Below are 71347 nucleotides of genomic sequence, written 5' to 3' on the forward strand. Positions count from 1 at the left end.
CTCACCTCTCACTGCTCACCCAGGTTAATGTCACCTCGTCCACAAAGTCTCCTGATAAATCTGTCTCTTTCTTGTCCAGTCTTTTTTTTTTTTTTTTTTTTTTTTTGCGTACATGGGCCTCTCCCGTTGTGGAGCACAGGCTCAGCGGCCATGGCTCACGGGCCCAGCACTCCACGGCACGTGGGATCTTCCCAGACCAAGGCCCGAACCCGTGTCCCCTGCATCGGCAGGCGGACTCTCAACCACTGCGCCACCAGGGAAGCCCTTGTCCAGTCTTTTAATAATCGCACAGCACCACACAACCAAGGTCCATCTTGGTATCAGAAATCTTCAATGAATCTTTTTACTCTCTTCTTCCCAAAAGTTGAAGGGGAAGGTGCACCTTATCGGGAAACAGTTCTCCATGAGCCTCTCAATTTTTTTTTTTTTCATGTCTTATATCAGCTTCTGTTCTGGACTATTTTGAAAGGGTTTTTGTATAACAGCCTTGGAAGATAGCAGTAGTGTCTGTCTTGGAGGCAAGGGCAGATTCATTATCTAACTAATATAATAAAGAGAATGCCTTCCTCAGAGGGAAAGGTTGGTTGGTGTACTTATAATCCACATTAAAAGATAAGGATTTCTTAAGCATAATGTTATCCATCTGTGACACGAAACCCCACTTTATGTGCAGCATCCACTGGGACCTCTTTGCATGGCTCCCATGGGGCTTGTGGGAGCAGTGGGAACAGGTGTGAACTTGAAGCTCTTGCTGCCTGTTGTGCCACAAATAATAATATTCTGTCTCAGTCCCAGGCGTCTCACGTCTTGTGCCAGCATCTGTGAAACTGGCAAGTAACTTGGTTTGCAAATGGGGTAAAATCTTACACCCTTTACATTTCTTGGAAGTCTTGGCAATGAGGATGGGGTAGTGACTGAGCCATACAACGAACAACCTTAGTGCATTATCACAATTGCAGAGGGAAGCTAAAGCGATGAGGTAGTTGGGGGTCTATTTCAGTCTGTTTGGGCTGCGATAAAAAAAACAGTCCACAGACTGGGTGGCTCATAAACATCAATTTATATCTCCTGGAGGCTGGAATTCTGAGATGAAGGTGTCAGCATGGTCAGGTGAGGGCCCTCTTCTGGGTTGCAGACTTCTTCTTGTATCTTCACAAGGCATAAGGGGGCAAGGCTCTCTCAGGCCTCTTTTGAAAGGTCATTATAATCCCATTCATGAGGGCTCTGCCCTCAATGACCTAATCACCTGGCAAAGGCTCCATCTCCTCATACCATCACCTTGGGGGTTAGGTTTCAATATTTGAATTTTGAGTGCACACAAACAGACAACAGCAGGATCCTTTGGAAAAATTCAACATTCCACATCAGAATATATCAGGAATTGTTGTGTTACATGCTTGTGTTTCCCTATCCCACGAGGGCCAGAGGTGAGTATTCCAGGAAGGGTGAGATGCTGGTAGACAAGTGTTAGTGAGACAAACTACCTTTTTACTTGTCACCAGAGGTAACAGAGGGTGGGTAAGGATTTCAATCAAGTGCCACTACCCTCTGATGTACAAAGTTTTCATTATATAAATGATATTCTCTTTGTTGGCAAGTGAGAGGCCCCAGTCTCCACAGCCCTGTCTAACTTGTCATCACATCTCTGCCAGTTGGGGCAGCTGATATAACCTGACCAAATTCAAGTCCTGTTTTCCAGCGCAAGTTTAATGGGACTCAGTGGGACTCAGATTACAATGCTCAGTCCTTCCAGCAGTGAAGGAAAAACTGTTGTCTTTGACTCCCCGTTATCCAAAGGAGGCTCAGCCCTTACTAGACTCCTGGGACATGGGAGATAATGTCCTGATGATTTTGTCAGTTACAGCCTCTGGCAAAGGGATGCAGCCTCCACCTAAAAGCCCCCATTGCTTTATGAACTCAGGGCCACTCTGACACTACTAACAGGTGCACTGCTTTTAAAAAGCAGTAATTAGCTTGCTAGTAAATGCGCCTCAAAACTGAAGCCTGATCTGTAGAAGCCTTGTGACTCTCTGGCTTGATATTCCAAATCTGGGGATGAATCAGCTTGGACTCCACTACCAGCAAGGTAGGAAGGGCCCCCAAAGTCCTGCATCTCATGCAATGCACTTATTCAAGAATGAACCCAGACTGGCTCCAGCAACATCCTGGCTTTACAGGAATAAGTGGTACCTATCCCTTTGGGGGAAATTTTAACCTCTACACTGTACCCAAAGCCACTGGCACTACCAACCCTCAGTTCTCTGAGACTCTTCCCTAAATGCATGGTCTGACTATACTGATGGTTTAAGTAAGCTGAAACCTAAAGGTGTCCCCTGGGCCACTGTGGCTGGTTAGTCTTAGTGCGAGCTCTGCAAGAACAGAAAGCAGATGTGATTGTTCTCATCACTGGCCAGGGACCTGGACTGCTGCCACTGTGTCCAAGTGGCACACAGGTGTTTACTGTGCCACTTGGACATCCCTCTTTTAGGATGTGAACCGTAGAAACAAATTGCAGTGCTGAGGGAATTGTCTGGGTCACTCATTTAGATGCTCACGGTCAGGGCCTGCTCTTTGAAGAGTCTGACCAGAATCAAGCTGCTGACTGCATCTGTCCAATGCAGAGACTATCTCTGCAAGGCACACTTGGGACTTTTTTTTTGCGGGGGGGGGAGCTTTACTGAGGTATAACTGACAAATAAAATTCTAAGGTATTTAAAGTGCATCCTTAGCTAAGGAACCTGTAGTCTCAGTGGGCTAGCAGGGTTGGGTTGGGGGAAAGATCCTTGGAATAAGGAGGGCAAGGATTGAAATAGGCAACGTCTCCCCCCACCTCACCCCCTTTTATAGGGAGTAGTTTCCTAACTGGAGTGGGTAAGGGGTCTTTGGAAAAGATGCCTGGACCTGTCCTGGAGTCCTAGCTCAGCTGTGCCCTTGAAGTGACACGATAAGGGGGAAGGTGCATTCCAGGCCTCCCCATCCCCCAACTCTGTTAGCGTGGTTCTAAAATTGCGGGTGAGGAGCTGTGTTGAGTGAGGCAAGGAACAGAGATTCGTCAGCCCCAACGCTGCTCTCACGCTGTGGGAGGCGAGAGACTCCAGTGTATGGTCACAGCCCCAGCCAAGGGAAAGGAATTTTGAGAGAGCGAGCGAGCGAGATTGATTACGTGGCTCTGGGGCTTGAGGACCAAGCCTAAAGAGAGGAAGGGAAAGGGAGATATTTACGTAGAGATCGGACAATTTACTAGGAACTGCTCTCCAAATAGAACGTACGGTTTGGGCAAAGACTTGTTGGCATGAAAAAGCATGATATGCTCAGGTAGCTAATTTTCCAGAACCGCTGAAGAGTAAAAAGGGGAGGTGGGAGACGTGCGTTCGGTAAGCAGATCCACATACCAACCTGAGGGGCGTGAGTTTTGTCCAGAGAGTAAGGCAAGTCAACACCCTTCTCTGGGCCTCGGCATAATAAGGCAGAAATGAAAGACTCACTCCTCCTCCCGCACAAAGGCTCTGGGAGTCCGCCTGCCAACCGGAGGGGGCCACTGCCTCCCAAGCCGAAACCTGCAGACTGTACTGGTTCGCCCCCGACCATGACGTCAAGCACTCCTAGCGACGCACTAGCAGAAGCTTTCTCCGGGACTCGGAGAACGGGCTTCGCCACCTCCCAATCCTGCCCCTCATTGGCTAGAAACAACTGCTCGTCTAGGACGTTGTTAGCGGCGACGTAGGCGGGCACAATCTTTGTCGCTAAGATACTACGTACTTCCGTTTTCTCCTCCCCCTCTTCGAGGCTCTGGCAAACTTAATGTCCCTTCGGCCAATGGCAAATAGGCGGTAGGCGGGACTTCATTTGTTCGGACCAAAGAAACGCAGGCTTGGCCCGGTCATTGGGCAATAACTGTGGGGCAGCCCCTGTAAAGTGGTTCGGGCGTCCCCACGCCCTCTTTTCCTCCTCACAGCCCAGCCCCTGCCTAGCCCCGTTTTAGTAAGGCGCTGGCCGCAGTCTGACAGGAACAGGACGGAGGCAAGATGGCGGCGGCCGACGGCGACGACTCGCTCTACCCCATCGCGGTGCTCATAGACGAGCTCCGCAACGAGGATGTTCAGGTCCGGAGACAACGGGGGACTTGGGGAAGACGGGAAGGGGGACCTGGGAGCACGGGCGTCCCTCGCGGAGAGGGTTCAGTGTTCGCCGAGAGTGGCGGAAGGGGGCGGCGGCCAATCAGCGTTCCACTCTTATCTCTCTCGGTCCCCGGACTCAGTGAGACGGCGCCCGGGATTGGGTGTCGGCCCAGCGGCGCGCGGGGGCGAGGGCAAGCTTGGAGGGTCCCGGGCCTTGGGGGCCGCGGCCCAGCAGGGGCTTGGACGACTGGGTCGGGGAGAGGCGAGGGGAGGGCTCGGTGATTGGCGGCGGCCCTTGAATGGCCCCTTGGGGATGGGGTGGGCGCGTGACTTGCTCCGAGTTGGGGAGGGGCCGCCTGGTTGATGGGGACCCGGATAGGTTTTCTCCCTGTAGGGGCTCAGCGCTGTGGGGTATACCCTCCAAATGGGGACTGAGATGTGAAAGCTGACTTTCTAATTCCTGCTCTCCCACCCGCCTCCACTTGTGGTGTAGACCCCGAAGGGGAGAGGGAGGCGGAAGCCCATTCCCAAGGGAGCAACTAGCTAAATTCAGCAGCAAATTACGAGGTGGAAAGTCGCCCCCCTTCTGGGAGCCTCCCATTGCGTGGGGGGTGGGCAGTGTACTAAACGGGCTAACATTTCTGGGGAGGGGGGAGGGGGCTCAGGGCCCAGAGGCCAGCCGGCGAGGGATTGAGAAGAGGTAGGGTTCTAGGGTTTGCCCATCCCAGCCCCGCCTCTCACCCGCCGAGTGACCTTGTGCCGATTACCTCACGGATCTGGGCCTCTGTTTTCCGTAAACTGCTCTAATAATAGTCCCGGTCTCATTGGGTGGTTGTGAGGGACTGAACGAGTTAATAATACGAGTCACGTAGAATGGCGCCTGGTCTGTTGTAAGGGTCCAATAAAGGCTAGCTGTAGTTATGGGGAGTGGTGACTGAAGAGTTCGCATCTGGGCCTCAATTTCCCCGTTTATAAAATTGAGCGGGTTGCACTGGCCCAGCCCCCGGCCTCTGAGGTCCCGGCGCTGTGACGCCAGTTCAGTAGTCAGACAGGCAGAGGCTGAGCTCCTGGCTCTTCCACTTCTTGCTGATTGACGTGGGCAAGTTCATCTCTCCAAGCCTCGGTTTCTTCTTCTCTCAAATAGAGGTGATTGTCTAACTCCTAGGGCTGTTGTAGGAATTCGTTGGTTCAATAGACACCTGCCACATATCAGCTGTGGTGCTGAGGGTGTGATTGATGGTGATGCCAGTTGTTATACAAGAGACAGATGTGAATCGGAACCAAGTACATTGTTCACACGTATGAGACGTTGGTGGACAGGAAACAGCAGGATGTTGTGATACTGAGTCAGTAAAAATTATTGGGCCTCTGCTCTGTGTTGGGCACTGTTCTAGGCACAGGTATACAACAGGGAAAAAGTCAGACAAAATCTGGCCTTGTGGAGCTTACCTTGTAGTGAGGGGTAAAAGACAATAAACAAGACAATAAGGAAAATACATATTATGTTAGATGGGGGTGAGTACTATGGAAAAAATAAAGGAAGCGGGTGGAGGATGCGGATTCAGAGTGGTCATTGAAGGCCTTGCTGAGAAGGTGGTGTCTGAGCAAAGATCTGAAGGGGGCAGGGGAAGGAGCCTTGAGGCTTTCTGGGCAGAGTACCCAGCAAGCACAGAGTGGGGTGGGGAAGATTCATTTTAAGACGGTCAGTCAGGGAAAACCCCTCCGAGGATGCAGAGTTTAAGACCAGAAAAAGGAGTCACCTCCCAAAAGGAGATGGGGAAGAGCCTTCCAGGAAGAGAGAGGAGACAAATAATGGCACTAGCTCTCAATCCAGGGTGATTTTTGCCTACGAGGGGACATTGGCAACATCTGGAGACATTTTTGCTTGTCACAACTGGGGAAGTGCTACTGGCGTCTAGTGGATAGAGGTCAGGGTTCTGCTAAAAGTACAATGCATAGGACCGCCTCCACCCAAACTGTCCATCGTGATGAGATTGCGAGAAGCCCTCTATGGGAAAGTCCTGAGGTAAATGTAGTGGTTTAAAAGAACACAAATTTATTATCTTACAGTTCTGGAGGTCAGTAGTCTGACACAGGTCTCACTGGGCTAAAGTCACAGTGTTGTCAGGATTATAGTCCTTTCTGGAGGCTCTAGAGGAGAATCCGTGTCTTTACCATTTTCCAGGTTCTGGAGGCTGCCTGCATTTCTTGGCTTGTGGCCCCTTTGTCCATCTCTAAAGCCAGCAGCATTGCGTCTCTGTGACCGTTCTACTGTAGTCACATCTCCTTCTGACCAGCCGGGAGAGGGTCTCTGATTTTAAGGATCCATGTGATGAGATTGGGCCCACCTGAGTAATCCAGGATTCTCCCCCCCATCTCAGGGTCCTTAACCTTGATCACACCTGCCAAGTCCCTGTTGCCATGTAAAGTGACATACAGCTTCTAGGGCTCAAGATATGGACATCTTTGGGAGGCCATTATTCTGCATACCATAGTCGCTGGGTTGCAAGGTAGAGATTGAGAGGGAAAAGTGGTAGGAGCCTGAGGATGGTGGTGAAGTGCCCTTTTTTTTTAAAAAACATTTTCAAGTAATTTAATTTTTCTTTTTGTTTATTTGTTACTTTTATTGTACTGAAGGCTGAAGGGGAATTATTTATTCAGGAAATACGTAAGGAGTGCCAGGTGCGTGCTGGCTCCCTGAGATGGGAGCGTGCTCCGTGAGTTCAGAGAATAAGGCCAGCGTGGTAGCTGCAGCACAGTGACTGGCAAAGTGGTGGCAGGTGAGGACTAATCCCGGGCTAGATCAGGTGAGGCCTGTGGACCAGTAGGGCAAAGGCTCTGGTGAGGTGGGGGAGCCAGTTCAAGGCTTTGCGTAGAGAAATGACATGTTCTGACTTCTGACTGCCGAGTAGGGGCTGGGCAGGAGCAGATAGACTTACCAGGATGCCATTGCAGAGCAGCCAGGACCAGCGCTGGCAGGCAGGTAGGGGGAAGTGGTGAGATTGGGGGTATCTTGAAAAGCAGGGTTGTTGAGATTTGCTGATGGATTGGATGCACCGTGGGGAGTGATGTGGAAGGAGAAGTCAAGGATGACTGAGATTTGAATCCCAGCTCTACCGGTTTGCTCCCTTTGTGCCCTGCACCAGTGCCTTCCCCTTTTGGGGGTCCAGATTCCTCATCTGTAAGGAATAATGATGAGGAAGCACCATCTACCTGGTTGAGAAGTTGCAGTGGAATTGGCATGTTAAGTGACTGCCTCAGAGAAGGCGTTCAGTAAGTGATGACCTTGTTCAGTTATCGTGGTAGCTTGTGGTTTTATACTTGGGAAAGTGAGCTGCAAAGAGATCACCTCCCCAGCCAGTAAGAGGCGGTGGCTGGATTGCATTATCTCAGGGGTGTTTGGGGCACCATGTTTCTTAAAATGTGGTCCACTGGTTGAGAGGCCAGGTTTCTATGTTATTAATACTGTCTCTGCCTCAGTTTTCTCATCTATAAAAGGGAATAGGGAATTCCCTGTCGGTCCAGTGGTTGGGACTCGGCACTTTCACTGCTGTGGGCCCAGGGTTCAGTCCCTATTTGGGGAACCAGGATCCTTCAAGCTGCGTGGCTTGGCAAAAAAAAAAAGAAAAGGAAAAAAATGGGAATAATTTTTAATTTAGCAGTTCAGAGGGGTGTTGCGAGGATTAAATAGGTTAGTACGTGGAAAATGCTTAGAACAGTGCTTGATGTATTTTAAGTTTTCATTAAATGTCTGCTGGTGGTGGTGGTGAAATAACAAGGGCCTCAATTGTCCGAGGTGAGGTGCTACAGGCATTTTAAAAGCTATTCTTCTAATGGTTACTCTAGAGCAGCAGTTCTTACCAGGGGACAGATGTCTGAGGATATATTTGGTTGTCACGACTGGTGGGGGGAGTGCTGCAGGCAGCTAGTTGGGGAGAGACCAGGGATGCTGCCTGACATCCCGCGCTGCCCAGGCCCTTCCCCACCGCAGAGGATGGCCCAGGGGTCAGTGGTGCCAAGGTTGAGAAACCCTGCTGTATGCCAGCCTGCTAAGTGTTTTGTGTGCATTCGTTGAGTCTTCACAAAACACATCTGAGATAGGTGCTAGTTTTCTTTCCAGTAAATGTTTTTTGATTGTCAAATTTCAAACAACAGAGAAAATAGTACCAAATCCAGATTCAGCAGTTTTTTAAAAGTTTTACCACATTTTTTCACCTGTCCCTCATCCTTCTCCCCTCCCCCCCTTTTTTTTTTTGCTGAGTATTTTAAAAATAAATCCCAGGCCCCAGATATTTTCTCCTACGTGTTTCATTATGCACCTATAAAGCAACAGACATTTAATAACCACAGTGCCGTTATCACAGCTAACAAAGTTTTTACAGTGATTCTTTGGTATCATCTAGTAGTCGGTTCATAATCAGATTTCTCTGATTGTTCCAGAAATGTTCTTTTACAGTTAGCTTGTTTAAATTAAATCAGATTCTGAACGTGACTATGAATCTTCAGTCTGAAATTCTTCCCTTTTTTTAAAGGGCTTCAAATGCTTGGCTTATTTATGTATTTTTGGCTGTGTTGGGTCTTCATTTCTGTGCGAGGGCTTTCTCTGGTTGTGGCAAGCGGGGGCCACTCTTCATCGCGGTGCACGGGCCTCTCACTATCGCAGCCTCTCTTGTTGCGGACCACAGGCTCCAGATGCGCAGGCTCAGTAATTGTGGCTCACGGGCCCAGTTGCTCCGCGGCATGTGGGATCTTCCCAGACCAGGGCTCGAACGTGTGTCCCCTGCATTAGCAGGCAGATTCTCAACCACTGCGCCACCAGGGAAGCCCTCTTCCCATTTTTTACATAAGGCTACTCAGTCATTGTCACACCACCCAGTAAATACTGAAACTAGGACTTAGCCAAGGGCACTGGATTTCAGGGCAGCACTCTTCACCACCGAGTTGGGCCCCTGTGGGCACAGCGTGTAGGCCCAGAGGAGGCAGTGCCATGGGTGGACGCATTCCAGGGTTTCAGATCCTGGACTGGCCACTTTACAAGTTACTCAACTCTTCTGGGCCTTGATTTTCTTGTTAAATGAGGAAAAGGGTGGAAGACACACCTGGCAGGGCTGTTGTGAGGATTAAGTGAGATAAAATGTAAGGACAGCAGGTATTCACCATGGTCAAAGACATCGTGGCAGCATGCCCGTGTCCTCATCTTAGAAATATGACAGCACAGGCTCCGACTTCTTTTCAAGGAGTACATGGGGATTTGAAGCAGAACTTAGGAATAAGGCTGCCCTCTGAGAGTTTAAAAAGAAGTTGGTATAGGGTGATGGTGAAGAACATGGGTTCAAGTTTCAGGCTCTGCCATGCCTTCACTGGGGGACCTGCATTTTTAAAAACTTGAAAAATACTTATATTTTTGCTTTTTGATGTGCCCAGCCCAGTACTAGGTTCAGGAATCACCAGTTGGTAGTAGTCGTGTCCCTTCTTCATCCCAGAGGCAAGTCACCTTCCAAAAGGGGGAACAGGCACATCCATAAATAATTATAACACCAGGCAAACTGCTAGGGAAGTATTTGTTTGTGCTGCAGTTTCCAAGGACGTGGTGAGATTACTTTTTCTGTTTCAGTTTACCTTTTTCTTTACCCTGCTCAAGAAATACAAATATGTGAGAAATAACGATGAGAATAATGGTTAACACTTGGGTGCTTGCTACGTGCCGGGCTCTGTCTCTGTGTCTTCCTTATTTGATTGTCCCAGCAATCCTGTGAGGCAGGCATTGTTGTAATAACCATCTTACAGTGAGGAAGCTCAAGCTTTGAGGTGCCTGGGATTTATCTGGAGACCCTTAGCTGATTGGTGAAGCCAGAGTACTGGCTCCTTCGTTACTTTAAAAAAGAAAAAAGCTCCAGAAAGAGAGATTGTGGGGCCCATTTCACTCTTGGGTGATGCAGAACTTTTCACACCCATCCACCCACACATACCCACACACATTATGTTCATTTAAAAACATGATTCTTCATGGAATGAGGTGGAAGGATGTTTAGGACTTTTTTTTTTTTTTTTTTTTTGGCTCTGTTGGGTCTTCATTGCTGCGTGCAGCCTTTCTCTAGTTGTGGCCAGTGGGGGCTACTCTTTGTTGTGGTGCATGAGCTTCTTATTGCGGTGGCTTCTCGTTGCAGAGCACGGGCTCTAGACGCGTGGGCTCTAGAGCGCAGGCTCAGTAGTTGTGGCGCACAGGCTTAGTTGCTCTGCAGCATGTGGGATCTTCCCGGACCAGGGATCGAACCCGTGTCCTTTGCATTGGCAGGCGGATTCTTAACCACTGTGCCACCAGGGAAGTCCCGATGTTTAGGACTTGATAGAAGGTGAAGAGGCACTTGTGTGGCCCACTGAGCATTTTCCCCGGGCTTAGGGTCACTGTTAAAGCACCCATGTTGCAGACCCCTCCACACTGCTCATTATCAGCCACGAGCTCTACCAAACAGTAACAGTTCGGAGCATATTCCTCCAGATTCTTTTGGACTCTTACTCTTTGCCAGGCGCTCTCCTGGGATTTTGGGGCACAGAGTACAGAAGACAGAGTCCCTGCCCTTGTGAAGCCCACATTCTAGTGGGGAAGGATAAACAGTGAACAAAGAAGAACAGTTGACCCTTGAACAACACGGATTTGAACTGTGCAGGTCCACTTATGTGGGTTGTTTTCAGTAGTAAATACTACAGTGCTACATGATCTACACTTGGTTGAATCCACAGATGGGAAGCTTCAGATATGGAGGGACCAGTATAAGTTATACTCAGGTTTTCAGCTGCGGAGAGGGTGGGCACCCCTAACCCTCATGTTCAAGGATCAGCTGCATATGTCGGAAGTGATGAGTTAAGATGTATAGAGAGTGACGGGGGCATGCTGGTTTACCCAGGGTAGTCATTGGTGAGGATTAAGCAGGGGCGTGAATGCAGTGAGAGGGCCCTGGGCTGTCTGTGGGGAAGGGTGTTTCAGGCTGAGGAAGCAGCAAGTCAGCAAGTGTGAAGACCTGGGCTAACAATACGTTTGCATTTTAGTTACTGTCAAGGGAACCACTGTGACAGGAACCCAGGGAGCAAGAGGAGGGCGTGGGAAGTGAGGGTGGATCCGTGGACAGGGACCACGTCATGTTGGGCCTTGTAGTCCATAGGAGGGCCTTCGGACTGGCTTGTGGAGGGAATATGTACTACCTGTGGGCTCATACTGTACGTGGTCATGTCAGGGAAGCTCCATGGCTTGAACGTGACGTGGGTTTTAAAAAGTGAGTAGTGTTTCTATGTGGATGTAGTGGTGGGAAGGGAGATTTTATTTATTATGTCTCATGTACTAGCCTGAGGACTGCTGGGGATGCAGGCATCCCCAGCCCATGGTGATAAACGTGGCCATGGAACCATAGATGACCAGTGTGGTAGGTCTTGGTGGGGACATGCTTGGGGACAGTGCACAGTGAACTCCTATGGCTACAACTGGATGAAGGGACAGTGAAGGTTTCTTATTGATTTTAATAGCTGCTCTCTCAGGAACGTTCCAGAGAACTCAACCAACAGTCATTTAAATAAGGGTTCACTTTTGCCTCATATAACAAGTTCAGCAGCTCAAGGATATCACAGAATTGGGTTAGAGCGTGCAGTTCTTTTGACCTGCTTCGTGTGGTCACGAGATTGCTGCATCAGCTGCTGTCTTACGTCCTCGTGGAACCACACTGAAAGCAGGGGCCGACTGGGGCAAGGAGCCGGTTCTTGTCCTCCTCCCTTTTGTCAAAGAGGAAAATCTTTCCTGGAAGCTCCTTGGCCAATTTGTCCTTATGTCTTTGTTTCCAGAACTAGGTCATTGACTGGGTTAGTTGGGATTAAGGTTGGCTGTAAATTACAGGAAAATTCTATAAATATGTGAGACTTAAATGAGCTTGAAGTTTATTTCTGACTCACAGTCAAAAAGTCTGGTGGCAATCCAAGCTGGTGTGGCACTCTAGGTGTTAGGGTCCCAGGCTCTTACACATTGTTCTCTGTTTGGCCTCCATCCTGCCCTCCCCATTCTCAGGTTATCTCAAGACCCCAAGATGGCTGCTGAAGCCCCAGCCATCATAGCCCCATTCTAAACAGGAAGGAAGGATGAAGGATATGACCCCGTCTCCCCATAAGGACACTTCTAGAAGTCACACACACCATTCCCACTGGCCAGACATTAGTCTCATGGTCATATCCAAATGCACAGGTGATTCAGAAATATCTTTGCCGAGGGTTCATGTGCACAGGTGAAAACCAGAGGTTACGAGTGGCAGTATAGCCCAGTGCAGGAGCTCTTAACCTGGGGCCCATCTGGCATTCAGGTCCAAGAATTTGGATGAGAAAAATAACATCTTTATTTTCACCAGTCCCTAACTCAAATTTAACTTCTATTATGAATTACATTTATACGTACTAGTATATTATAGCGTATTATAAATAGTGTTAGCAAAACCTATGACTCTGTCACCAGTGGTAATCATGAATCTTCAGAGCTCATTTCAGCTGTTGCAGATACTTCTAGTGCTGTTTATGCTCACCTCTGTTTCAAAATTGTGATCATTTAAAAACCTGCTAAGGGGTTCATAGTGCACCCCCCAACTGAAAAACACCAGAAAACAGAAATACGAATTGATAGTATTGGCTCAGAGCCAAGTGGCTGGGGTTCAAATCTTGCCACCTGAGAGCTGTGTGAGGTTTTGTTTTCTCTGCCCCAAAATGGGTGATCCTGTGTTTACCTCAGAGTTGTGAGGATCAAATGAGTGAAAACATTGGCACCTAGAACACTGCCTGGCACATAGTGAGTACCAAGGAAATGTTTGTAATTATTACTCTGTCACCGTGAGAGAAGGGAAACGAGACGTCGGTGGACAGCTAGCCAGCTGCTGCATGTGTCCTTGATACGTGGACGAAAATCAGGGTGCCGTCAACCGAGCAAGGTTGCCATAGCTGCCATTACTCACCTTCCTCTGGTGCAAGGCTGTTCCAGTATCATGTCACTTTGTACTCACAAAGCACAAAGGATAGGTATTATTACAGTCCCCCATTTCACAGATGAGAAAATTGAGACTCAAAAAGGTACAAAGAGTGGCCCAAGTTCCCACAGCTAATGTGAAAAGCAGCTTAGCCTTGAACCCAGATAGTGTATCTAAAGCCCGCCCTGTTGCTGCCTTTCTTAAGCGTTCACGGTGCCATTTATGCCAAAGAAACCAGCAGCTATTCTTAAAACCAAAAGCAGAATCTCCAGAGACGGCAGTGGAAGGAAGGGGGCTGTCCACCATGGAAGAGTTGGCCTGATTCTCCTGGGCCGGTTCCCTGGGCATCGTTCCTAAATGACAGTGTGATGTTGAGATTAATAAGAGTCAGGGCATCTGGCTTCTGGACACGGCTCTGCACCTTTCCACCAAGTGACAGCTTCTCTGCACATCAGCGTGCTTACCTTTAAAAGGGAGGATTCTAGTAACAATACCCACCTCAGAGCACAGTTCTAAGGAGTGAATGTATTAATTATCCACGCCAAGCACATAGTAAGCAATCAGTAAATGCTAGCGGCTATTGTTACTGTCATTATGATTATCCCCTGCCAGCATCCTGTGCCCTGGACCACGTGTGCTTTTCCATGTAGCCCAGCTGAGAGAAGAACACAGAGATTCAACTTGGAGGTGACAGAGAAACAGGCAACTAAGTCAATACTTACTCTGATATACTCTTGAGGACAATTTCAAACGTACAGAACATCAAAGGACTAGTACAAGGGCCAGAAAACTACAGCGTGTGGGCCAGATTCTGCCCCGCAGCCTTGCAGGTGTAGTTTTATTGGAATGCAGTCATGCCCACTTGCTTACATATTGTCTGGGTCTTTGGCTGTTTTTGTGCTACAGAGACACAGTTGAGTGGTTGAGATAGAGACCGAGTGGCCTGCAAAGCTGAAAATACTTCCTGGCAATTTACAGAAAGTCTGCCCACCTCTAGACCGGTACAGCGAGCACCTGTGTGCTTACCGCTCAGATTCAGGGAGTGTTCGTGTTCACCATCTTGAGTCGTTTATCTGTTTCTGTAGGTCTGTCTTTATATACATTTAATTTTGGGCTAAAAATAAGATGCAGGCCTTGTAGTACTTAATCTGAAGATCCTTTTACTACCAGGATGGTGAGTGCTTGGACTACCTCAAGCCCAGGTGGTCCAAAAACCCAGTGACGTGGTATGAAAAGTGCGTTGTGTGTGTTTTTCTGAGGTGAGGCCACCATAGCATTTCTTGAGGTTCTCATCATTGTGATTCCCAAAGAGAGTCTTAAACCCCTTAAACCAGAGGGGATGCAGGACGCCAGTCACTTGCAGACCTGTTCGCAGCTGCGTGGGGCCTGGGAAAGAATAGGCTGGGGGAGCCCGTGCTGCTCTCCTTGACCTGGTCCCTCCTCATTCTTTCCTTCCTTCCGGGAGGAGGATTCCCGCTTGGCCTGGCGCGGCTTACTCACCCTTGAGGGCGTCGCCTTCCACTCACACACATGAGCTCACTGCCTTCCGGCCGCAGCCGAGCAGCCCTGTTGTCAGGATGGAGACACAGGAAGAGAGGTTTCCCAGTCAGATGGCAGCAGCTGGGGCTGGGTCTCAGTGCTCGCTCAGGCAGCTTTCTGCGCCTCCATGGTGGTGGAGAGGTGGCTAGTCATGCCCCCGGGGACGAGAGGATCGAATGTGGTCCTAACACCAACAGGCTGAGCCTGGGACCCGCTGTGTGTCAGCGGAGTGTGTGAGATTCCGAGGGTCACCACAGCAAAGCATCACATCTTTGGTAGCTTCAAACAGCCACGAGTGTTCTCTCTCAGTTCTGGAAGCCAGAAGTCTGAGATCAAGGTGTCAGTAGTGTTGGTTCCTTCGAGAGGCTGTGAGAAGACCTGTCACCCCGAGCTTCTGGTGGCTGCCCGCCATTATAGTATTGTTTGTTCTGTTGTCACTGTTAGCCAACAGTCCTGGTTGCGATCCCGCTCTACACCATCTGAGCTGTGTGGCCCTTGCAGGGGACTTTCATTCCCTGAGCCCGTTTCCTCTCCTCTGGGGCAGGGCTTGTAACCCTCTGCTTGTCGTGAGAGTTAAGTGAGACAGTGCGAGTGAGTGCTTGGGCTGGGGCCGGGCCCAGAGTAAGCTGGGAACGTGGCTACCGCTGTTAGAGTCCAAGGCTCAGTGTGTTAGCCTTGCTGAGCGCAGGAGCGGGCAGAAGCAGGAGGGTGGGGACGGTGGGGAGGCGGGTGCAGTGTCGGACAGGGTGGTCCTCGAAAGTGCCACGAGGGGTGTTGGCTCAGTGAGACCCGCCGGATGCTTTTGCTGAGGCTGCTGCTGCCATCGTAATTTAATGACCCAGGGTCACAGAGTGACTTGGTAGACTTGCCAAGTTATTACTCAGCACCCCACACATGCTTAGCAAGGCTTCCAGGGGCTGACTGGGTCCAGAGGTGTCAGACTCCCTTAAGTCTGGACTTGCTAACATTCTCCCTTCCTTTTCTCGTTCTGTCATTAGCTTCGCCTCAACAGCATCAAGAAGCTGTCCACCATCGCCTTGGCCCTCGGGGTTGAAAGGACCCGCAGTGAGCTTCTGCCCTTCCTTACAGGTACGGGTCCTCCTGGGGCCCAGGTCAATTGGGGGCTCCTGGGGGTGGTTCCTGCCAGGTAAGAGAAGCCCCTCTGGATTTAACAAGCTGTTTGTGAGTGCCGTGTGCCGGGTGCTGGGGCTGGGGCAGGGACTGGTGAAAAGCGCTCTGGAGGCAGATAGAGCCAGGTTTGAATCGAAGCTCCAGTGACTTTAGGCGAGTTACCTCACTGTTCCATAGAGTTCTTATGTGTAAAATGGGCATAGTCGACATGTGATGTAGCATGTTGTGAACATTAAATAATAACAATAACAGCCTACAGTTCCTGTATATATACCTAATGTGCCAAGTGGTGTTCTAAACCCTTTCTTGTGAGGATTGAGTTCGTTCACATAGAGCTGTGCTCAGTAAATGTACACCACCATTGTTGTCCAAGTTAATCTCACAGTAACTCCTTAAGGTAGGTAAGACTGCTGCCCCCATTTCATAGATGAGGAAACCGAGGCATGGAGAGATGAGGTAACTTATTTGGTCCTACAGTTAGGAGGTGCTCCAGAGGGGATATTTATCAAGTCACGCTGGCTCCAAACTCGACAGTGTTGGTTAATGACTCATAGCACAGACTTGGGTCCCAACTACCTGGGCTCAAATCCTAGCTCTACCACTTTCTAGCTGTGTGACCTTGGGCGAGATACTTCATATCTGCCCGCCTCCGATCCTTCATGTGTGAGAAGGGCATTAATAGTTCAACCTAATATGAAGATGAAATAAGATCCCACGTGAAGTGCTCAGCATGTGGTAAGTGCTGCTGAGGTGTTAGCGATTAGACCGTTCCTGTGCTCTCCTGTCTGTGAAGATGTACTTAAAGCGCTTGACACAATATCTGATACAGACTGGATCACCAGTTAATGGTAAATCCTCTGTTCCCATCATTCTTATTATGACTTCGTACTTCATACTAATTAAAATCGCCAGTAAAGGCTCAGAGTTAGCTGTGCTTTGTCCCTAGTGAAACTCTTTCATCTCTGATCCTCTCACTTGGGCCTAGTGATGGTGCTGGGAGGCGGGAGGGAGGCAGGGACTCTCACCCCCTCATCATTTCACACTGGGGGAGTTGAGGCTTGAGGGGATGTGCAGGGACTTGCCCACAGTCACAGCTGATGACTGAGGAGCTCAGGGGTATCTGCCTCTGAACACCACATGGGGAGGAGGCATCTGCACACGTGACATTGAGCAGATGACCTCAAACCAGTGGCTTCCACTGGTGAAATGTTGGAGAGACTTGAAGGCTTTAGAACGCTGAGACCCGGACGGCCTCGGGGGCAAGGGGTACAGGGAGTGTGGTACGGCAGTGTAAAGCAGTGGCTAAAAAGTTGTAGAGAAGAGAGTTGGAAGGACCTGGGTTTGAAACCCAGCTGTGCCACCAACCTGCTGGGCACACCTGGCTAAGCCATTCCACCGCTCCCAACCTCAGCTCCCCTCTCTGCAGAGGGGGTAAAGCAGGCCCTAACTCACAGGATGGCTGGCGGATCCAGTGCTCCACGCAGCACGTGCTGCGGGCAGTTTCTTGGTGGAGGTGGCGGGGAGGCTGCCTGGAGGGAAGCCGGCAGGAGTGAAGGGCGGACGGGGCCAGGATTGAACGTGGCGCTTTGCATGGTGAGGGCTGCAGGGAGAGACGCAGGGGCAACGTTAACGTGGGGGTTGACGGGTGTGGGCCAGAGAGGCTGGGAGGGCAGTTGTGTGGAGGTGGGAAGGGTGGAGATCTGAGGTGCTGGCAGCTCCCGTATGTTTAGCTTCCAGGGATGCAGCTTGGCCAAGGAGTCTGGACTGGAGGTAGAGTTGAGTATGAGTTGAGGATGTCCTTAAGGTCTCCAGGAAAGGAACAGAACAGGGAGGGTGATCTGAACTGTCCACAGTGGGAGCCGGCGAAACCGAGGCTGGGAGGGAGCCTGAGAGCAGGACACGCCAGAGCCACGCCGGCCAGCGTTTAGTAAAGCACTGACTCTCGTGCTGGGCCCCAAGCTGAGCTCTTCACAGAAAGCAGTTATTTCCCTTCAGTCTCAGAACAACGCTGTTGTTGTGATTTGGGGGATGAGAAAAGAGTCTCAGGCCAAGTGAGCTGCCACACACCCAGCCAACGAGAGAGCAGGATTTGAACCTACCACAGGATGGGCATATGCCTCACGTACACTCAGGGAGCTGAGATGCCAGCCTAGACGCTAGGGATGCTGGCGTCTTCTGCCATAGTCATTCCCATCGCCTCAGCAAAGGGAGGATGGCGCTTGAGAAGGGCCTTTGGATTTAGGGTTAGGACAGAGCAGTTCTCTTCCCTTCTTTCAGCAAAGTTGAGCAGATTGAGTGCCCACTGTGCTCATCTCTGGCAGAAGCTGGGGCACAGAGGAGCCAGTCCTGGACTCGGGTGGTCATAGCCCGCAGTGAGGTCTGATAAGGGTGGCCTGGTTGGGCGGTGAGCCTAGAGAAGGGACCTGACCTGTCAGGGTGGCATCCTGGAAATCTTCCAGGAAGCGGTAGCTAAACCAAGTGTCGAGGGCAGAGCAGACTTTCTCAGGCTGAAGAGAACGCAGTTCCTGGCAGAGGGAACAGTGCTGAGGGTAGAAGCAAAAAGCGCTCCCGCTTCCCAGGCTCTGCGCTCATACACGTGGTCGCGTTTGCTCCTCACTCTGGCCGTCGCTGCAGTGGAAGGATTGGCACCATTTTACAGGTGTGGAGACCGGGATGCAGCGAGGTGGTCTCGCTCCCCCAGTGTCCCGCACCTAGCCACGGGCACTCTGTCAGCTGCCCCCAGCCTCTGCCTTCATCTCTGCCCACCCAGGTGGAGGGTGGCTGCCAGTTTGAGGAAGCAGAGTGGAGCCTGCTTGTTCCCAGCTTGGGTTACTGAAGGGTGGGGTCATACTTGGGGTGGAACTGTAAGCCAGTCTGTCTTGTCCCACAGACACCATCTACGATGAGGATGAGGTCCTCTTGGCCCTGGCGGAACAGCTGGGCACCTTCACCACTCTGGTCGGAGGCCCTGAGTACGTGCACTGCCTGCTGGTGAGTCTGGAAGGTGGGGAAGGCCCCTGCCTGGCCCTGGCGGGGTCAGACCCATGGTCCTGGCAGCCAGGGCGGGGAGGGGAGAGTGCAGGAGAGGCTGGGGTCATCTTCTCGGAACAGCTGGGCCTTGGACATTCACTTTAATCTGGCAAGTCAGCAGTGACATTTAATACATCAGCACGAAAACGCGGGTGTCCTCCTTACCGTTGACTGGGCGTGCCTGACCAGCACCAGGCCCCACCGGCACTCGACGCGTGAGGCTTTCAGTTTGGAGTTAGGCTGGGTTCTTCCACTGCTTGCTGTGTGACTTGTAAATTACTTAACCTCGAGTCATTAAAACTTACCTTGAGAATCGACTCAAGAAGCCCTTAGCACAGTACTTGGCATGTAGTAAGTACTCACAGATCGTAGCTCCGTTGTCATTAATGCCATATGTTGTGAGGTCGTGTCCACCCTTTGGGGTAGAGACAGCCACCTGGAGCAACAAGAGGTTCAGTGTCGAAGGTCGCACGGCTAGTGAGTGGCAGAGCTGGGATTCCAGGTGTGTCCGGTTGACTCTCCCCCAGGCCCCACCCACTTCCTGCCTGTGAGACCCTGTGCTGGGTGACGTCTGGGGACAGAGATGGTCAGATACTGATAGCAACTGCTGTTTGGGAGAAGAGAAGGGAGGAAGTGCTCCAGTCCTGTGACCTGGGTTGAAAGACCCTTGGACGTTGCTCACTGTTCTTCAGAGCCGTGGAACAGCTCTGCCTCCTTTTTTTTCCTCCCAATAATTCTTTCATGGTTCCTGAAGACATGTTAGCATACTGTGGCATCTGCACTTGATGGTGTTTTACAGTTACTGTCAGCAGGCCTTGTTCCTTTTAGTGGTCTGTGAAATAATGTGCTGCTTATTGGGGTCTTGGATTTGAGCACATATTTGTTTTCTTCCAAACATACATTAAGCATTAACTCTAAGAAACTGTGATAATTATCATTAGATTCTGGTATCCTGTCTCTCACCCGAGTGCACATGTATAATTGTATATGAACACACAGAAAATTGTATGTGAATGAGGTCATTTCATACATTTTATACAGAGCAGGACTGCTTAACACCAGGAACGTGATGAGGTCCCTAGACCTACCTGAAAGGGGTCCCTTGAACTCCATGGAACTATCTGCAGCCCCTGGTGTTTATCAGTCTTTCTGAGGAGAGAATTAATAGCTTTCAGCAGCTTCTCAGAGGACTCAGGAGCAGAGAACACTGTTGAGTACCCCACAGCTTCAACCAGAGCCACAGGCCTGCAGACAAACGGCCGGAACCCGGCTTCCTTCCCCTGCCGAGTCAGGGTCTTCCACTGATCATTCCCAATGAGGGAAACCCCTGTCATCCCATGCTTCTCTTTGGGGAGCAGTCATGTGTGACCTTTGGGACTGGTATCCGTGAGGATCCTCTGGGCCAGGCAACACTGGGAACCCGCAGGCAAGTCAGGTCAGAATAGCTTCAGCTCACTCAGCACCTGCAGCTTGTGTTCTGAGTGCCTTATGTACAGTAACCCATTGTGTCCTGCAGCGACCCTGTGAGACTCGTGCTGGTGTCATTTCACAGATGAGGAAACCGAGGCACAAGCTGGGAAGAGGCAGAGCCAGGATTTGAACCCAGGCCCCCAACTCGTTGCCACTACCACTCTTCTGTACTGTCTTCAGAGGGCTCCTGGTTGCCCCACAGGCTGATCCGAGCTGGAATAAAGGGAAACCAGGGACCCTTAGAACCCAGAAGAGGCGGCTAATCTGGGTTAGATGGGATGGGGGAGCTGTCGAGGAGGAGCTCCTGGAGGAGGTGGATTTTGACAAGTTACGGGAAATGGCTCTTTTGCAACCTGTTCATTCCATGAACATGAGCAAGGACTGTGGGCTCCGGGAACCCAGAGGTGTGTCAGACCCGATCCCGGCCCTCGTTCTCTGCGGTGTGAGTGAGATGGAATTTCACAGAGATCCGTGTAGGTATAGTGTGAGGATTATTTCTGTATCAGCAGCTCTTAACCCTTTTGGAATCATGGGTCCCTTAGATGAAAATGAAAACTCCAGACCCTCTCCTCAAACGAGTAGAGATGATTTTAGGAGGTTCACGCCTTTCCCCCTCCCCAGGTTTGAGAACCCCACCCTCCATTGCACAGAGGCCTCATGGCAATGGGTCTTTGTTATGCAAAAGCATCATTTGGGGTTTCCTCAATGTGCACCTTCCTGGGCCCTGCCCCCAGAGTCTGATTCTTTAGGTCTGTGCTGGGAGAGGCCTCCTGGGTGATCCTGCCGTGGGTGGTCTGGGAACCACACTGTGAGAACCTCTCCCTGCAGTAACCCACTGGGGCAGAGATCCTTGGGTGATGTAACTACTGCTTAGCCTTAGTCCCCAGGCCTCTGTTATCGTGACAGGTTACCATAAGTTTCACTTACAGTCACTTGCTAAGTATTAATCAATTATTACTCAATATTTACTGAGGGACTCTAAATGGAAGATTGAGTGCCTCCTGTGTGCCAGCCTGGGTAGTGGGAGAACAAGGAAATAAGAGGAACCCGGTCCCTGCAGTACTGTGACACCATGTCTGCCACCACACCTCTGTGAGCCAGTCCTGCACCCAGAACCCTACGAGAGCGTGTCCCTGTGACACAGGCCGCACACTGAGGGTCCCCAGGCAGGCATGGCATTACGTTTTCCTTGTGAATCATTGCCCCCTCCCTCCCTCCCTCCCTCCCGTGGCTGTGTTGGGTCCCCGCCACTGCACGGAGGCCCTCTTCAGCTGCGGAGAGTGCGAGCCACTCTGCGCGGTGGTGCACAGGCCTCATTGTGGTGGCCTCTCCTGTTGCGGAACATGGGCTCTAGGCACGCGGGCTTCAGTAGTTGTGGCACGTGGGCTCAGTAGTTGTGGCTCACCGGCTCTAGAGCACAGGCTCAGTAGTTGTGGCGCATGGGCTTAGTTACTCTGCGGCATGTGGGATCTTCCCGGCCCAGGGCTTGAACCCGTGTCCCCTGCATTGGCAGGCGGATTCTCAACCACTGCGCCACCAGGGAAGCCCCCATTGCCACCTTTTTTGTGTGTGTGTTATGCGGGCCTCTCACTGTTGCGGCCTCTCCCGATGCAGAGCACAGGCTCCGGATGCGCAGGCCCAGCGGCCATGGCTCACAGGCCCAGCCGCTCCGCGGCATGTGGGATCTTCCCGGACCGGGTCACGAACCCGCGTCCCCTGCATCGGCAGGCGGACTCTCAACCACTGCGCCACCAGCGAAGCCCCTATTGCCACCTTTTTAAAATGAGTTTTTAAAAATTCTGTTTTTGATTTTTTTTATCATGGTAAATTATAAATAATATTTACCATTTTAACCATTTTTAAGTGTACTCTTCCGTGATGTTAAGTACATTCAAGTTGTGGTGCAGCCATCACTACCATTCATCTCCAGAACTTTCTCATCTTCCCCAAAGAAACTCTGTACTCATTAACCAGTGACCCCCAAGCTCCTTACCCCAGCCCCCAGCAACCATCATTCCACTTTCTGTCTCTGTGAATCTGACTACAGACATACCTCAGAGATATTGTAGGTTTGGTCCCAGACTACCATAGTAAAGTGAATATTGCAATAAAACGAGTCACATGAATTTTTTTGTTTCCTAGTATATATAAAAGTTATGGTTACGCTTTACTGTAGTCTATCAAATGTGCAATAGCATTCTGTCAAAAAAAGGTACATAGACCTTAGTTAATACTTTCTTGCTAAAAAATACTAACCATCATCTGAGCCTTCAGCGAGTTGTAGTCTTTTTGCAATAGTAACATCAAAGGTCACTGATCGCAGGTCACCATAACAAATACACTAATAATGAAAAAGTTTGAAATATTGAGAGAATTACCAGAATGTGACACAGACTTGAAGTAAGCAAATGCTGTTGGAAAAATGACATTGATAGAGTTGGTAGACGCCACAAACCTTCATTTTTTTGAAACAGTGCAGTATTTGCAAAGTGCAGTAAAGTGAAGCGCGATAAAACAAGGTGTGCCTGTGCTCTGGACACCTCACGTAAAGGAGTCATTCAATATGGAGTCTTTTGCGACTGGCTAATTTCATTTAGCATAATGTCTTCAAGGTTTATCCATGTTGGAGCATGTGTTAAATGAGGTTTTTTTCACAGATAAGAACCTGCCCCTTTTGGCTGCTTTTGGGAAACCAGCTTTGCTTTTACCAGCCATGTTTCCCCGTGGTGACAGCTGACAGACCTGGAAAGCAGCTGTACTCCCTAGACTGTATGCTCTCCAGTTTGCCCCAGTCTCTGCCTCGGTTGTCCGCACCTGTCACCTTTGCCCATTGCTTCAATTCTGTTTCCTGCATGGGCCCTGGAAGCATTTCCATTTATCATTTCTTCTACTTTCTTTACCTGTCAGGGCAGGTTGGACTTCAGACCACAGACCTCCACATCTTTTTTGAACAGATTAGGGTAAATTGAGTCTCCCTTCATTAGGTCAGTAATTCCCGAGTTCCTGCCCTGTGCCAAGAGGTCTGCTGGGCTCGGGGGACACGGTGGGGAGCCAGTCAAATGTCCGTAAAGGAACGTGATCACTCCAGGCCTCACAGTAACAAACCAGTGAGAGTCGCGAGCCTCAAAGTCCCCCAGTATTGTGAGATCCTGATGCAATTGCCTGTCAGCCCTTTGGAGGTTCTGGAGCCAGCTGGCCCGGTTTAGATCCTGGCTTGTGGCTATTATGCTCGGGCAAGTTACTTAGCCTGTCTGTGCCTCAGTTTCCTCTTCATAGGACCTGCTTTGTAGGATTCAGTGAGTTAGAACCAGTGCCCCCCTAGAGTTGTGGCCCTGCTCAGAACATGTAGTAAATAGATGTTCCAGTCAACATCAGTGATGATTCCTGCACTTTGAGAAGCTGATGACAGTTGCGGCCCTGTCCTCAGAAAGCGACGTGTATAATTGTGAGGTGTGTGGACCCCACTGAAGCGCCTTCAGGGTCCTGTGAAAGAGGTTCTTCAGGGAAGGCAGGCTGGCTTGGGGGGGTCAGGGAAGACCTGTTGGAGGAGCTGAGCAGTGTGGGGTGGGGGGAGGGAGCAGGGCGGTGACCTTGTGTTCTGCCCCCCAGCCACCCCTGGAGTCGCTGGCCACGGTGGAGGAAACCGTGGTGCGGGACAAGGCGGTGGAGTCCCTGCGGGCCATCTCGCACGAGCACTCGCCCTCCGACCTTGAGGCCCACTTCGTGCCGCTCGTGAAGCGGCTGGCGGGCGGCGACTGGTTCACCTCCCGCACGTCGGCCTGCGGCCTCTTCTCCGTCTGCTACCCCCGCGTGTCCAGTGCCGTCAAGGCGGAACTTCGACAGTGAGTCCCCTGGCAAGACCCAGCCTCTTCCCTCTCCTTGGTCCCCTTCTCTCAAGCCTCGGCCCCCTCTAGGCCCATCCAGGGCCCAAAGGCCCCAGAGCTCTTCCAGCCCCCACTCCCCTCTGCCCACCCCTCAGAGACGTGGTGTCTGGACACAGCTGGGTGTGAACCCAGGCACTGCCTCTTGGTCATTTAGGAAGTGGAGATAATGATGGTTCTTTCTCCCATTGGTTATTGTGGGGATTTAAAAGAATTACTACATACAAAATGCTTAGAACAGAATCTGGTACACAGAAGCACTCGACAAGTGATGTGTGATGCTATCTTAGGCCTGTTTGCGGTTGGCAGATAGGAGGCCTCCTCCTCCACTACCCTTCTCCCCTTTGGCTTGATACCCCAGGGAATTGCTTGCATGTAAGACTTGGCTTCCAGAAGAACCAGTGAAAATATTTTTAATTGGATTAAAATTTTCTATTAATGTGTGTTTCCCCTCCCTCTGGACTTCTGTCCATCCACCATCTTTATGAACCACTGAGCAGCAAGCCCGGGCCCTGAGCCATCACTCCTGCCAGAATACTGGTTTACAGCTGCCTGCAGGCACGTAGAGGGCCGCATGTGCCCCCGTGCATCTCCAACTGGAGCAGTCACTGCTGGAAGGGAAAATCCTTGAGTAGCCTCAGCCCAGCAGCTTAGCCAAGCAATTTTATGTGGTCATAATAATATAATCAGTACCTGCCATTCACTATGGACTTACTGCAGAAAGGCTGCTGATTGTTTCATGCACATTGTCTCATTTAACCCTCATAACGACCCTGTAGGGTAGGTACTGTTATCAGCTCCATTGTGTAGGGCTGGGAAGATTCAGAGGCCATCACTCGCCTAGGGTCACCCAGGCAAAGCCAGGAACTGCGTGACTACAGCGTCTGTGCTCGCCCTCCATGGTGTTGCCTGCTGCCTTGGGATCCCAGGGGTCCCTCCTGAGCCCCATCCCAACCCCCAGGTACTTCCGGAACCTGTGCTCAGATGACACCCCCATGGTGCGGCGGGCCGCAGCCTCCAAGCTGGGGGAGTTCGCCAAGGTGCTGGAGCTGGACAACGTCAAGAGCGAGATCATCCCCATGTTCTCCAACCTGGCCTCTGACGAGCAGGTGGGGTCTGCTCCACGCCCCTCTCCTCTGTCTCCCTCCAGTGGACCCTGAGTCTGAAAGGGCGTCCCAGGGCTGATGGGGCCTCTGCTGCACTCTCCTTGTTCCCATCCTCTCCTCAGGACTCGGTGCGGCTGCTAGCGGTGGAGGCGTGTGTGAACATCGCCCAGCTCCTACCCCAGGAGGATCTGGAGGCCCTGGTGATGCCCACCCTGCGCCAGGCTGCTGAGGACAAGTCCTGGCGCGTCCGATACATGGTGGCCGACAAGTTCACAGAGGTACGTGAGGGGGCTGTTGGCAGCGTCTCACAGATGTGGAGACTGAGGCCTCAGGCAAAGGGGAGGGGCCGCATATAGGAGCTGGGGTTTAGTGAAGCCCAGGGGAATCGTCGGGTGTTTAAGCGGTAAGATCTCGGTAATCATCCATTTGGACCTCACTTCACTTGCCAATCCTGATTGAAGGGTTCTGAGGCCAACTTAAGGTTCTGGGGGAGAGAACCACGGGAGCAGAGAAAGGGTAGCATGTATGTGGTCCTGACCTAATCGAACTTTATCTCCTTTTACAAAAGGGAAGACGGTCTGTTTGCTGGGGCTGCTGTGGCAGAGTGCCACAGACTGGGTGGTACTTTATTTCCCCACCGTTCTGGAGGCTAGAAGTCCAAAATCAAAGTGTCAGCAGGGGTGGTTTTTCTGAGACTTCTTTCCTTGGTTGTAGATGGCTGTCTTCTCCCCGTGTCTTTAATTGTGTGTCTGTGTTCTCATCTCCTCTTCTTATGACGACTTTAGTCATTTTGGATTGGCTTACCCTAATGACCTTATTTTACCTTATGACCTCTTTAAAGACCCTGTCTTCAAGTACAGTCACATTCTGAGGTTCCAGGGAGGTGTGGGGTGGGAGATACAGTTCAGCCCCATAACACAGCCCAGAGGTTAGACTGGTCAGAGTGACACCATCAGGCGGGCAGAACAGGGACAAGATGCCACGTGTCCCAGGACAGTGCTCTTTCCACAGAAATCTCAGTTTGCTTATCGCAAAAGTAGGTTTATTGAGCACCAGCTCTTTGCTGGGCATTGGGGTACGGTGAGTTCAGTACATCCCTGGCCGTCAGGGAACAGACAGCCTGAAGAGGGAGGCCAGCTGAGACAGAGGGAAATGTAATGTTAAAGTGTGACAGGTGCGGGGCTGGCTGGTGTTCCTGGGCCTGGAAGCACTGAGGCAGGTTCTGGAAGATGAGTGGGTGAGGGCTGGGGTAGGGACTGTGTCTGGCGTGGGCAGCGGACACTGGGCGGTGAGGGCAAGTACGAGCAAGGACATTTGGGACTGGCTTTGGGGCGAGGGGACACTGGAGAGATGGGCACCAGGCCCCTGGGGTCCTCACCTCTCCGCTTGGTCAGGAACTGCCCTGTCTCCCCCCAGGCCTCCAGAAGCGGCATGCCAGCAGGACCTCTGCACCCCTTCTGGCCTGGTGTCATGAGATGCGGAGGGCCTAGCATGCCTGCTTCCCTCTTGACCCTTAGTATTTCATCTTAATTACAAAAGTCACACGGGCTCTGGTAACCAGTCTTAGAAAACACAGAAATATTTAAATCAAAAAGTGAGAGCCAGCACACATCATTAGACTGTTTTTGGATCACGTAGCAGAAAACCCAACCCTGAACAGGAAGGAGATCTGTAGTTATTTCTAATGCAGACAACAGTACTGTGCAGTAAGTACCCTCGTGGTACGGCTCAGAGACGTACGGGGACTCATCCAGGGTCACACAGGTGCTAAGTAAGAGTAAGAATTTGAGCCAGGCAGATGGACTCCAGAGCCATGCTCGTGACCACTGCACTACCCAGCCCAACTCGGCACCATACAACAAGGAAACCAAGGCTCAGAGAGGCTCCGAGACTTGGCCAAGGTCACCCCCATGGCCCTGGCATTACGTCTCAGCAGTGATTCCAAGGACTGTTTTTACCCCATTCCTGGTGCCTTTATCTTTGATTTTGTTCTCATTCATTTAGAATACCTGCCAAGCCCTTTGACCCCCCCTGACCTTCCCTTTCTGCAGCTCCAGAAAGCAGTGGGGCCTGAGATCACCAAGACGGACCTGGTCCCTGCCTTCCAGAACCTGATGAAAGACTGTGAGGCCGAGGTGAGGGCCGCAGCCTCCCACAAGGTCAAAGGTTGGTGCTGGCGACCAGGACACAGTAAGCGGGTGGGTGTCCGGGAAGCTGAAGGCAAAACTAGGACATCGGGTCTTACCGCCCGCCGCCTCCATTTCCCTGCCCACAGAATTCTGTGAAAATCTCTCAGCTGACTGTCGGGAGAATGTGATCATGACCCAGATCTTGCCCTGCATCAAGGTAACAGGGAATTTGGTGGGAGGAATAGAGCAGATCTGAGCCTTCTGGAAAGAAGGGATGGAGATTGGGCATTAGGGGCAGCCAGATGCAAACCGAGTTCCCAGCCTTCCAGGGCCAGGCGGTCTTGCGTTTGGAGCAGTTAGGAGCCCTGAGTGCAGGCAAAGTCCGAGGCTCGGGGCTGAACGTGGAGGCGGGGAGTGCTTCCCCCTCGAAGCTCACTGGATCTCCTCATCCGGAGAGCTTTGGGATTGGGGTGAAAGCTGCTGGGAACAGGGGTCGTTGAACTCCAGGCAGGCCGGACATGTATGGATCTGCAATTCCCCGTGCACACTAAGCCTGCCCTGGATTGAGATGGCGAGAGTAGGCTGTGTCTCAGGGCTTCTTAGGAGTTGGAGTCTTCTTGGCCACTGACCCTGTGGCTCCCCCATTCCTTCTCCCTCCCAGGAGCTGGTGTCAGACGCCAACCAACATGTCAAGTCAGCCCTGGCCTCAGTCATCATGGGCCTCTCTCCCATCCTGGGCAAAGACAACACCATCGAGCACCTCCTGCCCCTCTTCCTGGCTCAGCTGAAGGATGAGGTAAGGGCACCTGGAAGGCTCTGTGCTCTGGCTGGGACAGGTGGGGCGGCTGCTTTCCCAGTTCGCCAGGATCTTCAGCAAACACCCAGGTTGCCAAGGAGTTGAATGTTTGTGGGCATGATGGACTGCACGTTAGCTTATTTGTTTATTAGGCATTTGTTTTGCATGCCCTTATTCTGTACTAGTCGTTTTTTCCTGGGCACTAGGGATTCCAAGAAAAAAACAACGAGACACTTTTGTTCCTCAAGGACCTTCAGAGACTGGCGGTGGAGAGGGACAGATAGGCAGTCCCATGATGCCCTGATCATACAGGTGCTGTGATACATTCATGATGATCAGAGTTCAGGCTAAGACGCTGTAATAGAGACCCCAGAATACAGCGGCTTAAATAAGGTAGAGAATTATTTCTCTCACAGCAGTCCAGAGGTGGGGTGGACCTACACTGGGGGATTGGCCCTGCTGACCTTGGCGCTCTGTGGGTCTGAGGTGGCTGAAGGGAGAGGGCGCCGACCAGCAGCGGGCCCCGCCGTCTCAACGGTAGGAGCCCGAAGGCGCCCTGTCTGCCCACACCCCGTTGGCCGGAGCCAGTCGCCAGCAGCGGGCCCCGCCCTCTCAACGGTAGGAGCCCGAAGGCGCCCTGTCTGCCCACACCCCGTTGGCCGGAGCCAGTCGCCAGTCGCGGGCGACCTCAGCTAGCTGTTTATTTGGCTTGGAGCACAGACGATGAGAGCGCCACGCGCCGGCTGCAGCGGCCACGGGGTGACAGCCAGGGAAGCAGTGTGGACTTGAACCCGGGGTGGAGGAGGCGGAGCAGATCTGGGTGTTGGGAAGGAGCCCTGAGACGTGTCGAAGGGAGATGCAAGTGCTGCAGCCGAAGAGGTGCAGGGCGACCAGACCGGAGGCTGCTGCTGGAGTCTGGGAGGGGGGCGCGGCTGGTTTCAAGAGGTAGGGGCGGCCGTGCTGGGGCCTGGGGCTCGCAGGCCCCCTGCTGTTTGCCTTGGTGGGGACTGGGCAGATGGTGATACCACAGGCTGGTGTGAGACCTGTTAGTGTAACTTCTGTGTTTGCAGAGGCCTCGCCCTGACACACATGCACATGCACACGAACGTGCGTACACCACACACACACACACGAGGCACACGTATGCGGTGCACTAGGAAGTTGGAGGGAACATTGTAGCAGTTCATTTCTTCACATAGGAGTCCCCTGCTGTGCACACCCCTCCGCCATTTATGACAGTTGAGGCTTTTATAATCATTGGATATAATAAACTTTTAAGAAAAGATAAGTAAACTTAAAATTAAATCATTTATGTTATTTATGTAAACAGTGTTTCATGAACATTTGCAGCAGCTCTATCTAGTGGAAGATTCAAAGGAATATAACAGAAAAAGAGTGAAACTAACAAGTTGATGAGCCCTGGGACATTCCTTCCCTCTCCCTGTCTCCCTGAGTATCCTTGGCTTTAGGAAGAAACACATTAATCCAGTGAAGGGGAGGGGGAAGTTGTGTTGGCTCTGAGAGTCTTCTTCAGTTCTCAGACTAGGTAGTAGGAAATTGGCTGTCTTTCATTCCTAAAGGGGACTCTATTATTTTTGAAAAGCAGGACTTAGGTGCTTTTCTCAAAGGATTTGTTGGAGAGGGCTTTTGGGCAATCTCACTTTGGAGCCAGCAGCTGAGGCTGTCTTGTCTTTTCAGCGGCTGCCATTGCTCTTCTTCATTGCTTGCTGAGTCTTAGTCCCCATGGCCACCCTTAGCTCCAGTGATTTGCCTGAACAGCCTTCGGAACTCAGAAGAGCTGTTATACTCATGGTCACTGTTGATTACAGTGAAAGGATACAGATTAGTATCAGCAAAGGAAGAAGGTGCATGAGACCAGGCGCCAGTTTCCAGTTATCCTCTCCCAATGGAGTTATACATAGTGCATTTAATTCTCCCAGTACCAACGTGTGACAGCACATGAGGAGACTGCCAGCTAGGGAAGCTCGCTGAGCCTTGGCTTCCAGGGTTTTTATTGGGGATTGGTCACATAGGCATGGAATGGAGCCGTTTGCGTGGCTGACCTTAGGTTACTGTGTCTCCAGCCTCTGTAGAGGTCAAGTTGATGCCACATGACCCAAGGTCCTCACCATAAATCACATTATTAGCATACTCTATCTGGCATGGCCCAAGGCCCCCAGGTAAACAAAGACCCTTTTATCAGTTTGGATATTCCAGGTGCTTAGAGATCATCTCCCAGGAGCTGGTCAAGGGCCAGTCCTTTGGAATGTGCCAAGTTTGAACAGCCTAGACCTGTCCAGTTAACCCCTTACTGCACACTTGCTCATTTGGTTCACGGATTCATTTCAATGCTTGCTTCCTTACCCCACAGCTCCCAGAGGGAGATGTAGAAAAAATTAACTGTGGTGTCTGCCCCAGGAATATATGATGTTGGACAAGGAGTTAATTGTGTTTATGTGCCTTTTCTTAAAAGTTGCTTCAAAGGTTTTTAGAAGCAGATGGGGGCACAGATTTCCCTGCTCTCCTAAGGTAGAGTGTTCTTATGAACCTGTCATAAGTTGAAATGGTGTAGAGCAAAGAAGCAATTTTTTTCTCTTGTAAAAGCAAAAACCCTCTTTGGGTTTCTTTTGGTTAGCAAAAGCAGGCACCAGTGTAGGTCTGTCATAAACTCAAAGTGGTGTAAAGCGAACTTTCGAAAAGTGGGGGATACCTGCATATGTGCACATGTTGTAAGTCAGAGCTCATAGCATTGGTAGTCACCTAGTGGTTCAAAAATATTTCTTTATTCCTTCGTTTTTTTCTTTCAGCTGATGTATTGAGCACCTACTATGGTCCAGAAACTCTGCTGGGTACTGGAGACATAAGGATATATGAGACGTGCTCCTTACAGAGCTCAAAGACTAGCAGAAAGAGTAAAAGTAACAGAAATGATAAAAGTAATAAACTCCCACATGCCAAGCCCTTTGTGGATCAGGCAGTTCAGTAGCCTCAACCACCCTTTGGGATTAGATGGACGTTTCTGTGTCACACATTGATATCCAGAAATGTTAAGTCCCTTGCCAAAGGGCTCCCAGCTAGCAACTGGCAGAGCTGGGATTATTATCTTGTCTGTTTTTCCCAGGGTACCATGTTTTTGCACTGTGATTCCTGCAGATTCTTCAAAAGGGCTAAACATTTTTTGTGCTTCTATGATGAGATTTGAAAAGCTGTCCCATTTAATAATCCATGTTGCTTGCTTTGTGTGTGCTTTTAACGTGTCCCCAGGGCCGGGAGCTGGGCTTGGGCAGTGGTAGTCTGCCCTGCAGAGATGTTTATTATATGAGGTTGGTGTGGTTGAGCTCTTTTCGCCCTGCCCTGGGTTCTGTGTGCATTGGCCTTCTCTCAGAACCCTTCTATCCTCTCCTCAGTGCCCGGAGGTGCGGCTGAACATCATCTCCAACCTGGACTGCGTAAACGAGGTGATTGGCATCCGGCAGCTGTCCCAGTCCCTGCTTCCCGCCATTGTGGAGCTGGCTGAGGATGCCAAGTGGCGAGTGCGACTGGCCATCATTGAGTACATGCCTCTGCTGGCTGGACAGCTGGTGAGTGCGGAGGCCTGGTGCCAGGCACGCTGCCCTGGGAGAGGTGCACGGTGGAGTCTAGTCACAGTGCAGTGAGTCCCGGGCTGTGCCGGTGGACCTGGGGGCCGTGAGGGCTCAGTGGAAGGTGTGAGGACTGTCCAGGGAGTCGGAGGAAGGTACACAGGAAATAGGGCCTTTATAAGATGGATAGAATTAAATGAGAGAGTGGAGAGAGAAAAAGCCCCTCAGGTGAAGCTGAGCAGTGTCCCAGCTTCTTGGGGTGGGTGTGGTTTCCCTGAGGTTTGCTGGAAACTACCCAGTCTCCCGTGATCCCTTACTTCCTTGTCTTCTGCAGGGGGTGGAGTTCTTCGATGAGAAGCTCAACTCCTTGTGCATGGCCTGGCTTGTAGATCATGGTGAGTACTTCTGGTGTCTCTGGGAGGAGATTGGGGCTCCAGGAGGGATGCAGGGGCGGATTGTCTGGGGCAGGTGGGGAGAGTGGGGGAGGCTAGAGTCACTCTCCCATGCTGTCAGATGCTCACGCGGACCAGCTCCTTGCTTTTTGGAGTCCCAGAGAAGCACAGGGGTCACCCAGGGGCTGCCTGCTACAGTCGAGAGTCCTAGGGCTACCAAGCAGACAGCCTGGGTTTGAATCCCACCTCCTGGCTGTCGAAGCTTAAGCAAGTCACTTGCCATCTTTCAGCCCACGCTCATTCTGTGAAACATGGGACTTCTCATCCCAGCCTTTCAAGGCCATTGTGAGAACTGCTCATTGTTTTCACTAAGAGTGGCAAAAATAAAAGTTAACATTTTTCTGTAACAGGCAGGCTCCATTCCATGTACTAAGTACTAAATCATTTGCTTGGGCAAATCACTTCTCAGAGCCTCGGTGTGCCCGTCTGTATCTTGGAGCTCTTGAGGAGGTACTGCGTGGAAAGAAAACCCTACATTTAGCACACAGCAAGCCCTTTCTTTCTCTTGGAGTTTATTCGTTCGTATGTGGCCTGGTACCTAGGGCTGCTCGGTAGGCAGTAGTGAGTGTGACTGTGACTCCCCACCCGAGTCAGTCCTTCACCTCTGAATCACCGCCCCCTGTCCCTCATCCTTCTGCAGTCTATGCCATCCGCGAGGCGGCCACCAGCAACCTGAAGAAACTGGTGGAGAAGTTTGGGAAGGAGTGGGCCCATGCTACTATAATCCCCAAGGTCTTGGCCATGTCTGGGGACCCCAACTACCTGCACCGCATGACTACACTCTTCTGCATCAATGTGAGCACGCCCACCTGCCTCCGGCCTGTCCCTGAGGGGTGGGGGAGTACCTAGGAGAGGAGGAATGGCAGAGGGTCCGCAGGGGAGAAACCTGGCTTGGGGGTGGGCAAGTGATGGGATCTGGGGTTGCAGGGGTGAGTCCTTGGGGAACTGCAGGCCAGAGGTTGGGGCTCCCCAGTCAGAGTCACAGGGCCTCTGGGGGTGGGGACCTGGCGTTGTGGGAGGCCCAGGACTAGGGAGACTTGGCCTCTCGGAACAGTGATTGCCAGACCTTTCTGGTAGGAGAGGAAGCACCCTCTCCTTCCTCACAAAATGTGTATATATCTATTTATGACATACTAGTTAAATGTGCAGTTTATAGAATCAGACCTCTTTAATTCTAGCTCTGCCACATATTAGCTATATTTCATCACTTAAATGAGCCATACACATAACTAGGAATTAAAGGATAGGATGTCACAACTCACATAACGCAGTGTTCTGATAACTTCTTCCCGTGCCTCACTTTGGAGACCACTGTACTAAGGAAGGGATCCCAGGGGCCAGGAATCAAGCCCCATCCCAAGAGGATGAAGGGAAGTCTGAGGGTGGGGAGACAGGATGGGACAATGTGGGCTGGGAGTTTGCAGGGCAGGGAGACAGTGGTGTTAGGAGGGTGTTAGGGGAAATGGGAGCTTCCAGAGTATAAACTACCCTCAGGGTGGGCGAATCTGGGCTCAGAGCTCCCCCTGTTGCTCAGCTTCACCCTCTGGCCTGACAATCACCAGAGTGGCCTTGGTCAGAAAGGGAGAGAAATGGGAGTTAGCCGTGAACTTCGGGTAGTCACCCTCTGCTACTCACTGACCTCCAGGTGCTGTCTGAGGTCTGTGGGCAGGACATCACCACCAAGCACATGCTGCCCACAGTGCTGCGTATGGCTGGGGACCCCGTCGCCAATGTCCGCTTCAACGTGGCCAAGTCCCTACAGAAGATAGGGCCCATCCTGGACAACAGGTGAGGCCTGGACCCTCCTTCACACACCAGTAGCACTGGTTTTGGGCATCTTAATCTTTGACTTTTGAAGGTAGAGCTTAGGGTTTGAGGTCCAGGACTGCTGTTTGCTTGCTCTGTGACCTCGAGGTCTTAGTTTCTTCAAATGTAGAATGAGAATTCACATGACCTGCCTCACATAGTGGGAGGGGGTGAGAAGGTGGCAGTTCTATATAATAGCAACAAATCATTAGAAAATAAAATTAACAAATGTGTGTGTGTGTGTGTGTGTAATTTACAATTGCTCCAAAACCATCAAATACCAAGTGATAAATTTAATGAAAGATGTATAATACCTCTAGTGAAAACTATGGAATGTTGCTTTGGGAAATTAAAGGAGACGTACATAATATTCATGGATGGGATGGTTCCCCAGACTCATAAGTTTAGTATAATCTCAGTTAATCTCAGCAGGTCCTTTCTTGAAAAATTGACAAGTAGATTCTGGAATTAACATGAAAATGCAAAGATCTGGAATAAGCAAATTGATCCTAAAGAAAAACAGAGTTGGAAGACTTATCCTACCAGATACCAAGACTTAACTATGATGCCACAGTAATTAAAAAGTGAGGTGTTGGCACAATAATATTCAAATAGCTCAGTGGCACAATTGAGGGCACAGAAGCAGACCCTCGTGTATACCAGTTCAGTGGGGGAAATGGATCGCTATGTCAGAATGACTGAACTGAAAAAGCTCAGTGGCGCAAGTGTTGGTGAAGGTAGACAGCTGGAACTCTCATATCTTTTTTTTTTTTTATATTTTTTTTTTGCGGTACGCGGGCCTCTCACCATTGTGGCCTCTCCCGTTGCGGAGCACAGGCTCCGGACGCGCAGGCTCAGTGACCACGGCTCACGGGCCCAGCCGCTCCGTGGCATGTGGGATCTTCCCGGACCGGGGCACGAACCCATGTCCCCTGATCGGCAGGCGGACTCTCAACCGCTGCGCCACCAGGGAAGCCCTGGAACTCTCATATCTTGCCGGTGGGGCTGTAAATAATAAATGGGCCTAATCATTGAAAATTGGTAGAGTTGAGTGAAGCTAATTAGACATACACTCCATGAGCTGGTGTGTTCTCTCCCGGCTGTATCCTCTCCCGGGTGTATATCCGAGAGAAAGGAGTGCTTGTTTCTAACAAAAGAACGTTCATGGTAGCTTTATTCATTTTAGCCATGAAGTGGAAACAGCGCAAGTGCCCATCGACAGTGTAGTGGATAAGTTTTGGTTTATTCATATGGTAGGAGACTGTATTTAGCAATAAAAAGACTCCTTCCTGCTGTGTGCAGCAACCTAGGTGACTCTCAGAGACTCACCTACGTGAGAAGCCAGGCCCAAGAAGACCTATCCTGGGATTCCATTCATATCAACTTCAAAAATGGATCAAGGGGCATGTAGGTGATGGAAATGAGAATAGTGGTTATATTGGGGGGGAGGGGGAGCTCTGTCAACTGGAAGGGGACATGTGACACCTGCACCTCTGACTTCTGTCTCTGTCTACGACACAGCTTCATACCTTTAGTTTCTCTCTGAAGTCCACCTTCGTTTCCCCAGACAGCTGAGTGTCGGTGCAGATGCATTTCCCTGGGCCCCTTGCCTCCCTGGGCTCCTGTAGGGCCAAGTCCCTCCGTTTTGGCGCTTGCCTCTTCTGTTACTCATCATCAGTTTGGTCTGTGTCTTCCTCCCAGCCCAAGCTCCACGTGGGTGAGAATCAAGAGGGTTGGATTTTCCACTGTGTTCACACCTAATACGCAGTAGGCCTCAATAAGTATGTTAAATGAATGGAAAGTACCGACTTCCAAGGCTCAGAGACTTGTGGGTTCTGGATTCCACTTTTCCACACTGTCTGACATCCCTGTACCTCTTCTGGGCCCCAGAGGCCTCTGTCCTGGTTTGTCAGACTTCCAACCTTCAAAGTAACTGTTTCTCTGGCCCCTGAGACTCTTAATTCAGTTGTGTGTCTGTCTGTGCGCACCTTGTGCCCCCGGCCCCACCTGGCTGACCCCTTGCCCTCCTCTTCTCTTCCCAGCACACTGCAGAGCGAAGTCAAGCCCATCCTAGAGAAGCTGACCCAGGACCAGGACGTGGACGTCAAGTACTTTGCCCAGGAGGCTCTGACTGGTAAGGCATTGAGAGCTCCGAGACCCCAGCGGCAAGGTGGTTTGCAAGGATGGCGCTAGGCCTGGTAGCAGCCGCTCCAGGCGGGGAGACCCAGGAGCAGCTGTGGGCAGAGGGCTAGCTGCTGTTCTGACTCCCAACTGTTCCTGTTCCCCCAGTTCTGTCTCTCGCCTGATGCTGGAAGAGGAGCCAACGCCGGCCTCTGGTGTCCACCCTCCCCCCCAGTCCCTCCCTCAGGGAGACATTGGGGGGGCCTTTGGCTGTCACTCCCTGTGCATGGTCTGACCCCAGGCCCCTCCCCCAGCACGGGTCCTCCCCTCCCCAGCCCGGGAATCCGACTTCTCACCGTCCACCTCCCAAGGGGCTGAGGGGAGCGCAAGGTGGGACAGGGCAGAGACCTTGGGAGGAAGGGGCCACTGCCGCCCACGCTGGGGGAGAGATGTGAGCATCCCAGGTCACTGGCTCCTGCTGCTGTAATGGGGACCCCCTCCGCCATCTACTTCTCCACCTCCCTTCCTTCCCCTCAGTGGTTTTCTTTGTGTCAACTGTGTCGTTTTTATTTTATTCCTTTCTTTCCCCTTTTCACAGAGAAATAAAGGTCTAGAAATAGCTGGTCCTCTGGTCTTAGTCGCTAGCATGGGGAAGAGGGCACCACGTCAGCGCCGCAGTCTTGCCCTTCTCTCTGGGGAGGACGTAATTACTGGGCTCGCACACCCCTGTGTCCTGCGAGTGAGGAGGTTCTCTGGGAAGCTGATGGGAGTGCAGCTGGCCCACTGGGTAGCGGGTCCACGAGGTGTCTCTGGCCAGCACAGTCCTGAGGTGCAGTTCAGTTTCACAGACGTTGGCTGAGTATGTGGTGGTTAAGAGCAGGTGCCTTGCAGCCAGACTGCTTGCATCCAAATCCCAGTTCCTTCACTTAATAGCTGTGTGGCCTTGAGTAGGTTGCCGAATCTTTCTGAACTCAGATTACAAGAGTGTGTAAAATGGGGATAACAGTAGAACCAGATTGAGGGGCCGGGTGTGAAGACTCAGTGAGTTAATGCACATAAGGTGGGTACTGACTCGGGCATGAGAGGAGTCGGTCAGGGGAGCTGTAACTTGCTGGAGAACCCCCTGTGGTTGGGAGGCCCCAGGATAGTCAAGGCTGTGACAGGGAGCAGGCCGGGGACTGTGGCTAGACAGAACCAATTATCCCACAACATCTGTCCGCCTGTTTCTTTACTAAGACAGACACCGTGATTTTTAGCTGGGCACATGACTGCCTGGATTCAAGGCAGTTTCCCAGGGTCTCTTGAAATTTGGTGTGGCATTGCGACTAAGTTCTGGCCGGTAATATGTGAACAAACTGGTATGTGCAGCTCTTAGGAAGTGTTCCTAAGCGGGGAGGAGATACGCTCCCCCTCCTTTCCTCCTTCCCGTGCTCTGGAATGTGGATCAGGTGGCTGGAATGGGAGCAGCCATCCCAGGCCAGGAAGTGATCTTAGACGTGTAGGCCCAGCAAGGCAGCAGAACAAGATAGGCGGAGCCTGGGTTCCTGATGCTGCCGAGACCCACACAAGTTACCAGTCGCCTGGGAGAGTTAAACTGTTTGACTGCTTGTTTGGGGTTTCATCACTTGCAGGTCACCCGAGTTCTAACTGATGCAGGGGCCAAAGAGCCCCAGAGAGGAGCAGCAGACGTAGTGGATGGTGGTGCGTGTAAGGTTTCACAGAGGACATGATACCTGAGTGAAATCTGGCTCTGCAGGGTGGAGGGGAAGTTGGCGATGGGTGGCAGGGTGCTTTCACCAGCTCAGTCCTCATGTTACTGAGTCCCTACTGTTTGTTAGACCAAATCGAACCCTGGGGGGTGAGGGAGAAAGGGACTCTGTTCCTTCTGTTATTAGCTCACCTTCATTTCCTAAGGGCAGGGCCTGTGCTTTAAACTCAGTCCCCCCACCCGACCCAACCCAAAGGTACCTTTCCTGGGTTATAAATATTTGAAGGACTGAACGAGTGAAGAATTCATGAGGTGGGGAGGCAGGCAGTGTAATAATCACTTGCAGCATGATGTTGAGTGTTCAAGCTTAGTCATCAACCTGCCAGTAATTGTTGGAGGAATGTTCAAATGAATGACTGTGGTGTCCCACTTAACATTTTACTGCATGACAACCCAACCCCCCCAAACTTAGTGACTTAAAACAATGAAATGTGTTATTCCTCCTAACTCTGTGGCCTGGGCTTGGCTCAGTTGGGAGGTTCTTCTGCTCCGTGTGATGTCTACTGGGGCTGCGATGTTCAAGATGACTTCTTCATTGCCAAAACCCCTGTGGTTGCTTCTGCCTTTCAGGATAAAGCTGCAGCCTTCAGCTTGCTCCAAAATACTCTATATGCCCTGGAGTCAGCCTCATCTCTTTACACTGTTGATGCGTCCGCACGTCAGCAGCGGAGCTAAGATGTCTCTGGACCACACGTGGTAGGACTGTTACATTGGCGGCCTCCAGTGGACCACACTCCAGGGCTCACATCTTGAGTGGTCCCCTCCCACACTGGCTCTGGGCTTGGCCACATGACTTGTTTTGGCAAAGGAGCGACAGCATCAGAATTGAAGGGGGGAGACTTGAGGCTAAGAGATCCAGGAGGATTCTGGTCTAAGTGGGCTGGAGCAGGTGGAGTTGGGGAGGTGGCAGGTAAGGAGGGTAACAGGAAGATTCCCAAGGAGACAGATTGGGACTTGGTGGCACCTGCATTAGGGGAGTAAGGGGAAGGTTGCTGTCACCTTGGCACCCAGGATGCAGATCTTCCCAGTCTCGCCACCCACCACTCCCTGGCAAACATTCTTGGCTCCTGCAAACCCACACATGCTTCAGCATCTCCAGCCTTTTGCCTGTAACATGAACCTCTACCTGGAAAGCTTTCCCTCCTCCTCCCTCATCAGGGAAACAAGTATTAGTATGGAGAGTGGGGAAGTGAGACGGAGTTACCCAGGGAGCATGGAGGAGTAGGTAGGGGCCAGGTCCCAAGGAGCCTCTAAATAGCAGGGCGCAGGGCTTGAACTTGGCCCTGAGGGACGGGGTCCAGTAAGACTTGGGGAGATCCTTCTGGGGTCAAACAAGGCCAGGAGGCCAGGGAAGAGGCTGGCATGGTGGTCTGGAGGGTGAGGACCTCAGCTGGGCTGTGGTTGAGGACAGAGGGCAGAGAGATTGAGGAGGTGGACCTGATGCCACTTCTCCTTTTCAAACCCACAAGAAATTACACAAGGAGCAGCCGGAAGGAAGGCCTGGTCTCTCTCCTGTCCTTGGTTCTCATCAGAATATCTGAAGTCTCAGCACATACCTGTCATCAGCCCTCCTGTGTGGAGGAAATCCCCACTCCCGCCACTCCCTTCAGTTCTTCCCTGTCCAGCTGTGTTTCCCAGATGGGGGAACAGACCCAGAGTGTGTTGGGTGTGTGATGTGGGCCCTTACGGACTGACCAGAGCTCCACAAATCTCCCAGAAGAAAGAAAATGCCTTGATTTCCTCTTGTAGCTTGAGATCCTCTTCAGCCCAGCCAAAGAAGGAAGCTGGCTTGACAAGCTAGACGAGGAGGGACACGGCATGGCTGGCTTAGTAGCACTACAGGAATACGACTCCTGATGTCTTATTAGCCATGATGCACGTTGTGGAAATCCTTTTTAATGAGTCAGGGCAAAACCTGATCTGACCTGAGCTGCTCTAGTGACAAAACCTGACTTAGACTGTTAGGTAGAGTTTTATCCCTTTTCTATGGAATATAAAGCACAACAGAAGTGTTCTTGTATTTGGAATATATGGAATATACTGAGTTAGTAATCAGAGAAACTATCCACAAAGAGAAGCCCAGACCCAGATGGCTTTACTGAATTCTACCGAAACATTTAAGTAATTAATACCAGTTCTTCACAAACTCTTCCAAAAAATAGAAGGGGAGGAAACACTTCCCAGCTTATTCTGAGGCCAGTATTGCCCTGATACCTAAAACCAGACAAAAACACCAAATGAAAGAGATCTACTAGACCATTAACTCTTAAGAACAAAGATGCAAAAATGCTCAAAAATACTGACAACCTGAATTCAGCAACACATTAAAAAAAATTATACACCATGACCAAATGGAATTTATCCCAAGCATTCAAGGTTTAACATCAGAAAAATCATCGTAATACACCATTAGTAGAATAAAACGCAGAACCACATAATCATCTCAGTTGATGCAGAAAAAGCATTTGACAAAATCCAACACCTTTTTGCGATAAAAACACTCAACAAACTAGGAATAGAGGGGAACCTCCTTAACATGATAAAAGACGTCTCCAAAACCCCACAGCTAACATAATACTTAACGGTGAAAGACGGTGCTTTCCACATAAGATCAGGAACAAGACGCTCCTGTCCCTTTTACTCAACATTGTACTGGAAGTTCTAGCCAGAATATTTAGTCAAGAAAAAGCAAAGGCTTGCAGATTGGAAAGGAAGAAGTGAAACTGATTGCAGATGACATGATCTTATATATAGGAAATCCTAAGGAGTCCACTAAAAAAAAAATTGAGCTACTAAACATGTTTAGCAAGATGGCAGGATGCAAGATCACAGAAATCATTTGTTGTATTGCAGACAATAACACGTGTTCGGTGAGGATGTGGAGGTAATTGGAACCCTCACGCACTGCTGGTGAGAATGTAAAATGGCGGACCCACTCTGGAAAACATTACCAAGCACTTCCACTGATAGGTATATACCCAAGAGAATTGAAAACATGGCCACAGAAGATCTGGTACACGAATGCTGCTAACAGCATTGTTCACAAGAGCCAAAATGTGGAACCCACTCAAATGTTTATCAGCTGATGAATGGACAAATAAAATGTGGTTTTTGCATATAATGGATACTACTTAACTATAAAAATGACTGAAGTACTGACATGTGCTACAACATGGGTGAACCTGGGAAAAAAAAAATATTGTGCTAAGCGAAAGGAGCCAGACACAAGCGGCCATATATTGTGAACTTTCATTTACATGAAATGTCCAGATAGGCAGATCTATAGAGACAAAGTAGATAAGTGGCTGAGGTCGAGGGGTCAGGGTAGGGGGTGGTGGGCAATGGAAAGTGACTCCTTAATGAGTATCAGGCTTCTTTTGGGGGTGATGAAACGTCCTGGAACTAGTGGAGATGGTTTCACAACTTTGTAAATATACTAAAAGCCATGTAATTGTACACTATAAGAGGGTAAATTTGATGATACATGAATTAACATCTCAATGAAGAACAGTCACCACTAAGCCCTATCTGGCTACCCCGGTCTAGGTAAGTAGGTTTGTAAGAATAAAACAATTTTCTTCTGTCCTCTCCACAAAGTTATTTATACTCCAGTTGATCCTCTGCACCCTCGGGTTGAAAATATTTGGGGGGGGGAAACAAATTCCAGAAAGTTTCAAACGCCAAAACTTGAACTCGCTGTATGCTGGCAAGTATTTACATAGCGTTTACATTGCAGTAGGTATTATAAGTAATCTAGAGATGATTTAAAGTATATAAGAGGGTGTGTGTTGGTTATGTGCAATTACTACGGCATTTTATTTATTTTTTTGCGGTACGCGGGCCTCTCACTGTTGTGGCCTCTCCCGTTGCGGAGCACAGGCTCCGGACGCGCAGGCTCAGCGTCCATGGCTCACGGGCCCAGCCACTCCGCGGCATGTGGGATCTTCCCGGACCAGGGCACGAACCCGCGTCCTTTGCCTCGTCAGGCGGACTCTCAACCACTGCGCCACCAGGGAGGCCCTACTATGGCATTTTATATAAGGGGCTTGAGCATACATGGATTTTGGTATCCATGGCGGGTTCTGGGGTTAACCCACATATACCAAGGGATGACTATTTTTTTCAGGTGCTGTTTAGAAGAGGCCTTTCCTAATATTTGCTATCGATTTCTATCTTCTTTGCAGTATAGTTAGAGAATATGTTTGATATTTTTAAAATCCTTTGATAATAGCTGAGACTTAACTTACGGGGCCCAGTGTATGGTCAAGTGTTGTAACTCTCTGTGTCATTGAGTAGAGTCAGCAGATGTGAGCAACATTCTACAAGGTCCAAAAGACCAAGTTTATTTGTGGTAGGCAGATCTGCTATTCACTTCTAAATTTAGCTTTTAACAAATTAATACTAAGAAAATTGCTAAACTCCCACTTTAATTGTAGAATTGCCTGCTCTGTTTTGTAAATTTCTGCTTTATGTATTTTGAAGCCATGTTTATAGAGGCATTTTAAAATGAAGACTATATTTTGGTGAATTCAGTCTTTTATCATAAGATTACTTCTTTACATCGAGCAGGACCTTTTCATGTCAAGTCTTAATTCTTTGATACTAATATAGATCCATCAGCTTTCTTTTGATTAGTATTTGCACAGTATGCTTTTCCCATCCTTTTGTTTTCAAACTTTCTGCAGCCTTAGGTTATATATATAGCGATCGTAAATGGCATATTTTTAGAAAATCCAGTCTGATGATCTTTGTTAACTGATATTTAGTTCCAATTATATTTAATGTACTTAACTAATATATTTGCACCTAAGTCTGCCACTTCCCTTTATGCTTTCTATTTCTTCTACTCTTCTGTTTTTCTTTTTCTCATTGCCTCTCTGTGGATTGACTTAGGATTTGTTTTACCGATTCTTTTCTCCTCTCTTCCTGGTTTGGAATCCACAGACTCTGTTTTTATTCTTTCAGTGGTTCCCCTAGAACAGTGTTTCCCCACCTGAGTACTGTTGATATTTTCAGCCTGATAATTTCTTGTAGGGGCTGTGCTGTAGTAAATTTATCGGCATCCCCAGCTTCCACTAGTTAGCAGTAACACCTCCCACCTCCTCCATGGCCAGAAATGTCTCCAACGTGGCATTTATGCACTAGGAGGCAAAATCCCTCCCATCTGAGACCACTGCCCTAGAAATTAGCACACACATAACCAACATATCAAAGTCTAACAATCAAAACCTTTATCCTCCTCGTGTTAATACAAGAACCTTAGAATCTTTTTTAAAAAATAAATTTATTCTTATTTTACTTTTGGCTGAGTTGGGTCTTCGTTGCTGCACGTGGGCTTTCTCTAGTTGTGGCGAGTGGGGGCTACTCTGTTGTGGAGCACAGGCTCTAGGTGTGTGGGCTTCAGTAGTTGTGGCATGTGGGCTCAGTAGTTGTGGCTCGCAGGCTCTAGAACGCAGGCTCAGTAGTTGTGGCGCACGGGCTTAGTTGCTCCGCGGCATGTGGGATCTTCCCGGACCAGGGCTCAACCTGTGTCCCCTGCACTGGCAGGTGGATTCTTAGCCACTGTGCCACCAGAGAAGCCCAGAACCTTAGAATCTTGATACTCAGAATGTGGAATGGACCAACAGCCTTGGCATCCCCTGGGAACTTGTTAGAAATGCAGAATGTCTGATCACAACCCAGATCTGTTTTATTTTATATTTATGGTACTTCTTTTGTCTTTTATGCTGAAAATCTTAGTTTTTAATTACATTGACATAATCATTTATTTGTTTTATTCACATTGCAGGATATGTATGTAATTATATAATACTTATAATTAATTACATTTTAGGATATTTGGAAACATTAAATATAATATATAAAATATATAAGTATCATAGAGTATATGTTATATAATTACACATTCCATATATCAGAAAGGCACATAAAATATTTGTAATAGTTCCACAATAACTAACAGATTTACTAATAGTCTGATGAGTATAGCTTAACTTTTCTTTTTTTCAATTTTATTTATTTATTTATTTTAGCTTAACGTTTCTTTATGCCTCTTTTTTTTTGTTTGTTTTTTTTTTTGAAGAAATTTCCCACTCAATGTGACCTGAGGTCAGTCACACGGCCCTTCTAATCTACCCACTCTCACTTGTTGAGAAGCGCTTCAGCCATGGAGTACATGGAAAAAAGGTCACTGGCCCTGGGGGCCCATCCTCTGAATTCTCCAGTCCTATCTTTTCCACCTAGAGGGTGACTTGGCTTTTATGAACTTCAAGTTGGGAGAATGAAATAAAATGATGAATGATGATACTGTGTCTCCTCGGAGGAGAAATACCATGGCTGCCCAAGCAGATAAGGGCCACAAGGGAGTGCTTTGTTCCTTATGTGCAAACTGTTCACAAGAAGGACAAGATTCTAAATATTGTCATCAAGTATGGATGGAAGGAAGGCACCGGGATCATCTTCCCAAATGGGTGATGACAGGCCTGAAAACATCTCTCAGACGTCTTTGTGCTTAAAGACAAGTTCCATGCACATTTCTTCAGGGATGCATCAATGTGGCCTAGAGTTCATCCTTGAGCCACAGGGACATGGGACCTGGATCTGTTTGTGTGTATGCGTGGGTAGTGAAGATGAAGATGATGGGGGTGTTTTCATTCATTCCCACCAGCCTGGCTATTCTTTTCCCCCTTCATTCATTTCCTACTCATTCTATCTCAGCTGCTTTCTTACTCTCTGCCTCATTTTCACTACGGCAGCATGTAGTTACCTCATGAACACTCCCACCATTACTGGAGGATTTCTTTACACTGCAAGGAAGTCATCAAGACAGACATGTAATCTCCATAGGGAGGGTCTCCTATTTCCCATAGTGCCACTGGGGGCGAGGTGTCAGTGTCAAGTTCATTTTGTTTCCGGACGGAGTAACATCGTAAGACAGACCCTGACATGTTTCTGGGCCTTACCTGCTCTTCCCAGGATCCATATATTAAAAAAAAAAAATCTTCAAATAGATACCTTCACTCAGTACCCTTCCAGAATTACTTCTGTTGGACACTGATTATATTTTCTAAACTGCAACAACAATGCCACTGATTCTAGGAAAATGTTCCTGTCCCTGAACATCTTTGGAGTGGTGCTGCCTTGTACAGGGAGGGAATGGGGAGAACTTGCCCAAGTCAGGGGTCAATTTCTGTGTCCCTGGCTTGGAAGCCATTTCCATCCAGTGGCTGGAGAGAGACTTGAGCGCTGCTTGAAAATATGAAAAGATTTCTTGCCCAAGCCTGCAAATAGCATGTCTTCTTTCCTTTACAGTTTTTTAAGGCCTGTCCTCTGCTCATTCTCTTCTGGCCAGTGTTCAACAGTAAAATAGCTGGGGCCACTACAGATGTATTCATGCGTCATTACCCTTCTCACAGAACTGTTTGCCCAGACTCTAGGTTGAGATATTAAGGGAAGGGCAGTAACCTCTCAACACTTTTCATTTGGGGCAGGGGACTGAACAAGGCCCACACCAGGGTTCCTAATAGCTCCCCTGCTTCCCCACACTTGGAGCTGGAAGGTCTATTTTTCCTAATACTCTAGAGTATATACACACGGTAGAGGAACAGCAGAATGGGAAACTCTCTTCATTTTCATTAAGGCTAAACTACAGGGTGGGGGGTAGATTCCAGCTCCTCAGCCTCCATTGAGAAAGTAAGGAGCTCTTGGGGGCAGGGGGCAGCCACTCACCATGAAGAGTATCAGGGTCACATGTTTCTCTCCATCCATCTGAAATCAGAGTCTAGCCAACTCAAACTTCTAGTTTCTGATTTTGTGACATGTGGAGCTACTTTTCTTTTACCTTCCTGGAGGCTGAGTGGGGAAAATCCAGCTCTACCAGGCCTGTAACCCCACTCACCCACAGGTATGTGATGTTTAAAACATTGAGGGAGAAGGGCTGCTTGAGCCAGGTCCTGGGGTTGGGTCTTTATTAGATTTTCTCATTTGAACAAGTCCCTGGATTTTTTTTTCCAGTTTTTAAAACTGTAGCAAAAATACTCATAAAATTTACCATCTTAACCATTAAAAATTATACAGATCAGTGGTATTAAATACATCCATAATGTTGTGCAGCCATCACCACCATTCAGCTCTGTAACTCATTTCATTTTGTAAAATTGAAACTCTATACCAATTAAACAGTAACTCCTCATTTCCCCCTTTCCCCGGTCCCTGGAAACCACCACTCATACTTTCTGCCTCCCATGATTTTGACTACTATAAGTATCTCACATAGTGGAATCATACAGTATTTGTCTTTTTGTGACTGGTTTATTTCACTTAGCATAATGCCCTTGTTAACCTAAAACAGCCAGTTATGTTACCAGCAAAATGGGTTTACGCAGGAGCTGCAAAGAATTACAATTTGGGACGTGCACCTGAGAGGAAACATGTAAGTCCAGTAAAGCAAAGAAGAGGAAAATTTTATAGAGGAGAAAGGGCAGTTGGGAGGGGCTGTTATAAACAAAAAATGCGTTGGCGGAAACTGGGAGTTCAAAGTACAGTGGCTTTTCATTGAGTTGTGACAGTCTCTCATTGGCTGAACTGTTGCTAGGCAATGAGAAAATCTTGCTTCCTCTTGCTGGTGGTAGTAAAGTAGCGTCACTTCCTGCCAGAGATGCAAAGTAACATCTCTTCCTGGAATCTGTATTGAGATCCAGTGGTACGCGTGTGAGAGCTCCCCCTGCTGGTCTCCCGACACCGTCTTGGTGAGGGTTCCCTTTATTAATGTTAACTTCGTCAAGGTTCATGTTGTATTATATCGCAGAATTCCTTTCTTTTAAGACTGAGTAATATTGCATTTTATGTATATACCGCACTTGTCTGTTCATTTGTTGATGGACAGTTGGGTTGCTTCCATGTTTTAGCTATCAAATATCTCTTTGAGACCCTGCTTTCAATTCTTTTGTATAGGTACCCAGAAGTGGAATTGCTGGATCATATTGTAATTTTATTTTTAATTTTCTGAGGAGCTACCATCCTGTTTTCCAGCGGCTGTGCCATCTTACATTCCTACGAACAGTGCACAGGGTTCCAGTTTCTCCACATTCTTGCCGTCACGTATTGTTTTCTATTATTTTGATAGTAGCCATCCTAATGGCTGTAAGATAGTATTTCATTGTAGTTTTGATTTTTTGATTTGCATTCACCTAATGAATAGTGATGTTGAGCATCTTTTCATGTGCTTATTTGTCATTTGTATATCTTCTATGGAAAAATGTCTATTCACGTCCTTTGCCAATTTTTAAATTGGGTTATTTCTGTTTTTTTTGTGTTGTTGTTGTTGTTTTGAGTTTCAAGAGTTCTCTCTGTATTTTGGATATTAATCTCTTATCAGGTATATGACTTGCAAATATTTTCTCCTATTCGGTGGATTGTCTTTTTACTCTGATGATTCTATCTTTTGATGCACAAAAGCTTTTTAAATTTTGTGAAGTTCAGTTTGTGTTACCTGTGCCTTTGGTGTCAAATCCAAAGAAATCAGTGCCAAGTCTAATGTCACGAACCTTTTGCCCTTTGTTTTCTTCTAAGAGTTTTATTGTTTTAGGTCTTACATTTAGGTCTTTGATCCATTTTGAGTTAGTTAATTTTTGTATGAGGTGTTAAGGGTCCAACCTCCTTCTTTTGCATGTGGATATCCAATTTTCCCAGCATGATTTGTTGAAAAGGACTGTCCTTTTCTCACGTTGCCCAGAACTTGGGTGAGAAAATTTCCACTTGTTCTAGGAAGCATTCTCCTATCCTTTAACTGGGATTCTGAAGGATCTTTGTAATTTTCTCTCTGAGAAAAATTTTTTCTCTCTCGGCATCACATCCTCCTCATCATGACTCTTAAGGAATGTGAGGAAATGTCTTAGATTTTACCCTACCGGCAGGATAACAAATTATCCTGTCAACTTCATGGATGCTGTCAGAAGGCATGAGACTCTGGGGTCTGAGAAAGAAGATTTTATTATTCATGACATAGTAAACAGCAGAAGCTTCATGTTTGCATTTATTCTTCTTGTCCACCTCAAGTTCCTCAGAGGTGATACAAAGAGGCCCAGGATGCATCACAAGTGAGGATGTTGTCAAGGTTAAGAAATCCAAATATTTAAAAGTTGGTCCTCAACAAACCTGCCGAAATTTTGCCTCAGAGGAAGGCACTATTTTTATTATGTTGGTCCAGTAATTAATCTGTCCTTTTCCCTGGAGGAGGTACTGCAGACATTATCTGAAACTGATTGTTATACAAAAAATCCTTGAAAAGATAATTTAGGACAGAAGCTGATACAAGCTGTGAAAAAACATAAGAGACCAAAAATTGTCTCTCAACATGGAGCAATTTTCCCTTTAAAACATGAGAATAATCAATGCTCTAAACAAAAATTTCCATTGAAGATTTCTAGTACTAAGACGAACCTTGATTGTGTGGCACACTGGGGTTGTAAAGATTGAAAGAGACAAGAAAAGCCTGAATCACCAGGAGACTTGACAGAAAATCAGCTCCGAGGGTGAGGTGATGTTAAACTGGATGAGGCAATGATAGATGACAGCAAATAAAAAGAAAGGCAAATACAACATTTTCAGAATAAATGGGAGTGTGTTATCTTGATGGATAAAAAGACTTAAGTCACTAGTAACACATATAACAAATTACTCTGAATAGATTGCTGATGTAAAATTTAAAGGTATAAAATGATTTTTCTAGAAGAAAACAAAGAACATTTTTGAGATCTTATAATAGGAAAAGACTCCTTAAACAGAACAAAAATATTGACTATAAAGGAGAACATGACAAATGATGTTGTATTGAAGTTAAGAGCTTCTACTCATCAAAAGACAACAAGATAGAAAAAGCGATAAAGAGAGCCAAGAAAAGCCTCCTATTTAGTGTATATAGAGAACTTTTTAAAATTCAGTAAGAAAAGGACAGAAAACACACAAAAAATGACAAAGCAACAGACTCTTCAAGAAGAAAGTACTCAGTCCTCTTGATCAAGATGGCGGAGTAAGAGGACGCAGAGCTCACCTCCCCCACAAACACATCAAAAATACATCTACTTGTGGAACAATTCTCACTGGAATTCTCACTGGAAAGTAACTGGAAGCTGGGAGAAGGACTCCTGTACAGCCAAGGCTGTAAGAAAGATACACATGTAATGAGGTAGGAAGGGAAGAAAAGCAATTGGGTCAGGACCTGTGTCCCACAGTGCACTTTAAACACACTGCACTCTTCAACCCCTGTGTACATTTTAACCCTCTACAGTCTCTCTCTTCCTGAACTTTATCCCCCAACCCCCATGCTCCATGAATCTCCACAATCTTGCTCTTATATCCCCCTTTCCCTGTGCCCTCTTCCTTCCCACCTCACTTTATCATGCCTATTCTCAGTCATACCCCACTAACTCCAACTTTCTCATCAAACTCTCCCCAGCCCTCACCTCTTGTGGCAGTGCTCAAAGACTTTTTTTTTCTATTTTTTATTATGATAAATAAAATATAAAATACAATTCTACAGTCTTAACTCTTTAACTGTTTAGTGGTTAAATATATTCATATTTTTGTCCAACCTAATTACCACTATCCATCTCCAGAACTCTTTTCATCTTGCAAAACTGAAACAGTAACTCCCCATCTCTCCTTCTGCAATACCCTGACAACCACCTTTCTACCTTTATTGCTGTGATTTTTATTGCTGTGATTTTTACTTCTGTAAATATATCATAAAAGTGGAATGGTACAGTATTTGTCTTTTTGCATAATGCCCTCAAAGTTCATCCATGTTGTGGCACATGTCTTTATTTCCTCCCCTTTAAGCCTAAGTAATATTCCATTGTAGGGACTTCCTTCATGGTCCAGTGGTTGAGAATCTGCCTACCAATGCAGGGGACACAGGTTCAAGCCCTGGTCTGGGAAGATCCCACATGCTGTGGAGTAGCTAATCCCATGTGCCACAACTACTGAGTCCACGTGCCATAACTACTGAAGCCCGTGCGCCTATAGCCTGTGCTCGGCAACAAGAGAAGTCACCACAATGAGAAGCCTGTGCACCACAGCAAAGAGTGGCCCCTGCTCGCCGCAACTAGAGACAACCCACACGCAGCAATGAAGACCCAACGCAGCCAAAAATAAAAATATATATAATAATTTTTAAATTAATTATTAAATAAATAAATAATATTCCATTGTATGTATATACCAGTTTATTTTTGTATATGGTGTGAGAAATTATTCCAGTTTGATTGATTTGCATGTAGCTGTCCAGTTCCCCAACACCATTTATTTGTGGAAGAGGCTGTCTTTGTCCTATTGTATCTGCTTGCCTCCTTTGTCATAGATTAATTGACCATGTAGGCATGGGTTTATTTCTGTTCTATCTATTCTGTTTCATTGATCTATGTGTCCATTGATCTTTTGCCAGTACCACACTGTTTTGATGTCTGTAGCTTTGTAGTATAGTTTGAAATCAGGGAGGATGACACCTCCAGCTTTGTTCTTCCTTCTCGAGATTATTTTGGCTATTCAGGGTCTTCTGTGTTTCCATACAAACTTTATAATTATTTGCTCTGGTCTGTGAAAAATGCCATTGGTATTTTGACAGGGATTCCATTGAACCTGTACCTTGTCTTGGGGGCTATGATCATTTAATAACACTAATGCCTCCAATCCTTGAATATGGTATTTCTTTCCATTTATTTGTGTTGTCTTCAATTTGTTTCATCAGGCTTATAGGTTTTGTTTTGTTTTGTTTGCCGTACGCGGGCCTCTCACTGTTGTGGCCTCTCCCGTTGCGGAGCACAGGCTCCGGATGCGCAGGCTCAGCAGCCATGGCTCACAGGCCCAGCCGCTCTGCGGCATGTGGGATCCTCCCGGACCGGGGCACAAACCCGTGTCCCCTGCATCGGCAGGCGGACTCTCAACCACTGTGCCACCATGGAAGCCCAGGCTTATAGTTTTTAAAGTATAGGTCTTTTACCTCCTTGGTTAGATGATTTCTTAGGTATCGTATTGTTTTCAGTGCAGTTTTAGGTGCACTAATTTTACTTTTTGATAGTTTATTGCTAATGTAACTCATGAATAATTTTATTGCTTAACTATTTTATCATTAAAGTTCTTCCTATGTTTTTTACTTTTATATTACCACAAACATTTACCAAAAACTTAAGCATCCTATTTATTTTATTTTTTATTGAAGTATAGTTGATTTACAATGTTGTGTTAGTTTCTGGTGTACAGCAAAGTGAGTTAGTTTTATATACATACACATGTATATATTCTTTTTCATTATAAGTTATTACAAGATATTGATTATAGTTTCCTGTGCTATATAGTAGGACCTTGTTTTTTATCTATTTTATATATAGTAGTTTGTATCTGATAACCCCAAACTCCTAATTTATTCTTCCCCCCACCTTCACCTTTGGTAACCATAAATTTGTTTTCTATGTCTGAGTCTGTTTCTATTTCGTAAATAAGTTCATTTGTATCATATTTTAGATTCCACATACAAGCGATATCATATGATACTTGTCTTTCTCTGTCTGACTTACTTCACTTAGTATGATAACCTCTAGGTCCAACCATGTTGCTGCAAATGGCATTATTTTGTTCTTTTTTATGGCTGAGTGGTGTTCCATTGTGTATATATAACACATCTTCTTTATCCATTCAGCAACTGATGGACATTTAGGTTGCTTCCATGTCTTGGCTATTGTAAATAGTGCTGCTGTAAATACTGGGGTGCATGTATCTTTTCAAATTAGGGTTTTCTCCAGATATATGCCGTGGAGTGGGATTGCTAGATCCTATGGTAACTCTATTTTTAGTTTTTTAAGGAACCTACATACTGTCTTCTGCAGTGGCTGCACCAATTTACATTCCCACCAACAGTGTAGGAGGGTTCCCTTTTCTCCACACCCTCTCCAGCATTTATTTTTTGTGGATTTTAAAATAATGGCCGTTCTATACCGTGTTAGGTGATAGCTCATTGTAGTTTGGATTTGCATGTTTCTGATAATTAGATATTTTGTGCATCTTTTCATGTGCCTGTTGCCCATCTGTATGTCTTCTTTGGAGGAATGTTTATTTAGGTCTTCTGCCCATTTTCTGATTGGGTTTTTTTAAATATATTGAGCTGTATGAGATGTTTATACCTTTTGGAAATTAAGCCCTTGTCAGTCGCATCATTTGCAAATATTTTCACCCAGTCCGTAGATTGTCTTTTCAATTTCTTATGGCTTCCTTTGCTGTGCAAAAGCTTATAAGTTTGATTAGGTTCCATTTGTTTATTTTTGCTTCTATTTCTTTTGCCTTGGGAGACTGATCTAAGAAAACATTGCTACAATTTACGTCAGAGAATGTTTTGCCTATGTTCTCGTCTAGGAGTTTTATGGTATCCTATCTTATATTTAAGTCTTTAAGCCATTTTGAGTTTATTTTTGTATATGGTGTGAGGGAGTTTTCCAACTTCATTGATTTACATGAGGCTAATAAACAGCCTCTTTTGCATGACCTATGGAAGTCACATCCTTTACGTGGTTTCCCAAATGAAGAGTGAAATGCTATTGTGTTATTTACCCCAAAATTTAGCTTCCATCCTACATTGTATGTTCTATTTAAGTGGTTTTGGGGGCATTTTATATAAGCAAGATTTTTGCTCCCCTGAGCTGAAATTAGAAACTATCCATGACTGTTGTGATCTGACCATAAATTGGAGAATTAATGTATAGGAAATCAAATAGTGGCCTCCAATCTGCCCATTGCCACTTCCGTCTTTCCCAGTTCCATTCCTCCCCTCTTCGTTTGTGTATTTCCCCTCCCTCAGATACATCTTCTGTGCCTCCACCCCTGTGAGCTGTAGCCATGCACCAAACTCCATTCACTCCTCAACTTCACTCAACTTTTTTAGACTCCTATATTGCATCCTCGACCTCCCTCCTGTCACTTTTTGGACATCCATTCCTATGTGGTTCTAGCCTGGCCCTCCTCACCTTCCATCCCCCCTGCAAACCACATCATTTGAGCCTTTATTTTCTTACCCTGCATCTACTTCCAAGCCAGATATCTCAGCCCATTCCCCGTGTACTCTACAACCACACCATCAAGGACCCCAGCCCCAACTCTCAGGCATCCTCAACTAATTCATAAACCAAATCCACAACCCACAGCCCTCCTATCCCTGACCCTTTCTCCTGGGCTCCTTGGCTCCTCGGCTTCTCATGCCCAACGTTCTCCCAGCTTCCTCATTGTCATGTGCCCATTTTTTTTTCTCTTCTCTTGGTCATTATCTTCACCAGGCTTCATGTCCTCTTTCAATTCTCTATTTCTGCCTTGGGCCACACTATATTTCCAGCATCTGCCTACCCGACACGTATTCCCCTTCCTCCTCTCACTGTCTTGTTGTTGTTGTTTTTTTTTTTTTTTTGGCTGCGTTGGGTCTTTGTTGCTGCGCTCGGGCTTTCTCTAATTGCAGCGAGCGGGGGCTGCTCTTCCTTGTGGTGAGCGGTCTTCTCACTGCGGTGGCTTCTCTTGTTGCGGAGCATGGGCTCTAGGCATGTGGGTTTCAGTAGTTGTGGCACGCGGGCTCAGTAGCTGTGGCTCGCGGGCTCCAGAGCACAGGCCCAGCAGCTGTGGCATGCGGGCCCAGCTGCTCTGCAGCATGTGGGATCCTGGACCAGGGATCAAGCCCGCGTTCCTGCATCGGCAGATGGACTCTCAACCACTGCGCCATCAGGGAAGCCCTCACTATCGTTTTAATCCCTCAAAGACAATAAGTCTCTTGGGAGTTTTATCAACCACTGACCTTTACCATTTTTGCCCCCAAACTCCTCATACCCTTATTTCCTTCATTCCCATGGAATCCCGCACCTATTTCCCTAGAACCCGGTATGCCTCATACTCGTCACTTTGCCGCACACTTTAATTCATTGTACCCTCAAAACCGGCAATGCCCTTTAACCACCTTGGGATTTTTCGTATTTCTTTTTCTTTCTCCTTCTGCCTTTTCTCTTTCCCTGTACTCTCTCCCACACTCCAGGCTTGCTTCACCGTGGTCTTATTTGCGTGCCCCTTTTTCTATGCCCTCTCTCTCATACTGATCTATCACATACCCATTCACTGCCACGCCTCTGAGCACTCTACCTTTCTTACCCTCTGACCCACCCAAGGAGGTAATACGCGTAGCAATTTTAAGGCTGCCTATAGCAAATATTGTCTGTTGGTTGTTGCAGCATTGAAAGGATTACAAACAATGGAAAGGACCCCTTTTTCCTGCATCCAGAAGTCTGGAGATACAACTATTCTTCTGTATGTGAACGTGTCGTCCACAGATACACAGGGACTGTGTAAGTTAATTTTATGAAAGTGAATGCTTTCATACGAATGCATCATGTGTGTTTATGAATATGATGCGAGTTTATATGTGCTGAGCATGTGCGTGAATGTTTGTGAGTTTGCACCTGTAGTTGTGTGAGTATGTGACTTATGTATATGTATGTGAGTATATATGAGTACGTGAGTGTGAATGCACATGTGTGTTTGCTTCTGCCTGTAAGTGTTTCAATGAGTTCGTGTTTGTGTGCAGACATGGTTGACCACCACTATGGCTCCAACTCCTGACTTGAAAATTGACAATGATCGCATCATGACTGTGCATCAAATGTGGATTTATTTGTAGGGAAAACTGAAAGATTACTTTCAACTCCTAATTTATATTTCTTAGTTATCAAAGCATCGAGTGCTCATTACTGGAAAATAGCACAATTAATTAATTAATTAATGCAGAGCACTCTGGTAACAATTTGATCCCCTTGAATTAAGTAATTGAGCATCGGTTCACCTGATATTTACAAGAATAGTAAAATCTCTGTTGAGCCATCAGAACTAGATGCTAATTTGTGAGACACTCTTTTTGAACCTTCTCCTTTTTTTCTATGCATATTGTTCTGTGTCTAAGTCTAATCACTAATGGAGGTCAGTAATTGTAAAGTGTATTTTCCTACAACATCTCCATATTGATTGGCATTGATTTATGCAAATGAGTCCAATTAATTGGCTTTGATTTGTGCAGACATTTTCTATAATGAGTGATTTATCATATTCTTCCTTTTACTTGTGTCTCTTTGAATATACTTCTCAGGTATTTTGTCTCATTCCATTTCTCTACCAATACTTTAACTGGTGGTTCAGTTCAGTGGTCTGAAGATTAGGAAAGTACTAGTTTCAGGGAGAGGAACGTCTCAGGAAAGTGAAGAATCTAGAGGAACACACATCTTTTATGCCAGTCTTTATTTGAGTGACTTAAGAATTTCCAACTCTCCTCCATGTGAGACCCTGTCCGCCTTCAGGGATCATGGAAAAGAAAATGCCTCTTGAAAACACTCCAGTTGTTTCCTAAGGGGGCTAACTAGAAACTTGTAATTGTTTTTAGTAATTAACAACTGAGAGAAAAGTTTTCAGAAATGTTCCCAGATCCCAAGCCTACACTCCCATTGCTGCTTCAGGTGAAATGATTTTGCAGTTCTGTTGGGAGGGGTGGGGAGGACACAGAATCTCAAACCCATACATCAGGCTCCGGCTAGCTCCCTCCCACACAGGTACTGGCTATAAAAACCATCACTCTGAGCCCATTGTCCTGGCATCAGGAAGGAGTCAGGTAAGGATGTCCTATTTCATTCTGAGCAGCAGAGTCTGTAAGAGAAAGGCAGATCAAGAGTCTGGGTAAGGGCTTCCCTGGTGGCGCAGTGGTTGAGAGTCCACCTGCTGATGCAGGGGACACGGGTTCGTGCCCCGGTCTGGGAAGATCCCACATGCCGCGGAGCGGCTGGGCCTGTGAGCCATGGCCGCTGAGCCTGCCTGTCCGGAGCCTGTGCTCCGCAACGGGAGAGGCCACAACAGTGAGAGGCCCGCGTACGGCAAAAAAAAAAAAAAAAAAAAAAAAGAGTCTGGGTAAGAGATCATATCAGAAAAAGGCAGTCTTCTGTGTAGTAACCTGATTCGGTGCCAACACCGTGCAGAAAGGTGGAATAAGTCTGAGGCATGAGCTAGTAAAGAGAGAGGGGGTCCTAGAATCTACACCAATCTCTAAAGACTCCTCATGCAATTTAATGTAAACCTCTGACAGGGATTGTTGTGACTCATTCCAAGATACAACAAAACCTGCTTTCTAAGGTGCTTAAAAATATTTGTATTTTAAGTTGTAAACAATCTGCTGTTGAGTCTACCTTATAGGAATCAGGATGACTAGAGGTACACCAATAATCCCTCCAGGTTTGCAATAAAGAGTATGATGAATCTGCAATAATCATCCAGTTCTGTGCAGAAAGTGTATGCAAATGGAAATGGCTTGAATAGAAAGGTTTTTTTCTAACTCTGGATGTCTGATGCAATTAATGGAGACAGTAACTCTGTCTCAACTGAAAACCTCCGTAGTGTGTTGGTTATGGCAAGGTTATCATCACTCTTACATTTATAGAACAGTTGACATGATAATTATGAGTTAAAGGCCGCTGCTGGCAGTCTCATATCGTGTTGTTTCCGTTTGTTTAAAAAATATGCTGTTACTATCAATCTAAAAATCCAGTCTTTGAATTTATAAAATGCACAAGAATACATGCCTTGCAGATGCTGTTTTGCATATATGTCTTGTATGTCAGTATCATTCACAAATCTTATTACTTTGCTAGTCTTTTCACTTAACTCTGAAATTAACAAATAGATAAGTATATGAACTGAAAATAATAATAATGTAGTTTTGGCTTATGCTCTTTTATCATGTATTAGTGTTTGATGTCCCAAAGTTTACGGCATTACATGTGCTTATTCAATAATTCCTGTGATAGGTGCCATTATACCTGCTTTTCTGACATAAAAATAAAGGAGTCTGGGACTTCCCTGGTGGCACAGTGGTTAAGAATCTGCCTGCCGGGCTTCCCTGGTGGCGCAGTGGTTAAGAGTCCGCCTGCCGATGCAGGGGTCACTGGTTTGTGCCCCGTTCCGGGAAGATCCCACATGCCGCGGAGCGGCTGGGCCCGTGAGCCATGGCCGCTGAGCCTGCGCGTCCGGAGCCTGTGCTCCGCAAGGGGAGAGGCCACAACAGTGAGAGGCCCCCATACCACAAAAAAAAAAAAAAAAAAGAATCTGCCTGCCAATGCAGGGAACATGGGTTCGATTCCCTGGTCTGGGAAGATCCCACATGCCGTGGAGCAACTAAGCCCGTGCGCCACAACTACTGAACCTGCACTCTGGAGCCCTCGAGCCACAACTACTGAAGCCCATGCGCCTAGAGCCTGTGCTCCGCAACAAGTGAAGCCACCACAATGAGAAGCCCGCGCACCGCAATTAAGAGTAGCCCCACTCGACACAACTAGAGAAAGCCTGTGCACAGCAACGAAGACCCGATGCAACCAAAGATAATAAATAAATAAACAAAAGACTCCACCAACTTTAAAATAAATAAATAAAGGACTTTTCCTGTTGCTGTCCTAATACCGAGCCATTCTCATCTTCATGACGTTACCTTGTCCTGGAGCAGGTTCCTGCAGTATTCTGCTGCTCGCAGGGCATTTACATGTATTAAGATACCTAAAGGGCTTCCCTGCTGGCGCAGTGGTTGAGAGTCCGCCTGCCGATGCAGGGGACGTGGGTTCGCGCCCCGGTCCGGGAGGATCCCACATGCCGCGGAGCGGCTGGGCCCGTGGGCCATGGCCGCTGGGCCTGCGCGTCCGGAGCCTGTGCTCCGCAACGGGAGAGGCCACAGCAGTGAGAGGCCCGCGTACCACCAAAAAAAAAAAAAAAAAAAAAAGATACCTAAAGCTTCATTCACAATACATAGTGCCCTACAAAATAAAACTTTACAAGATGGAATCTCGTTATAATGAAAATATAAAATACCACCAGTCTAAAATAAGTTGTGAAATTAAAACTAAATATGGACCTGGATTATTATTTGAATAGAACCAACTGGCTTTTTGGCAGAGAATGGTGGTTCAATGCACTATCTTTACCAGCCTAATGGGTCTCAAGTCTTCACTCTGCCCTACGCAGCAGATTTCAAGAAGCATGTAACCTCTCTGTGTTACCCTTCCCTGTAAAACTGAAGTCACAGAAATCTCGGGCTCGTGGATTCGTGAAGAATGAAGTGATCATGTGGCGTGCCTTCAACGAGTAATTTTACATATAAGTGCTCTTTATAATGTACACATTCAACCCTTTTAAGGCTGCTAGTAACAGAAAAACATGAAGTACATTTTTCTAACCGGGAACTCACGGCAAGTGCAGAATATTGGATTTCAGCTGACATGATTCATGTAGCCCAGGCCTCATATTCCCATGCAGGACATTTAAACTCACAAGACAAGTATCAGTGACCGTGAACTGAGAGGATGGCTAGCAGCGATTTGACAATGGATGTGATCTTCTTAACACAGACTGCGGTTGGAATCCTGGAGAATTTCTCGCTTCTTTGCCTTATATCATCCTTCCCTTCACTGGCTACAGGTTAAGGTCCACAGATTTCATCCTTAAGCACCTGATTGTAGCCAACTTCTTGGTCCTCATCTCTAAAGGGGTCCCCCAGACAGTTATTCCCCCTTTGGGTGGAAACATATACCCAGTGATTTTGGATGCAGACTTCTTTTCTTTCTTCACAGAGTGGGGAGGGAGTGTCCACTGGTAGCATCTGCCTCTGGAGTGTCTTTCAGGCCACCACGATCAGTCCCAGGAACTCCAGGCGGGCAGAGCTTAAAGTAAAATCTCCCAAGTACATTGTTGCCTCTATTTTCCTGTGTTGGATGCTCCAAATGCTGGGAAATGTTGTTTTTCCTATCGATGTAACTGGCAAATGGAGCAACAAAGACCTCACAAACGGGAAGGATTTTTGATACTGTTCTGCTGTTCATCGTGACGAAACCAGACAGACATTGTATGGAGCATTGCTATTATTCCCTGATGTTTTCTGTTTGGGGCTCACGCTCTGGGCCAGTGGCTCCACGGTTTTCATCCTGTACAGGCATGAGCAGCAGGTCCAACACATTTGTAGGACCAACGCCTCCCCCAGGTCCCCCCCGCTTCTCTTGAGTCCAGAGCTGCCCAAACCATTCTTCTCCTGGTGAGCACTGTCGTCTGCTTTTATACCCTTTCCTCCATCTTTCAACTTCTTTTGTCTCTTTCTGATCATCCTAGCTGTTCCCTGTGGACATCACTGTAATCACTGCTGCGCGCTTCCCCACTGTCAGCCCCTTTCTGCTCGTGAGCCGTGACTCCAGTGTACACAGGCTCTACTTTGCCTGGTTCAGGAATACGAAATCCCCCACTGTTAGGAGAAGTATGTAAATTGTGTGTATTTCCACAGTGCACAGTTGCCAATTCCTTCCTTCCTTCCTTCACCCTCAGTGTCCAAAGGCGAGTTTTGAACGGGAACCTGTGGAAGAACAGCTTTCGGGCTGATTCATATTTTTGGCAGAATACGTTTCCTTTAATGACTCACTTCTGAGTATCTCCATCTAGAAAGGCAGCATTAGCAAGTTGAATCCCTCTCCTGTTTTCAATCTCTTACTTCTTTCCGTCGGAACTATCTGGCATCTGTTCTTTAAAGCTCAGGTGATTATACTCGACCCACCTTCATTCACGAGGAAAATCTGCTCTAGTCAGCTAGGGCTGCTGTAACCAAGAATACCACAGGGGAATGCTCCAAGGTGATGGAGTAGGAAAACCCTGAGCTCTCCTCTTCTCCTGGACACACCAATATTACAACTGTATACAGAGCAAGTATTGATGAGGAAGACCAGAAGCTACCAGAAAAGATCTTCTACAACTAAAGGAATGCAGAAGGATCCCCAGTGAGACAGGTAGGAGGGTTGGAGTCTCGGTAGAGTCAAGAACCATATCCCTGGGTGCGTGACCCAGAAACAGGAGAATAATACGATTACAAAGATTCTTCCCGAGGGGTGAGCATTCTGAGCCCTACATTGGGCTGGCACGCCGGGAAGATAAGCCCCCAGAACACTTAGCTTTGAAAGGCAGCAGGGCTTTCTTTCGGGAGAGCCAGAGGGATGTGGGAAATACGGGGAGGTAGAGACTCCACTCTTTTTTTTTTTTTTTTTTTTTTGAGGTATGGTTGATCTACAATATTGTGTTTGCTTCAACGATACAGCAAAGTGACTCCGTTTTTTTTTTTTCAGAGTATACGCCATTATAGGTTATTACAAGATACTGTATATCGCTGTGCTATAAAGTAGATCCTTCTTACTAATCTATTTTATGTATAGAAGCTTGTATCCGTTAATCCTGTACTCCTGATTTGTCCCTCCCTCCCTCCCTCACCCCTTTGGTAACCATACGTTTGTTTTCTATGTCTGCAAGTCTCTTTCTGTTTTGTATTTAGATTCATTTGTATTATTTTTAGATTCCACATGTGATATCATTTGGTATTTGTCTTTCTCTGACTTACTGCACTAAGTATAATATTCTCTCAGTCCCTCCATGTTGCTGCAGATGGCAATATTTCATTCTTTTTAATGGCTGAGTGTTATTCCATCGCATGTATATCCATGTTTTCATGTCTTGGCTATTGTACAAAGTGATGCTATGAACATTGGAGTGCAGGTATCTTTTTGAATTAGAGTTTTTGTTTTTCCAGATATATATATACCCAGGAGTCAGATTGCTGTTTAGTTTTTTAGGGAACATCCATACTGTTTTCCATAGTGGCTGCACCAATTTCCATTCCCACCAACCATATACAGGTGTTCCCTTTTCTCCACACCCTCTCCAGCAATCATTATTTGTGAACTTTGTGATGATAGCCATTCTGATCAGTTTTAGGTGATACCCCATTGTGATTGATTTGCATTCCTCTTATATTTAGTGATGTTGATCATCATGTGTTTGTTGGCCATCTGTATGTGTTTTTTGGAGAAATGTCTATTTAGGTCTTGTGCCCATTTTTTGATTGGATTGCTGTTTTTTGTATAGAATTCTATGACCTGTTTATATATTTTGGATATTAACCCCTTGTTGGTTGTAGGGTTTGCAAATATTTTCTCTCATTCCGTAGGTTGTCTTTCATTTTGTTGATGTTTTCCTTTGCTGTGCAAAAGCTTTGAAGTTTAATTAGGTCCCATTTGTTTATTTTTCCTTTCATTTCTTTTGCCTTGGGAGACTGATCTAAAAAAAATAATTGCTGTGATTTATGTTTGAGAATGATTTCCTGTGTTGTCTTGTAAAAGTTGACCATGTCATGACATACATAGTTCTTTAAACCATTTTGACTGTACTTGTTTAATATGATGTGAGGGAGTGTTCTAATTTCATTGATTTTTCACGTAGCTGTCCAGCTTTCCCAGTACCACTTATTGAAGAGACTGTCTTTTCTCCATTGTAATTTCTTGCTCCTTTGTCTTAGGTTAATTGACTGTAGGTGTGTGGATTTATTTCTGGACTCTCTGTTCTGTTCCTCTGATCTATATGTCTCTTTTTGTGCCAATACCACACTGTTTTCATTTCTTTTGCTTTGTAGTATTGTCTGAAGTCTGGAAGGTTCATGCCTCCAGCTTTGTTCTTTTTCCTCAGGATTGCTTTGACAGTTCAGGGTCTTTTGTGGTTCTATATGAATTTAAGGATTATTTGTTCTAGTTTTGTGAAAAATATCATGGGTATTTTGATAGGGATTGCATTAAATCTATAGACTGCTTTGGGTAGTGTGGCCATTTTAACAAAAGTAATTCTTCCAACCCGTGAGCATGGGATACCATTCCATTTCTTTGAATCATCTTCAGTTTTCTTCATCAGTGCATTTTAGTTTTCAGCGTATACGTCTTTCACCTCCTTTGATAAGTTTATTCCTAGGTATTTTTTTGATGTGATTTTAAATGGAATTTTTAACTTTCTCTTTCTGATATTTCATTGTTAGTGTAAGAAATGCAACAACTTCTGTATATTAATCTTGTATCTTCTACCTTGCTGAATTCATTTATTGGTTCTAATAGTTTTTGTGGGGAGTCTTTTGGGTTTTCTATATAGAGTATCACGTCATCTCCATATAATGACAATTTTACCTCTTCCCTTCCAATTTGGATACATTTTCTTTCCTTTTCCTGTCTGATTGCTGTGGCTAGGACTTCCAGTACTACGTTGAATAGAAGTGGTGAGAGTGGGCATCCTTGTCTTGTTCTAGATTTTAGCAGGAAGGCTTTCAGCTTTCCACCATTGAATATTATGTTGGTGATGGTTTTGTCATAAATGGCTTTCATTATGTTGAGATATCTTCCCTGTATACCTGCTTTGGTGAGAGTTTTTATCATGAATGGATGTTGAATTTTGTCAAATGCTTTTGCAGCGTCTGTTGAGATGATCACGTGGTTTTTGTCCTTTCTTTTGTTAATCTGGTGTATCACATTGATTGATTTTGCGTATGTTGAACCATCCTTGAAACACTGGAATGAATACAACTTGATCACGGTGTATGATCCTTTTTACATATTATTAGACCCAGTTTGCTAATATTTTCTTGAGGATTTTTGCATCTATATTCATCAAAGATATTGGCCTATTTATAATTTTATTTTTTTAATTGTCTTTGTCTGGTTTTGGTATCAGGGTGATGGTGGCCTCATAGAATGAATTTGGGAGTGTTCCCTGGTCTTCAGTTTTTTTGGATTGTTGGAGAATAATAAGTTGTTCTTTGTATCTTTGGTGGAATTCCCTAAGGAAGCCATTTGATCCTTGACTTTTGTTTTGCAGAGAGGTTTTTAAAAAATTTTAATTGCAAGTTCTATTTCACTTCTAGTGATTTGTCTGTTCAAATTATCTGTTTCTTTTTGACTCAGTTTTCACAGGCTGTATGTTTCTAGAAACTTGTTTATTTTTTCTAGGTTGTCCAATTCGTTGGCATAAAAATGTTCATAATATTCTCTTATGATTTTTTTCTATTTCTGCAGTATTGGCTGTTATTTCTCCTCTTTCATTGCTTCTTTTGTTTTTGTGCACCTTCTCTCTTTCTTTCTTGGTAAGCCTGGCTAGAGGTCCATTGAATTTGTTTATATTTTAAAAAACAGCTCTTGGTTTTATTGATCATTTTCTATACTTTTTTTTTTTTTTAACATCTTTATTGGGGTATAATTACTTTACAATGGTGTGTTAGTTTCTGCTTTATAACAAAGTGAATCAGTTATACATATACATATGTTCCCATATCTCTTCCCTCTTGCGTCTCCCTCCCTCCCACCCTCCCTATCCCACCCCTCCAGGCTGTCACAAAGCACCGAGCCAATATCCCTGTGCCATGCGGCTGCTTCCCACTAGCTATCTACCTTACTACGTTTGTTAGTGTGTATATGTCCATGACTCTCTCTCGCCCCGTCACAGCTCACCCTTCCCCCTCCCCATAATCTTTATTTTCTCTCTGGTCTTTATTATTTCCTTTGTTCTGCTGACTTTGGGTTTTGTTTGTTCTTCCTCTAACTCTTTTATGTGCTAGGTTAGGTTGTTTACTTGAGATTTTTCTTGTTTCTTGAAGAAGGCCTGTATTGCTATGAATTTCCCTCTTGCTGCATTCCTTAAATTTTTAAAGGTTATATTTTCATTTTCATTTGTCTTGAGGTATTTTCTAATTTTATCTTTGATTTAATTGTTCACCTGTTGGTTTTTAGTAACATGTTGTTTAGTTTCCATACGTCCATTCTTGTCCCATTTTACTTTCTGCAATTGAATCTAGTTTCATACCACTGTGGTCAGAAAAGATGCTTGTAATATTTGCCATTCTCTTAACTTTGTTGAGCCTTGTTTTGTGCCTTTGTATGTGGTTTATCCTAGAGAACGTTCCATGCATGCTTGAAAACAAACTGTGTTTTCTTTTTTTTTTAATGTTTTGTCCTGTAGATATCAATTAAATCCACTGGTCTCTTGTGTCATTTAGGATGTCTGTTGCCTTCTTGATTTTCTATCTGGATGATCTGTCCATTAATGACAGTTGGGTATTAAAGTCTTCTACTATTATTGTATTATTGTCAATGTTTCCCTTTATGTCTGTTAGTATTTGTTTTATATAATTGGATACTCATATATTGGGTGCATATATGTTAATGAGTGTAATATCCTCTTCTTGTATTGATCCCTTTATCAATATATAATGACCCTCTTTGTCTTTTGGTATAGACTTTGCTTTAAAGTCTACTTTGCCTGATATGAGTATCGATACCTCTGCTTCCTTGTCATTTTCATTTGAGTGAAATATATTTTTCCATCCCCTCACTTTCAGTCTGTGTGTGTCTTCTGCCCTGAAGTGAGTCTCTTGTAGACAGGATATTGTAGGTTTTTTTAAAACTCCAATCTGCCACTCTATGCCTTTTGATTAGAGCATTTAGTCCACTAACATGTAAAGTAATTATTGATGAGTATGTAATTATTGCCATTTTAATCCTTGTTTTCCAGTTGTTTTTGTAGTTCTTCTTTGTTCATTTCTTCTTTTGTTTTTCCTTGTCTGGTTTGATGATTTTCTTCTGTAGTATGCTTGGGTTCCTTTCTTTTTTGGTTTTTGTGAATCTATTGTACGTTTTTGATTTGTGGTTACCACGGAGTTTAAGTATGTTGACCCATAGCTATATCTACTTACTATAAACGGATAGACATACCAGTTTAAACACATTTTGAAAGATCTACATTTTTCTACTCCCCTCCCCTACTTTCTATGATTTTGATGTCCTATTTTACATCTTCATGCTTATCCTTTAATGTTAATTGTAGTTATGATCACTTTGACAAAAATTTTGGATTGTTTTTTAATCTATGTACTGGCTCAGTAAGTGATCTTCAATCCTTTTATACATTTGCCTTTCCTTTTGTGATTTTTCCCTTTCCTGTGGATTCTTGCTTCTTTTTTTTTTTAGAGAAGATCCTTCAATATTGTTTTTAGGTTTGGCTTAGTATTGCTGAATTCTATTAGTTTTTGCTTGTTTGAAAAATTATTTAACTCACCTTCTATTCTTAATGATAATCTTGCTGGGTAAAGAATTCTAGATTGCAGATTTTTCCCTTTCAGCACTTTGATTATATCATACCACTCCCTTCTGGCCTGCAAAGTTTCTGCAGAGAAATCAGCTGATAGCCCTATGTAAATTCCATTGTAACTGACTCTTTGTTTTACTCTCCCTGCCTTTAAAATCCTCTCTTTATCTTTAACTTTTACCATTTTAGTGATGATATGTCTTGGTGTGGGGCTGTTTGGTTTCATCTTTTTGGGAACCCACTGTGCTTCCTGTACCTGAATATCTGCTTCCTTCTTTAGATTTGTGAAGTTTTCAGTCATAAGTTCTTCAAGTATGTTTTCAATCCCCTTCTTTCTCTATTCCACTCTCGATCTCCTATTATGTGTTGTTTGACATGTTTTATATTACCCCATAGATCTCATAAGTTGATTTCTTTTTTTTTTTTTTTTTTAGTTTATGTTTGTCTGCTATTCTAGTTGGTTGATTTCCATTATTCTGTCTTCCAGGTCACTTATTCCTTCTTCTGTGTCATTTAAGCTGGTATTCATTGCTTCTAGATTGGGTTTTTTATCTCAGCAGTTGAATTATCTATTTTTGATTGTTTCATCTTTATAATTTCTAGTTCCTTGTTACATGGATCTGAATTTCTGTCAATAATCTTTCTCAATTTTTTTTTAGCATTTTTATTAACTCCTTTTTGGACTTAGTGTCTAGTAGCCTGGTGAGCTCTGTTTTATTATTTGTCCTTTCAGAGGATTTCTCTTGGTCTTTTTAATTGGGAGTGATTTTTCTGCCTTTTCATTTTACTTAACTGTTTCTCCTAAATACACAGAGAAAGTTATCTACTGTGGTCTTGAAGGGGTGTTTTTATGTGGGAGCATCCCTGTGTAGACTACGTGTGTCCAGTGTTTTTGGTGCGAGGGCTGGTTTTGGTATTGATGCCAGCCATGTCTTTCTTCAGGGTGTGCTGGGCCTTATCCCCTTGATAGTGAATGTGGTTAGTTTTGTAGTATTTAGACCCTGTGTTGGGTGTGAGGTAGGGCTTCTTCTCTACTCCGTGTCTGTCAGTGTGCTGTGAGGGGTGGGGTCTGCTCCCCAGTTGTTGGAGTAGAAGCCCTCAGGTTCATTCTGGCTCTATTACCCTTGAGTGGGTGCCCTGCCCCAAAGGAGGTGATTGATGAAGCAAGTGAGGCCTGTGTGGTCACAGAGGACCTATGACCCCCCTATACAGGGGTCTTTGTTTCTGCTCTGAAGCAGCCTAAGTTTGCAACCCTTTCTCTGTTAACGTTGTCCCAGATCGAGTGCAAGGCTGTCCTGTGGAGTAGGCTGGTACTGGGGGTTGTGGCATTGTGGATGCAAGAATTGAGGTAGCTCTGCTGCAGCCCGGGATCTGGGCTGCCTCTGTGGCAGACTTCCCCCAGGACCTGTCTGCCTCTGATCTAGTGCTAAGCTGTGGTGTGGATTGGGCAGAGCTGGGTCGCTCTTGCTGGGAGACGAACTGCTGCATACTCCTGAGTAAGTTGACAGTGGCCATTGGTGCCCCACCCAGACCACACCCTGGGCACTCCCAGCTATCTCTGTGTAGCTAAATGAGTCCTATCCCAGGGCTTGAGCACCTGAGATTGAGCGCTTAGTCACTGCTTGCTCTTGTGGCATGGCCCCATGTGCACACTGTCCCCCAGAGCTACACCCTTCACCCGTACACACGCTGACAATGGCTTCTGTGGATCCATCCAGATCACACCCCAGGCATCCTGGTCTGTCTCTGTGCATCTAGACTGAGTCTCTGCCCAGATCTCATGCCAGGCTGTGGTGTGAAGTGAGCAGGGCCAGGGATTGCACTCCTTCAAATTGGGGAGTGTAGCAAGGTAGCAGCCACCAATGCAAGACTCTCTCTGCCCTGACTGTCGTCAAGCCAGCACATGCGTGCTCCTTGCAAGTAGAGTCTAGGCTTCTCCATCCCTTCTAACTGTCTCAGTGGATTTTCCAGTGGGCAAGAGGGCCCGTCTTCTCTACAAAGGACCCCAAGACTGGGATGCCCAGATGGTGGTTTGACCTGCTTGCTCCCCAGGGCAAGGGATCTGCTCGTACAGACTTTCTTCTCCTTACAGATCCCTCCCCAGTGTGCAGGTCCCAGCTCGATGCCTTTTTTTCCCATCCTACCAGGTTATGTGGAGATCTTTCTTACAGCTTTGGTTGTGTAGGACTTCTTCTGCCAATCTCAAGTTAGTTTTCCGTGAGAATTGCTCCACATGTAAATGTATTTTTGATGTGTTTGTTGAGGGAGGTGAGTTCTATGTCCTCCTACTGCCCCATCTTAATCCTCCCCGAGACTCCACTCTTAAAGGGCACACACAAAATATCACATGCTCAGGGACTCAGGAAAGCAGTAGTAATTTGAAAGGAACCTGAGTCAGACTGACCTGCTGATTTGGGAGAATCTGCTGGAGAAGTAGGAGGCAAATGGAACTCACTCTTGGGACACAAACGTGGGCAGCACCCATTTTTGTGAGCTATTTCTACCACATGGACACTGGTGCTAGCCTGCACCATTTGGAATCCTACCTCTAGATTATTAGCCTCAGGACCCAGCCCCGCCCCCACCAACCAACCTGTTGGCACCATTATTGAGATGCTTTAGACCAAGCAATTAGCTGAGCAGGGACACAGACCCATCCACCAGCAGGCAGGCTTCCTTAAGGCTCCCTGAACACACAGCTGCCCTAGACATGGCCTTGTCCACCAGAGGACCCAGGACCAGCCTCACATACCAGTGGGCAGACACTAGACTCAGGCTCTTCAGGACCGTGAAGTCAGAGACCCTGGGACCCATCTCAGACCACCGGTGGGCAGGTACCAGCCCCAGGACCCACCAGGCCCCAGCCCCAACAACCAGCAGGCAGACATCTGCTCAGAAATACCTTGGACTCCTCAGCCACCCATACTGGAATCGAACCCCACTCACCAGCAGGCCAGCACCAGCTTTGGCACACAGCCAGTACGCACAGCCAGTAATGTCAGGAACTGGTTCCACCCACCAGCAGGTCAACACTGAACTCAGGAACCCCAGTCCCACAACCACCCACCCCAGAACCTGGCTCTGCCCACCAGTAAGCTTGCACCAGCCCCGGGACCCCCCAGGGTTCTGCAGGCAACAGCCTCGTAACCCAGCCCTGCCAACCAGTGGCCGTCAGCCTCTCCACAAGGCAGCACTTGGCAACAACAGTACTGCAGCCTAGCCACGCCTACAAGATTGCCCACAGTAGTCAGGGTTCAGCCTCTCCACAAGGCAGCACTTGGCAACAACAGTACTGCAGCCTAGCCACGCCTACAAGATTGCCCACAGTAGTCAGGGTGCTACAACAGAAGGACAAAGGCATCCACCATGGGGGGCAACCCCAGAGCGTATAGCACTAATGACCAGAGGGGAATGTGGTGCTGGGACCCACAGGACATCTAGAAAAGGCCACGTCTCCAAAGTCAGGAAACATCACCAACCTACTAGATACACAAATAAAAACAGCAAATTAGGCAAAATGAGGTAACAGAGTAACATGTTCCAATCTAAGGAACAAGATAAAAACCCAGAAGAACTACATGAAGTGGAGATAGGCCATCTACCCAAGAAAGAGTTCAGTGTAATGATCATAAAAATGATCAAAGAACTCAGGAGAAGAATGGATGGACACAGGGAGAAGCTTTTTTTATATATAAATCTATTTATTCATTTTTGGCTGTGTTGGGTCTTTGTTGCTGTACGTGGGCTTTCTCTAATTGTGGCAAGAGGGGGTTGCTCTTTGTTGCGGCGCGTGGACTTCTCATTGCGGTGGCTTCTCGTTGTAGAGCACAGGCTGTAGGTGCGTGGGCTTCAGTAGTTGTGACACATGGGTTCAGTAGTTGTGGCTCACAGGGTCTAGAGCGCAGGCTCAGTAGTTGTGGTGCATGGGCTTAGTTGCTCCGCAGCATGTGGGATCTTCCTGGACCAGGGCTCGAACCCGTGTCCCCTGCATTGGCAGGCGGATTCTTAACCACTGCACCACCAGGAAAGCCCCACAGTGAGAAGTTTAACAAGGATTTAGAAGATATAAAGAAGAACCAAACAGAGAGGAAGGATATAATAGCTGAAATGAGAAATATACTAGAAGGAATCAACAGTAGATTAAGTGATACAGAGGAAGGAACCTGCGAGCAGGAAGTCAGAGTATTGAAATCACTGATACCGAACAGGAAAAAGAATAAAAATAAATGAGGACTGTTTAAGAGACTTTTGGGACATGATCAATCATACTAACATTTCCATTATAGGGGTTGCAGAAGGAGAAGAGAGAGAAAGGGGCAGAGAGCATATTGAAGATATAATATCTGAAAACTATGCTAACCTGGGAAGGTAAACAGACATCCTGGTCCAGGAAGCACAGAGTCCCAAACAGGATCAACCTGAAGAGGAATGCAACAAGATACAGTGTAATTAAAATGGGAAAAATTAGGGCTTCCCTGGTGGCGCAGTGGTTAAGAATCCACCTTCCAATGCAGGGGACATGGGTTCGAGCCCTGGTCTGGGAAGATCCCACATGCTGCAGAGCAACTAAGCCCGTGCGCCACAACTACTGAGCCGGTGCTCTAGAGCCCGCGAGCCACAACTACTGAAGCCCGCGTGCCTAGAGCCCGTGCTCTGCAACAAGAGAAGCCACAGCAATGAGCGCGCACCGCAATGAAGAGTAGTCCCTGCTCACCGCAACTAGACAAAGCATGCACACAGACAAAAATAAAAATAATTAATTAATGAGGATCAGGGTCAACTAAGGGCTGGTGCCATTGTACTAGGGAAGTCATTCCTTAAAATCCATCTTACTGGTGAGTGGAGTCTAAAACTGGAGGTAGAGCCCGTTTTCACAGTTGGCCACTACAGTGTCCTTGCCACAGAAAACTTGGCTTTTAATGTCTCACTGCCCCCTCTGCAGACTGTTTGGTTATGCCAACAGCAGTCCTGAGCAGGTGCCTGTGGGAGGGGCATGTGGCTACGAGCAAAGCACATGGCTTTTAGAACTCAACTTCCAGGTAGCAACCCCCTGGGCTCAGGTCCGGCCACTCATAGGAGTCATGGCCAAAGCCTGTGCCCATATGCCAGAAAGTGCCGTCCTGCCCCCCGATGCATCCCACTCACCTGGTGCATTTCTTAGCCTCTACCAGTAATAGAAAATGCTCATAAACGTCGAGGCTGTGCACTAAGAATGTCCCATCATCATCTGCATGCAGAAGTTTTACTCAAATGTTGTACCTGACTCTAAGGATGAGGGACACAATCACAGAGGCCTACGGTAAAGGGCATTCTGAAAACAATTGGTATGCCCTCTTCAGAACTGTCAGTATTGGGAACTTCCCTGACAGTCCAGTGGTTAAGACTCTGTGCTTCCATTGCAGGGGGCGTGGATTCGATCCCTGGTTGGGGAACTAAGATCCTACATGCCTCGGGGCACGGCCAAAAAAAAATTATAAAAAAAAAAAACCTGTCAGTATCACTGAAGACAAAGGAGTGGCAAACCATCTAATTTATTTTTTTTAACTTTATTTTATTTTTTAATCTACAGAAGTTATCTTTTTAATTGAAGTATAGTTGATTTACAGTGTTGTGTCAATCTCTGCTGTACAGCAAAGTGACTCAGTTATACACATATAGACACTCTTTTTTATATTCTTTTCCATTGTGGTTGAGGTTAGTAGATGCAAACTATTACATTTAGGATGGATAAACAACAAGGTCCTACTGTATAGCACAGGGAACTACAGTCAATACCCTGTGATAAACCAGAATGCAAACAATCTAGTTTTTAAAAACTAAAGAGTCAAGACAACTAAATGCAATATTTATACCATGACTGGATCTTAGATTTATAAAAACAGAAAAGACATTATTGTATCCCTGGGGGACAGGGGGCAATCGGTATATGGACTGTCTATTAAATGGACTGTCTAATGTTAATTTTTTGTGTGTGATAGATTTATTGTGTTAGGAGAATAACCTTGATGTTAGGTGATCCAAGATCAAGTTGCTTACAGATTCTGTGTCTCTGGAGCATCCTCCTACTGGTTTTTGGACAGCCACCTTCGAGCAGTATATTTACACGGCTGGGATTTCAAGGGATGAATTTTTGTGGGGGAAACAACATTCAGTCTAAAACATAGCCCACTGATTAGTAAACTTATTTACATCTTCAAAGACTCTTTTCTCTGTGCTTCCACTGCAAGGGGTGCGGGTTCGATCCCCGGTTGGGGAGCTAAGATCCCACATACCGTGCAGCGAGGCCAAAAAATAAAAACAAAGACTCTTTGCCATGTAGTGTAATATAACGAAGGTATTAACCCTAGGGAGTGGAGATCTGCCTACCTCAATATGAGACCAGTGGATTTCTTGCAATGAAAACTTATT

At 47.0% G+C, this 71347-nt stretch overlaps 1 protein-coding gene and 1 pseudogene across 1 annotated transcript; both read left to right on the top strand.

Annotated features, from left to right (window-relative positions):
• Nucleotides 1–3732: 3732 nt before the first annotated feature.
• Nucleotides 3733–36774, top strand: PPP2R1A (protein phosphatase 2 scaffold subunit Aalpha). The gene is made up of 15 exons (XM_027079220.1): nt 3733–4103; nt 15646–15736; nt 18669–18769; nt 23888–24120; nt 25121–25268; nt 25388–25543; nt 27317–27431; nt 27541–27611; nt 28056–28190; nt 31598–31771; nt 32106–32166; nt 32864–33018; nt 33869–34011; nt 36072–36163; nt 36319–36774. Exons 1-15 carry the CDS (start codon nt 4026–4028, stop codon nt 36333–36335), a joined length of 1770 nt encoding a protein of 589 aa, XP_026935021.1. The 5' UTR covers nt 3733–4025; the 3' UTR covers nt 36336–36774.
• A 21267-nt stretch (nt 36775–58041) lies between these two features.
• On the top strand, nt 58042–59542 carry LOC113605708 (vomeronasal type-1 receptor 2-like; annotated as a pseudogene).
• Nucleotides 59543–71347: the final 11805 nt, after the last annotated feature.

This window comes from Aethalodelphis obliquidens, unplaced genomic scaffold, assembly GCF_003676395.1.
Source record: "Aethalodelphis obliquidens isolate GAN/ISIS:26980383/991018 unplaced genomic scaffold, ASM367639v1 scaffold43, whole genome shotgun sequence".
NCBI classification, from domain to species: Eukaryota; Metazoa; Chordata; class Mammalia; order Artiodactyla; family Delphinidae; genus Aethalodelphis; species Aethalodelphis obliquidens.

Coding starts and splice junctions, on each gene's coding strand:
- PPP2R1A (XM_027079220.1), top strand. CDS start 4,026: ATGGCGGCGGCCGACGGCGACGACTCGCTCTACCCCATCGCGGTGCTC. Junction 27,612..28,055: donor AGATCTTGCCCTGCATCAAG/GTAACAGGGAAT, acceptor TCTCCCTCCCAG/GAGCTGGTGTCAGACGCCAA. Junction 32,167..32,863: donor GGCCTGGCTTGTAGATCATG/GTGAGTACTTCT, acceptor ATCCTTCTGCAG/TCTATGCCATCCGCGAGGCG.